Here is a 71,464-nt window from a genome sequence, read left to right as displayed (position 1 = left end):
TATTATTGAGTCCCCTCCAAGCATGCCTTTTCCAGTCAGTCTCCCCTCATACCGCGGTTTAGGGAGATCTATCTTCTTAAGGCCAGGAATGAAGTCAACACAAAACCCAATGACATCCTCTGTTTGATGGCCCATGGAGATGCTTCCTTCTGGCTAGCGCGGTTACGGACATATTTCTTTAGGACTCCCATGAACCTCTCAAAGGGGTACATATTGTGTAGAAATACGGGGCCCAAAATGACAATCTCGTCAACTAGATGAACTAGGACGTGCGTCATGATATTGAAGAAGGATGGTGGGAACACCAGCTCGAAACTGACAAGACATTGCACCACATCACTCCTTAGCCTTGGTATGATTTCTGGATCGATCACATTCTGAGAGATTGCATTGAGGAATGCACATAGCTTCACAATGGCTAATGAAACAATTCCTTATATAACACTATCTTAAATTTTGTTTCCTTATTTGACACTGAATTTTTTCTTCCCCATTTAACTATGAATCTAAAATTTATGCCCTTTATGACACTTTCGTCCATTTTAAGACTAAATGACACCTGAAAAGACCCTTTTTCCCCTCATGTGGTATGTGTGTGTGAGACAGTAGCTCACACACAACATCAGTATGGGGCAGTAGCACACACATGCAGCGGCATCACATACACACGCATCAGCACATACACATGCAACGACAGCACATACACACGCAGCGGCAGCACACACAAGAACGCAACACACATGCACGCAGCATAACGCAACACACACACACCCACGCATCAACACACACACAGCTGCACGCACGTACACACAAACATGCAGTCACGCAACAGCACACACCGAGCAACATGTGCAGCAGCACACATGCACACACACACACAAACACGCAGGCACGCAACAGCACATACGCACATGCGCACACACGCAACATCAGTAGAACACACGAGCGCGGGCTCACACACACAGCAGAACGCACGCGCGCGCACAAACATACACACATGAGGGGCAACAGGGTCTTTTCAGGTGTCATTTAGGCTCAAAATAGACAAAAGTGCTATAAAAGGCATAAAATTAGCCTCGTTGTTAGATAGGGAAGAAATAATTTGTTGATATCAAATAGGGCATTAAATTTAGACACGGTGTTAAATAAGGAATTCTCTCATGGCTAATCGGACGTTTTCCGGTAGAAGCCCCCTCAATGCAACCGGAAGCAGTTGCGTCATAATCACGTGGCAGTCATGAGACTTTAGGTTCTGGAACTTCTTCTCTGGCATATTTATTATTCCCTTTATATTCGACGAGAAGCCAGTCGGGACATTCATACTAAGCAGGCATTCAAAGAAGATTTCCTTCTCTTCTTTGGTAAGAGCGTAGCTGGCAGGACCTTTATACTGCTTGGAGGCATGCCGTCTTTTTCGTGCAAACGTTGCAGGTCCTCCCGTGCCTCAGCTGTATCTTTTGTCTTCCCATACACGTCCAAGAAGCCTAGCAGGTTCACACAAAGGTTCTTCGTTACGTGCATCGCGTCGATTGAAGAGCGGACCTCTAGGTCTTTCCAGTAGGGTAGGTCCCAAAATATAGATTTATTCTTCCACATGGGTGCGCGTCCCTCAGCGTCATTCGGAACAGCTAGTCCGCCGAGACCCTTTCCAAAGATTACGTGTAAATCATTGACCATAGCAAGTACGTGATCACCGGTACGCATGGCGGGCTTCTTCCGGTGATCTGCCTCGCCTTTGAAATGCTTGCCTTTCTTTCGACATTGATGGTTGGTCGGAAGAAATCGACGATGGCCCAGATACACATTCTTCCTGCATTTGTCTAGGTATATACTTTCGGTGTCAGCTAAATAGTACGTGCATGCGTGGTATCCCTTGTTTGTCTGTCCTGAAAGGTTACTGAGAGCGGGCCAATCGTTGATGGTTACAAACAGCAACGCGTGCAGGTTAAATTCCTCCTGTCTGTGCTCATCCCACACACGTACACCGTTTCCATTCCACAGCTGTAAAAGTTCTTCAACTAATGGCCTTAGGTACACATCAATGTCGTTGCCGGGTTGCTTAGGGCCTTGGATGAGAATTGGCATCATAATGAACTTCCACTTCATGCACATCCAAGGAGGAAGGTTATACATACATAGAGTCACGGGCCAGGTGCTGTGATTGCTGCTCTGCTCCCCGAAAGGATTAATGCCATCCGCGCTTAAAGCAAACCATACGTTCCTTGGGTCACCTGCAAACTCAGCCTAGTACTTTCTCTCGATTTTTCTCCACTGCGACCCGTCAGAGGGTGCTCTCAACTTCCCGTCTTTCTTACGGTCCTCACTGTGCCATCGCATCAACTTGGCATCACTACTGGAATTAGATTATTTGCCGTCTGCCAGTTCTTTGCCGTCTGCTAGCTGACGGCAAAGAAGGTCTTTGCCGTCCGCTTACAAAAAACGGACGGCAAAGAACTGGCTGATGGTAAAGAAGGATTTTGCCATCAGCCAGTTCTTTGCCGTCCGCTAGCTGACGGCAAAGATTCTTTGCCGTCAGCTGGCTGACGACGGCAAAGAGAGAGGTGGCCCCACTTACGAGCTGATTAGATAAAACTTAACGACTCCCCTCTTTGCCGTCCACTAGCGGACGGCAAAGAGAGAAAAATAGCGAACGACAAAGCACGGCGGACGGCAAAGACCTAACTTCACTAACCTAACTAACGGCCGAGCCCCCCACACCCTTCCTCTCTGTTTCTCTCCACGACCAGATCGACCCCCCCGCCGCCCCCCCCACCCGCCGCCACCCCTGCCACCCGCCGCAGCCTGCCCCGTCGCCCCACCACCCCGCTGCCCCCCCACCCGCCGACGCCCCGTCGCCCCGGCGCCCCACCACGTCGCCGCCCGACCGTCCCACTGCCCCGGCGCCCCCACCACCCGCCCACCACCCCGGCGCCACCGCGGCCCCATCGGCCCCGCCTCCCTGCCGGCTCCCCCTAAGCTCCACCGCCCCAGAGCTCCACCGCCCGGAGCCCTGCCACCCCCGTCGCCACCGCCACCCTGCCGCCCGCCGCCCCCGTCGCCACCGCCACCCCCCGAGCTTTGGTGAGTTATTTTTTTCTTTTTTCTTTTTTTGCTGTTTAATTGTTTGTGTTAGATTTAGGTCTAGATATGTGTTAGTGTTAGTGTTAGATTTAGTGCTAGATATGTGTTAGTGTTAGATTTAGTGCATGGGTTTTAGATAATTAGTTATATTATTAAAAGAAGTAGAAAAAAGATGAAAAAAGAAGAAGAAGAAAAGAAGAATATGTAGAAGGGGAAGAAGAAGAGAAGGAAAGAAGAAGAAGAAGAAAGGAAAGAAGAAGAAGGATAGAAGGAAACACCCCGACCCCCTGACCCCGACACCCCGACCCCGACACGACACCCCGACACCCCGACCCCCTGACCCCCTGACCCCGACACCCTGACCCCGACACCACACCCCGACACCCCGACCCCTGACCCCGACACCCCGACCCTGACACCACACCCCGACCCCGACACGACACCCCGACCCCGAAACAGCACCCCGACCCCCTGACCCCCTGACCCCGACACCACACCCTGACACCCCGACCCCCTGACCCCCTGACCCGACACCCCGACCCCGACACCACACCGCGACACCCCGACCCCGACACGACACCCCGACCCCGAAACAGCACCCCGACCCCGACACGGCACCCCGACACCGACACGACACCCCGACCCCCGACACCTCCCGAAAAGGTGCTCTTTGGCCTTCCAGAGGCCGACGGGGTCATATATTTGTGAATTATGATTTAGGTCATATATTTTTCGATTTTGTTATAAAAACATCATATATAATTGTGTTGATCGGGTAGATTTAAATGTGCAGTTGTTTCATCGTTGCGAGTTTTGGTGTTCGACGACCTCCTCGTGCGTTTGACGAGCTCTGCCCCTTCGTTCGTGGGTGAGCACAAATTACATGTCCTCCTCCCCCCTTAATTATTTGCTCTGTTCCGGTGTTCGTGCCGATGAAACTTGATAGCTAGCTATATATCTGTCTTGAATCATCAGTATGCGTAACCAATATGTGTCTCCCGTTCGAAAGCGTTATAGTTATAAATATGCATGCATTTGCATATTTATAACCGTGATTCTTTCGAATTGTCCAACGCTATCCATGGACAGCCCGAGTATGTGTAGATTGGGTTCGTTTTCCCATATGCTTTGCTCCGGATCCGACGCATAAATTTCGTCAGTGCCTCCCCTGTTGTTCTCCGGGTACACATCCTCTCTGTTTATTGCAGAGACGTGTATCAGGAGAACAGCGGGGAGGTGCTGCCGAAATTTTGCGTCGAATTCGGAGCATAGCATGGGAAAATGAACCCAATCTACACATACTCGGGTGGGATTAGGACCTATCATTACCTATTAGAGTGTAGGTTGCATGGACGTAATAAAATTGACAAAGTAGATCAACTGATGAATATATACATGATGAATTATATATATATATATATTTGTTGTGTGTCCAGTAGCTCTGAAAGTCAAGATGAGTGATCGTGCGTGGATGTACACCGGTCACACTGGTCAGAACAAATGGAGCACTGAATGGTTCACAAAAACCAAGGGGTTTGTGCAAGCCGCATTTGCAAATGGCCAGAGGAAAACCTGGTGCCCCTGTTTACGGTGCGGCAATTGGGAAAAGAGGACAGAGGCTGAAATGGGCAAACACCTGCAAAAGAGTGGTTTTACGCCCGATTATACGGTGTGGACATATCATGGTGAGTCTGCCCAACGTGACCGAGCTAAGGTGGATTGTCGTCGCACCGACGAGCATGGTACCGGGATGGAAAACATGGTGCAAGACTTCGATGATGCTCGGGATTCGGACGAGGAGATGGAGGAATCTGCAAAGGCCTTCAATGAAATGTTGGAGTCTTCAAAACGTCCGCTCCACGAGCACACTGAGCTTTGTCAGTTGGATGCCATCTCACAAGTAATGGCTCTGAAGGCTCAGTTCAACTTGGGCAGAGAATGCTACGACGCAATGATGACAGTATTTGGACGCTTTCTACCCAAAGGCCATGTAATGCCTGCAAACCTGTACCAGTCGGACAAAATCCTCCGTGCACTGAAGATGCCCTATGAGAAGATACATGCATGTGAGAAAGGATGTGTCTTATTTAGGCTTGACTATGCGGACTTGAACTACTGTCCCATTTGCAAGTCTTCCAGGTATGTTGTGGTAGACAACGGTATGGGTGAGAAGACACAGACCAAAATCCCCGTTAGTGTTCTTCGGTATATGCCAATCGTACCAAGGCTTCAACGTCTTTTCATGGTCGAAGAGACGGCCAGACAGATGACATGGCACAAAATGGGCAAAAGAACCGAACTAGATGCAGATGGGAATCTGATGATCGTACACACATCGGATGATATTGCGTGGAAAAAGTTTGATGAATTACATGCTGACAAAGCGGCAGATCCGAGGCATCCTCGAGTCGGCATCAGCACGGATGGGTTCAGTGTGTTTGGTCTGACGGCAGCCCAATACATTTGTTGGCCCGTATTTGTCTTTCCACTCAATCTCCCCCCGGACAGATTATGCAAAGAAAGAACATTTTCCTGACGTTGATAATTCCAGGGCCCAACTATCCGGGGAAAAATATGAATGTGTACATGCAGCCGCTTAAGGACGAATTGCAAGAAGCCTGGGATAATGGGTTCAAGACATACAACGCCTATAGCAAACGGAACTTCATAATGCGTGTCTGGTACATGTACTCGACGCATGACTTGCCGGCGTATGCGCTATTCGTTGGCTGGTGTGTGCATGGAAGGTTCCCATGCCCCACATGCAAGGGAGCTCTTGAGTTTCGTTGGCTTCAGGCCGGTCGCAAGTTTTCTTGCTTCGACATGCATAGACAGTTCCTGGATCCTCGCCATAAGTTCAGGAAAGACAAGAAGAACTTCATCAGAGGTAGAGTTGTCAAAAACTCTGCACCACCTGCGTTGACAGGCCAACAGACCCTGGATCAGTTAAACGCTCTCGAGCCAGGTCCAGAGCGTCCAGGGTACTTCAAGGGGTATAATTCTAAGCACGCCTGGACTCACAAGACATGCTTATGGGTAATGCCTTACCTCAAAGACCTCCTTTGCCCACACAACATCGACGTGATGCACACTGAGAAGAATATCGCTGAGGCACTTTTTGGTACAATGTTCGGCATAGATGGGAAGTCAAAGGATAATACTAAGGCGCTGGCACTTTTTGTACCTTCTGCATTCACGTTTCTTCAAATATCTAATGCGTTGGCCTTGTCATGCTGTAGGGGTTGGGACCACCATCATAGTGTCCACCGGCCCAACTCTGTCCTTGGAGTGCTTTGCCGGCAAAACTTCCCGGGGTTTGTCACGTTGCCTGGTGAGGGTCGGCTTCCAGAGCTTGGATTGAGCTGGGAGCACTACTTGGCTGCCCCGGCCCCGCCGGGTGAGATTATCGACGGTGTCTTGTGCGACACGAGGGCAAACGTGGTGATCAGAAAGTTCTGGGTAATTTCTCCTTTACACATTTAAAAATCTTCAACTAGCTAGTTATTAATTGTACTAATCAATATTGCTCATTTGATTGCAGACATTCTACAGGTGTGAGGAGGGATACGAGGAGGAGGCGGCAAATGTTATCCAGAACGTCTGCAAGCGCCTACTACAGAACTTACGGCACGAGGCTCGGGTGCAGGCTATTCGAGACTACTACGCCTTGCGTGGTATCAAGAAGCCCAAACCGGCGTGCCGCGATAAGTTCCTGAGTAAGGAGCAGTACATGAAGGTAATTCTTAAGGCCTTGTACTTACTTCCTTCATTTAGTAATTCATAGCCGTAGCGCTCAAGTTTCTATTTGCTAACTTAGGCGCCTCCAAGATGGTGTGCGGATCTGATGGATTGTTGGGAGGTGTTGGTCAATGGGTGGTGCTCAAAAGAATGGCTAGCCGTCCACAATGCGGCCAAGGACAAACGTGCCCAAATGGAAGGTGTGCCACACCATCAAGGCAGCTCCAACTTATATCAGTTCGGGCGGAACTGGGTATGTGGTTTGCTTCATGATTCATGCAATTCATTCATCATGCTAGCTTGAGCCCTTTAATTACTAATTTACTTTGTTTCTCTCTTTCAGGCACGCTACAATAAGGCGGATAAGGTGCCAGAGGTGTACGACCTGTATGCCATGGCCCACACTGCCTCTTTCAAGAAAGTCAAGGCATTCTCTCCGTCTGACCTCGATGATGCAAACAACTTCACCAACATCTCCTCCCACGACAAGCTCGTGAAATATAGAGATGAGGGGAAGGCGAGGAAAGGGGAGGACTTTAACCCGAGCCAGGGTCCCATTGATCCAGAGCTGGTGATGATATCTAGTGGCGGGAGGTCCCATGCATGGCTCCATAGCCATTGGAGATGGACTTATCCTTTGTCCTAGCACTCTCCCGGAGATCAAGGCGCGCCAGTCGAGCTCCGCTCCTGAGCTAAGGCCTCGTGAATGGCCAGTCCAACTCGCCATCAAGGTTAGTTATACGTACTCAGCTATCTTTCTCCATTACATTGTCTGTGCTTCCATCAATGATTACAAATGGTAACGAGGAGTGGTGTTGCAGGCTGCTATACAGAGTGAGAGAGATAGAACGGAGAAACTTCTGGCAGAGGCGGCGGAGAGGCAGCGGGAGTTGGAGGAGAGGACGACAACGATGTTGGAGGAGGAGAGGGCACAACATGACATGCAGGCAAGGTACATGTACGAGCTCCTTGTGGTAAGTTTCTTCTGCAGATTAGCCAAAACATTCATGTAGTGTTTGTCTCATTACTAACTAGTATGACTGAGTCGTCAAAACCAAATGTGCAGTCTGTGTGCGAGAAGACCGGTCAGACTGCTCCGCCGATGCCAGCGATTGCTCCTGGGACCACGGTGAGTTTAATTTGAATGTACATTACTTGCTAGTCTTAACATTTGAGTGTCATCATGCTAACGAGACATTGGAAATGATCTTTGGTGCAGCGTAACTCCAGACAAGCATCGCACGATCCTTCTCCAGCTACCGGCACGAGCCAGCCCGCTCCTACACCTCCATGATCATGGTAAGTTTCTCTAGTGTTTTGCTTAACAAATGCATAAAGACCTAGACTTAGCCTTATTTCCTCCAATATGCTTACCACAATGACCCAGAGTTAGCTTGTTTTCCTCCAAAATGACTTAATAAGCTTACTGACCTCCAAAACCATCCATTTTACCTAAGTTAGCTCTAAAACGATCTATACTTAGCTTTGTTTCCTCCAAAATGACCTAAGTTAGCTCTAATATGCTTAGTTAACTAGGTTTGCTCAATAATGACATGTACTTAGCTTACTTATGTCAAAAATGGCATAATTAGCTTAGTTAGCTCATAAACAATCCATTTTACCTAAGTTAGCTCTAAAATGACCCATTCTACCTTAGTTAGCTCATAAATGATCCATTTTACCCAAGTTAGCTCTAAAATGACCCATTTTACCTAGACAAGCTCCAAAATGATCCATTTTACCCATGTTAGCTCTAAAATGACCCATTTTACCCAGGTTAGCTCCAAAATGACCCATCTTACCTAGGTTAGCTCCAAAATGATGCATTTTACCCAAGTTAGCTCTAAAATGACCCATTTTACCTAGATTAGCTCATAAACGATCCATTTCACCTAGGTTAGCTCACAAATGATCCATTTTACCTAGTTTAGCTCCAAAATGACCCATCACACCTAGGTTAGCTCTAAAATGATGCATTTTACCTAAGTTAGCTCATAAACGATCTATTTCACCTAGGTTAGCTCATAAACGATCCATTTCACCTAACTTAGCTAAAAAACGATCCATTTCACCTAGGTTAGCTCCAAAATGACCTATCTTACCTAGGTTAGCTCTAAAATGATGCATTATACCTAAGTTAGCTCATAAACGATCTATTTCACCTAGGTTAGCTCATAAACGATCCATTTCAACTAAGTTAGCTCATAAATGATCCATTTCACCTAAGTTAGCTCATAAATGGCATATACTTCTTCTTCTAGTCACCTTTTTCTAACTTTCTTATTTGCCATTTTGCAGATTTCATTCACTTCACGGAAGCTAGCTTGCTATGATGGAGTGCTTGTTTTTTCTTTCATTCTCCTCTAGTATTCCTCTAGCTTGCTATGATGGAACTTGCTATCTTGATGAAACTTTGTATGGATGGAACAATGTGTATGTGCAACTTGCTATGTATGAATGGATGGAACTATATATGTATGCACGATGAAACTTATGTGTTGGATATGTCATATATTTGCTGTTAAATAGCCCTGTGAAATATATATATATATATGTCATATATTTGCTGGGAAAATTGCTGGATTAAAAAAACAGAAAAAAGAGGCACCTTTGCCGTCAGCCGCTGATGGCAAAGGCTCCTTTGCCGTCTGCCGCGGATGGCAAAGAAGCCACACGGCGGCCACCTGTGCTCCCCGGGAGCTGACCCATTTGGTCAGTTTGCCTACAGCGGCGGACGACAAAGGCTTTGCCTACAGTGGCAGACGGCAAAGAATGCCCACATTTGCCTACAGCAGCAGACGGCAAAGGCTTGTCCCGCAGTGACGTCCAGCTGACGTCATTCGGCGGATGGCAAAGGCCGGATGCTCTTTGCCGTCAGCGGCGGACGGCAAAGGCTACCGTTAGCCGCCTAACGGACTAACAGCGCATTTATTGCCGTCGGCTTTCTTTGCCGTCAGCCGCTGATAGCAAAGGCCCCTTTGCCGTCCGCTTCAAAAAGCAGACGGCAAAGAAGCTCTTTACCGATGCCTACTTTGCCGGAGCCTTTTGCCGTCCGTGGCAGACGGCAAAGGCCTTTGCCGTCCACCAACCTTGCCTTTGCCGTCTGCCATGGCAGACGGCAAAGTAGCTGATTCCTGTAGTGCATGCTCTTTGTTTCTGAACAGTCATTTCAACCGTGGTATTATGGGAGCATACCACATCACCTTCGCAGGAACCCTCTTCCTGGGGGTCTCGCCGTCAACATCACCAGGGTCATCTTGTCTAATCTTATACCGCAATGCACCGCATACCGGGCATGCGTTCAAATCCTTGTACTCCTCACCGCGGTAGAGGATGCAGTCATTAGGGCATGCATGTATCTTCTGCACCTCCAATCCTAGAGGGCATACGACCTTCTTTGCCGCGTACGTACTGTCGGGCAATTCGTTATCCTTTGGAAGCTTCTTCTTCAATATTTTCAGTAGCTTCTCAAATCCTTTGTCAGGCACAACATTCTCTGCCTTCCACTACATCAATTCCAGTACGGTACCGAGCTTTGTGTTGCCATCTTCGCAATTGGGGTACAACCCTTTTTTGTGATCCTCTAACATGCGATCGAATTTCAGCTTCTCCTTTTGACTTTCGCATTGTGTCCTTGCATCGACAATGACCCGGGGGAGATCATCATCATCGGGCACATCGTCTGGTTCCTCTTGATCTTCAGCAACTTCCCCCGTTGCAACATCACCGTATTCAGGGGGCACATAGTTGTCATCGTCCTCTTCTTCTTCGTTGTCTTCCATCATAACCCCTATTTCTCCGTGCTTGGTCCAAACATTATAGTGTGGCATGAAACCCTTATAAAGCAGGTGGGTGTGAAGGGTCTTCGAGTCAGAGTAAGACCTCGTATTCCCACAGCTAGGGCATGGACAACACATAAAACCATTCTGCTTGTTTGCCTCAGCCACTTCGAGGAAATTATGCATGTCCTTAATGTACTCAGAGGTGTGTCTGTCACCGTACATCCATTGCCGGTTCATCTGCGTGCATTATATATAATTATGTGTGTCAAAAGTAAGAAAATTAGACAAGTATCTATCTAAAGTAAGAATTTTTTTCTTTCAGAAAGAAGATAAGAACAAGAGGCTCACCACGGTGGTGCCGGCGACGAGATCGGCGCGGGCGATCAACGGTGGTGAAGACGGGGACAGGGCGTGACGGACCGCTAAACCTAGACAAATCTCGGGAAAAATGGAGCTCGGAGGTCGAGCTTCGAGAGGAGAAAGCTTAACTAGTGTGGCTCGGGCACTTCATCGAACACCTCATGTGCATAGGAGGTGAGCTAGAGCACCCAAATGCCCTCCCCTCGCTGGCCAGCAAAAAACAGAGCAGTGTAGTGCTCTGCTCGCCGGCGAGGGGGTATATATAGCCACTTCATTGGTCCCGGTTCGTGGTTGGAACCGGGACTAAAGGCCCCCCATCTGTCCCGGTTCGAGCCACGAACCGGACCCAATGGATGTGGGCCAGGAGTGGGCCAGGAGCGAGGACCATTGGTCCCGGTTCTTGCCATGAACCGGGACAAAAGGGTCCCGACGAACCGGGACCAATGCCCCACGTGGCCCGGCCGGCCCCCTGGGCTCACGAACTGGGACGTATGCCTCCATTGGTCCCGGTTCATGGCAGAACCGGGACTAATGGGCTGGGCAGGCCCCAACCAAAGCCCTGTTTTCTACTAGTGCCAACGAGCGCTTCTCGAGATACCCGCCGCCACGGCCCGCTGCCCCCTCCTCCTCGGGAATCTCCCCTTCGACATTCCTTCTCTTCCTCCTCCAAAATGTAGCATGTGCACGCAACCATGGGGGACGGGGGCCGGTCACCGGCTTGCGGTGGGCTGCTGCTCGACGCTGGTGGCATGCCACTGCAGTTGGTGCAGCCAGTCGCTGAGACGTACGCGCCCTCGGCGTCCATACGGAATTTGGTTTGCAACTTTAACAAATCAAAAGGACGCGTGTTAGACTATTACTTGGCTCTCAAGTTATCTAGTCCTAGTCGTATTGTAATAGGTCTAGTTGGCTTGTAAACTCTTATATATACCGCTATATGCGGCCAGCAAATCAATAACAATAGTTTTATTCAAAACTTCTATGGTATCAGTCAATGATCATTCTATGCGCACTCGCTCCAAATCGGGTTTTCGTCAACCCATCGACCGTCTCAACCTTCATGCCACCCTGTCCCTGTCTCAAGTTCCCAAATCATACAAAACCGCACTTCTCGATCCTAATTGGGCTGCAGCTATGCAAGAAGAATATTCGGCCCTTATTGAAAATAATACCTGGCAGCTTGTTCCTCGCCCTTCCAGCACCAACATTATCTCTGGCAAGTGGGTGTTTCGCTAGAAGTTTCACTTCGATGGTACTCTTTCCCGCTACAAAGCACGCTGGGTATGTCGCGGCTATTCCCAACAACATGGCATTGATTACGATGAAACCTTTTCTCCTGTAGTTAAGCCCAGTACCATACGCACTGTTCTCAGCCTTGCTGTCTCCTCCACCTGGCCTATTCACCAATTAGACGTCAAAAATGCCTTTCTTCATGGTTCTTTTCAAGAGACTACTGTCAACAACATCTCGGGTTTGAAGACCCTTCCTATCCCAACCATGTTTGTCTTCTTCAAAAATCTCTCTATGGTCTCAAACAAGCTCCACGTGCATGGTTTCAATGCTTTCTTCCTTTATTGAAACCATAGGCTTTATTCCCTCTCTTTTTGACGCCTCTCTCTTTGTCTACCATCATAATTCTGACATTGCCTACTTACTTCTTTATGTTGACGATATCGTTCTCACTGCTTCTTCTCGACCTTTTTTGGACCGCATCATTACTCATCTACGTTCCGAGTTTTCTATGATCGATCTTGGTCTTCTTCATCATTTTTTAGGTATTGCAGTGATTCGTGATTCATCTGGTCTGTTTCTTTCCCAGCGTCAATACATTCTAGATCTTCTCAATCGTGCTGGTATGCTAGACTGTCATTCTTCCCATACTCCTGTCGACACTAATTTCAAACTTTCTGCCAATGGTGATCCTTTCTTTGATCCTACTCTTTATCGTAGTCTTGCCGGTGCTCTCTAGTATCTTACCATTACTCGTCCTGAAATCTCATCTGCTGTCCAACAAGCTTGTCTCTATATGCATGATCCTCGAATTCCTCACTATAATCATATCAAACGCATCCTTCGGTATCTCAAAGGTACTCTCGATCATGGTCTCCACATAAACAATTCATCCCCCACCTCTCTCACCGCGTATTCTGATGCAGACTGGGCTGGTTGTCCCGATACTCGACGATCTACATCCGGATTCTGTGTTTTTCTTGGTGACAATTTGATTTCTTGGTCCTCGAAAAGTGTCGGGGATATACCCCGCGGCGTAAACCGGCCGAAAGTATAACCCAGCCGGACTTGGCGGTTTACTTGAGACCCGGTTGATACTTGGCGATTCACCGGCGACCCGCCCTGACCTGGCGGTTTACAAGCAACCCGCCTGGTCATTATGATTCACTGGTGACCCGGCGGGCGGGTCAGACGGATGACAAGGCCCAAGGCCTAGAAGGCCGGTTTATGGTAATGGTGGGCCGGTTTAAGAGGAAAGGCATGAGGAATATTTACTTTATAAGGAGTTAAGACCAGGACTTGTATCCGGTTTGTATTAGAAGGTAGACTAGTCCTAATCCTAATAGGACTCCACATGTAACCCGCCCCTTCAACTTATATAAGGAGGGGCAGGGCTCCCCAAAGAGGGAGAGGCAAGAAGAAACAATCAATAATCTCTAGGGCTAGACACAATTAGAGGAGAGCCGGTTTACGGCGACTCCCTCATGAGCGTAATGAGATCTAGCCTCAAACAGCATGTAGGGTTATTACCGGATGATGTTTCCCAGGGCCCGAAGCTGTCTAAATCCTCGTCTTGTGTTGCGTCTCTCGATTCCGCTCAACCCCTCTCAAGCTACTACATAAATGCGCTGGCCTCACGACTAAGTCCTCACCCTAGGACATCTGACGTGACAATTCCACGACAGTTGGCGCCCACCGTGGGGCTTGCGCACGGTGGTGTTGAATTCTTGAAGCGATCTCATCTAGGGATCGTCGAGCTCGCGTTTTTCGTCGGATGAGGAAGATCCGCCAAGTTGGTGTTTTTGTGATCAGGAACATGATTAGCTTTGGAGCTGACAAATACGAGATTAATCAGAACATAAGTGATTTTAGGGTTTGTGTGTGCCTCCCCGTGCGTGGCTCGGCGACTCGCCGAATCTGAAGACCGATCAATATCTGTTGTTGTGCACCATAAGATTGGAAAGTAGCCGACCTATCCAATTACGCTGCGATGTACTTTATGCTGGTTAAAGTCTTGAGGCGACAGCGATGCAGCAGTTGACCAGGAGATTTGATAGATCACTGTTGCTACTAATTGTGGGAAGGGACCTGAGATGATTTGTTACGTCGTTAATCCAGAGATGATTTCCAACTGAGCTTGATGCGTTGATCTGCTATCCGAAAGTTGCTGCTGTTGCTTTCCTGTGTTCGCAGCTGTTGCTACCCCAGAGAAAAAAATACACAACGACCCAGATGCGGATACGGCGGCGACCCGGTTTCGCCACAGTGATTTTCCTCAAGCCGGCCTGCCTCCTGCTGTGATTCGACTGAGGCTCGCCTCGCCGGCGCCAGTCCGCCGTTCTGCGCCTCCGCTTCGATCTTTACTTTCGAGCCACCCGTCGTGGAACCGCCGCCGGATCTCCACCTCCGCTCCCGATGCGGACGAACCTCTGAGTCGCCGGGAGGACCTCACTCCGAGGCGTTATCGCCGGCTCGCCTTCGCCGCGCGTTGTAGCGGCAAGCCGCCGCCTGCGTTGAGCCACCGGACTCCGACTCCGAGTGGCCTCTGCTCCGACCTGTTCCAACTCGGACTCGCTCTGGCCCGCCTTCGCTTCATCGACCCGCCAGCCGTTGAGCTGCCCGAACCTGCTGCTCCGACTCTGCTATAAATCGTCGTGGTTTCGAGCCCAGCCTCGCGTTGCCTCCGTTGTTAAGACGGCCGGCCGTTGCTGGCAAGCTGCCGCTGCTCCGGGTGACCCGCCGCTAGGCGGCCTTCCCTCCGTCTCTACGGTCAAGCGCTTCACTTCCACCGGTCCTTGCTCCTGGAAAGGGATAAGGGAGACTGGTTTGAAGAAAAGTCAGGGTGGACAACACATGTGTTGAAAAAAAAAATATTCATGGACGCTGTATGTACAGACCATCGGTCGTCCGAAGAAATCAGGTCATATCCATCTGAGTCTATTTTATTAACACATATTGTTTTCATCAGGGAACAATTACTTGGTCTTGTAATATTTTCGCAGGACCATTACAAAAAGGTGTCGCCTAAGGGGGCGCGTCAACATCACTTTTGCACTGGTGTTTGTCCGTGCTATGATGCTCGGCGGATACACGTGCAAGTCGCCGCCCCGATGTTCGGATTACATCTGTTCGCACCTGCCGCCGATTCGTGCATCTACACCGGTTAAACATCATCACGTTTGACTCGCCGCCCGCGCCGCTTTACAACGCCGTGGATGACTCGTCCATCTGCCCTCACGGCGGTTCATGCGTCCGCACCGGCTTACAATGCCACGGCCGACTCATCTGTTGCCGGGCGAATCAGGTGATATCCCTCTAAGTATAATTTTAGCACATATTTTTTTTGTCAGAGAGCAATTACTTTGGACTTTGCATTTTATATGCAGGACAATTGGTCATTGCAAAGCCGATGGCCGGATCATGGATATATAAATTGCGTAAGTACTGTCATGTGCTAGAATATGACCGTGCCACAATGATCAAAGAATATGTGTGCAAGACGCCGCCCCTGCGGCCCGGACTACTTCGACTCACCGGGACCGTGCCTGCAATTGCCTCGCCTGACCACGTCGGCTTACAATGCCGCGGCCGATTCATCCGTCTGCTCGCATGGCCGACTCGCCCGTGATTGATTTAGTTTCACCGTGGTGATCATCAACTCCGCGGTGGATATTTTCTGGCTTAACATATCAGGTGAAATCCATCCATTATATTTTCATATTATATATTGCTTTTTTTAAAAAGAGCAAATTACTCTGGCTTGCAAGTTTTCCAATGCAGGACAAATTGTCCACTGCAAAAAAGGGATTATTATATCGCTGAGCTATTGGATAACCCATGCCGGTTTATATCGCGGTCCAGTCCGCATCAACTCGTCAGGACCGTGCAAATTACCCAATAAGGCGTGCACAGGTCGCCCGTCTCTCGCGGCCTGGTCTACATCAACATACCGGGCCGCACCTATCTGCGTGAGCTGTTTATTCAGTATGAGCAAGTCACAGCTTGGGTAGACCGGTTTTCTTTCAAATTGGAGGCAGATTATCATCAACCGCCATCTGCACTGGGTGGCTCAATGGGCAGGCGCACAAGTCGCCGCCACTATTGTTTGATTAACTTCAAGTGGCCAGTTGGAGGGAACCATTGGCCGAGTTGCTGACACGGCTCATACGGGATCATTTATAACCCGCCGCAGTCACCTCAACCTTCTGTGGATTCACATCGTGCTATCAACACCAATGATATACGAGTTATGCTGGTTTATATCACGGTCAAATATGGAGAATCTCAAGTCAACTCCTCGAGTCACCTTGAGACTCGGGGGCTACAGTAATATGACTCAGCAAATGTTGCCGGTTTTCAGTGAAGTCAAAAACCCCAGGACGTTGGAGGGAAAGATAACCCGGTCCCGGAGGCTACTACCATATGAATGAAAATTTAAAGGCCGTCAGAAAATTTCTGGCTTAGAAAATATATGACAGTTATAAAAACCCGGCTCAATGAAGAAGTTCCGGGTCATCAGAAAGGATTCCGGTTTAAAATCCGGCTCAAGGGAAGTCAGTCTCACTGAAGCTCTCAAATCCGGTTTGAAAATGTCCGGTTCAAAAAGGAATTAACTTCTCGCAAGTTCGAGTTTAAAGGCCGTCAGAAAATTTTCGGCTGAAAATGAAGATTCCGGTTTAAAATCCGGTTCAAGAAAAAGATGTCTCCCACAAAGCTTTGCAGCTCTCGATATCCGGTTCAAGATCCCGGTTCAAGAAGAATTTATCTCTTGCAAAAAGTTAAAGGTTGCGGAAGAGGACCTGCTGACATGATGCGCGGTTCAAACATGGGTATCCCGCCTTATTGGCTTATCATATTATTGATCACTTGGGGGCTTGGTCGTATCCGAACCATAGCTACACCTCTTGATCGGCGCAATGCCACAGCATCACTTGGGGCTTGGTCGTATCCGAACCATAGCTACACCTCTTGATCGGCGCAATGCCACAGCATCACTTGGGGGCTTGGTCATATCCGAACCATAGCTACACCTCTTGATTGGCGCAATGCCACAGCATCACTTGGGGGCTTGGTCGTATCCGAACCATAGCTACACCTCTTGATCGGCGCAATGCCACAGCATCACTTGGGGGCTTGGTCGAACCCGAACCATAGCTACACCTCTTGATCGGCGTAATGCCACATCATCACTTGGGGGCTTGGTCGAACCCGAACCATAGCTACGCCTCTTGATCAAATTTGGGGCCTGGCAGCCCGTGAAAAGCCTCGACTACAACGGTTTTATTTGCCTTTTGCTAAGTTTCTCTTTCTTTTGATAAGATTTGTGATGTTTTCAAACCGGTGTTTATCAACCCGGTTAGGTTGTCAACTACAAGTTGTCAGTATATGATCAGTCATAATCCGGAGATTATCAACCCGGTCTGGTTTTGACTACAAGTCGTCAGTATTATATATGGTTAATCCGGTGTTTATCACAACCCGGTACGGTTTTATCATAAACCGGCGCAATATGGAAGGAGTTATCAGTACTCAAGATTGGGGTTATCACCTTTTACTACAATAAAGTTGGCTAACCAGTGATGTGATTTAATGTCACAGAAACAGGTTGAATAAAGCATAATTATAAATCACCGGTGTTTATTAACCCGGCCTGGCTTTTAAGACGATAAGTCGCCAGTGTATGATGAGAAATTATTCGATGTTTGTTAACCCGGCCTGGCTTTGGACTATAAGTCGCCAGTATCTATTTGGATTGCGCCATTGGAATCATGCGCTTATAAATCATTGGGTATATTGTTCAAATCTTTAATAGCCAACATGGCTGGATTTTTATTATGGTTATCAATAACCAGTATTATGATTAAGGTTTTCAAAGTCGCTTTAGCGCAATGGCTATCGTATTATCAATGGATATGATTTATTCAACAATTGAAGGAATAGTCCCAAGTTGCTGCAGGCTTACGACCCGGCACTTGGGGGCTACATTATTTCAAGTTGAGATTACATCAAATATGCAAGTCTCATGTCGCTGCAAGCATGCACCATGACACTTGGGGGCTAATGCAAAGTCATTTTTTGCTCACCTTATTGAAGACCCGACTCATCACATTGTAATGAGCCGGCCCTTGGGGGCTACCAATTGCTCCTGTCAAACAATTCAAGGTACTCAAATTTTCATATATTATTGAAAGGTTTATTGCTCAGTTGGTAAAGCACAAAGCTCTTAACCTTGTGGACGTGGATTCAAGCACCATGATGGGGGTTACATCATATGATGTTATTTTCAATGAAGTATATATAAAGTACCAGCTCAATATTATCTTACCGAGCTGGCCCTTGGGGGCTACACATCACTGCTCAAATCTACATGATCATATTTACAAAGTCCCTGCTCATTATTGCATAATGACCCGGCCAATGGGGGCTACACTGGTTGAAGTTTTTTGAGCATCAGTCAATTACGAGTCCCAGGTTGCTGCAAGCATGACAACCCGGCACTTGGGGGCTACATATATGGAGTATTCAGTTTTTACTAGTGACTGACATGAACAACATGGATTTCTTCAAAGTGGCAGTATTTATACTGAAGTAAGTCTTAAGTCATCACTTTGTTCTGCTCAAGACTTGGGGGCTACAGGTAATACGGATATAAGGAGAAATATTTTCAAAGTCTCAGTTTTGAGCAAACCAGATTAACCTGGCGTCACCAATCATTATGACCCGGTGTCTGCAACAATCATAACCCGACATCATCAAATCATGAACCGACGTTGGTAACAATCATGAACCGGCGTTGGCAACAATCATGAACCGGCGTTGGCAGCAATCATGACCCGGAATTATCAGTTTTTATAACCCGGCAATGGTGGTAATCATAAACCGGCAAGTTCTACATCTTCAAGCCGGCTGAATATCAGTTGAATATTTGAAGACCAATATTTTTGTAAAATCAGAGCTTTGAAGGCCGATTTAAATGGATTCTTTATTTGCAATATTTCTTCTACAAGAAAATTGATTATGAAGCTGGTCTAATGACCCGGATTTTCTAGAAGAAGGAAATAACAAGGACTTAAGGATGATCAGATGCCGGCTTACAAGAATTCTTAACCCGGAGCATAATCTGTCAAAATTGTTCTTGTGTTTGTTTTACAGGATCAGTTTAACATGGATAAATCCAAATTAAACTGGGGGCTAATGTCGGGGATATAGCCCGCGGCGTAAACCGGCCGGAAGTATAACCCGGCCGGACTTGGCAGTTTACTAGAGACCCGGTTGATACTTGGCGATTCACCGGCGACCCGCCCTGACCTGGCGGTTTACAAGCAACCCGCCTGGTCATTATGATTCACTGGTGACCCGGCGGGCGGGTCAGACGGATGACAAGGCCCAAGGCCTAGAAGGCCGGTTTATGGAATGGTGGGCCGGTTTAAGAGGAAAGGCATGAGGAATATTTACCTTATAAGGAGTTAAGACCAGGACTTGTATCCGGTTTGTATTAGAAGGTAGACTAGTCCTAATCCTAATAGGACTCCACATGTAACCCGCCCCTTCAACTTATATAAGGAGGGGCAGGGCTCCCCAAAGAGGGAGAGGCAAGAAGAAACAATCAATAATCTCTAGGGCTAGACACAATTAGAGGAGAGCCGGTTTACGGCGACTCCCTCATGAGCGTAATGAGATCTAGCCTCAAACAGCATGTAGGGTTATTACCGGATGATGTTTCCCGGGGCCCGAAGCTGTCTAAATCCTCGTCTTGTGTTGCGTCTCTCGATTCCGCTCAACCCCTCTCAAGCTACTATATAGATGCGCTGGCCTCACGACTAAGTCCTCACCCTAGGACATCTGACGTGACAATTCCACGACAAAAAGGCAGGTAACCGTCTCCTGCTCGTCCGCTGAAGCTGAATATCGTGCGGTTGCACATGCTGTGGCTGATACGATCTGGCTTCGTCAGTTGCTCTCGGAGTTGCATCGACCGCTTGCACATGCTACCATCGTTTATTGTGATAACATATCAGCTGTCTACATGTCGGAGAATCCTGTTCAACATTGCCGGACTAAACATATTGAGATTGATATACACTTTGTTCGTGAGAAGGTGGCTCTTGGACAAGTTTGGGTGCTGCATGTTCCTTCTACGGCTCATTTTGCTGATATTTTTACCAAAGGATTGCCATCTACTTCATTTTGTAATATTCAATCCAGTCTCAACGTTGTCGAACCTCCCGTTGATACTGCGGGGGATGTTAGACTATTACTTGGCTCTCAAGTTATCTAGTCCTAGTCGTATTGTAATAGGTGTTGTTGGCTTGTAAACTCTTATATATACCGCTATATGCGGCCAGCAAATCAATAACAATCGTTTTATTCAAAACTTACAACGCGGAATAACAAATAAGTAAACACAAGCCGGAGAAAAAATCACGCAGAGGATATCAGGGCAATTTTCCCTTTTCAGACAAGGTGTATGTCACAATGGCACAAATATTCACCACGTTCACATGAACAATTTGAACTAGCAGTAAAAGTTTCAGAACAGAGCAAGACAATCTCAACGTTTTTTTTTTTGCGAGGGTATCACAATGGGAGCTGACCACCAGCTGCACCTGCACCTGCACGGAACCTAGATAAGAGAACAGAGTAATCACATGTCCCCTTTACAAAGTCATCTGAGACAATGCTGTACAGGAATATACAGACGACAAAGTTTTTTTCCTTTGTATGATTGGCCTTCATCGAGCAATCCGACTAGTAAAAAGAAGACGATGCCCAGCTTGAAGAATAATTCCGACATACATACGGCGAAAACTACCGACCGAGCTCACCGGAACGACCACTGTATCTCCTCGAGAGTTCTTCCCTTGGTCTCCGGCACCCAGAGGATTATGAACACGAGCGTGAACGCGCTCACGAGCGTGTAGCACGCAAAGGTACCTGTCGAGATCGTAAACAGACAGCCCCCGCAAAAAAAGAGAGATCGTAAATAGACAGAAATGATCTCCGTCAGGTCTGTGCCGCGGGTCCATAATTCTACTTGAGGAAAGAGGAAAGAGGGAAGAGTGTGAACCTCCAGCGCTCCAGCTGAGCAGCAAGTTTGCTGTCATTGTTATCCCAAAGGAGGTCAGCCAGTTGGCGAGCGTCGCGAAGCTTCCGGCCAGGCTCTTGATGCTGACCGGCAGGATCTACAAACACATAACAAGTCCAAAAGTATGGTTATGTGAATGCCAAGACCACATTAGCTATGGTCTATGTGCAGTGGGCAGATTCACTATATTACCTCAGACATTATGACCCATGGAATGGCGCCCATACCGAAGGAGAAGGTGAACACATAAGCCTGAACAAGTGTCAGGTTAGTATTTCGGCCACAGCTCGTGGATTTGCGATGTAAATTTTAAGACCAAACAATCAGTTCGCGGATGGACATACCACAATGGCGAGCAAGGAGACCAGGCTTAATATGTAATACATGTCAGAATCTTGTGGAACGTTGTCCTGGAACAATAAATCATGATAATATAAAAGAAAATCCCCGATCCACGTAATAGACTATTATGAGGGTGTGGTATATGGATTCTGAACCCTATACTAAAGAAACCTCAACATACCTTGAGAAAAAATATGACGGCAACCGCAAGAAGGCTTAGGGTCATCCCGGCAGAAGAGATCTGGGAGTTGAAGCAAGAGCTAAATTATAGTTACATAAAACTATAATAACAAACTGGTTTCACAGTGAGGAGGAAGTTACAATAAGTAGGATCCGTCGGCCAGCTCTGTCTAGTAACCAGCTTGTAATTCCACTGGCAAGAAGCTGATGAAAAATGCTGTCAGCACCTTAATGTGAACTACCAAGAGACAAGAAAAGATGTATCAAGTTACGCACCGCAATAGCTCCAAGTCCACATGCGGCCAAGTTGCTGTTTGTAAGACCTGAAGGGCTTTTCATGTCAAACATAGAAGCTAAAATTGACTATAATATAACACTATAATATTGCACTGAAGGAAATTTAGAGACCAAATTGTACAACTTGCCTGCAGCTTTGAAGATGTTGCCTGCATAAAACAGTATAGCGTTGATCCCACTTAGCTGTTGCAGTACAAGCAGGCCAATTCCTAGCTGCCAGGTTGTACCACAATCACGATTACAAAATGCAATTGTGAATCTTGGTATGAAACAAACCAGCAAGTCAAGGAAGTTACTATGAGGGGCATGCAGAATTTCTTTTGTTTTAACTCTTGGAAACGGATTGACGTCGTTTTGTTTGCTGATGCTACCGCTGTCTGCATGATGTGAAAGCAAACATTGGTGACTACACTGAAAGTCACATAGAGAGATTTGTAGTTACTTTAGTCTAGAAGAAAAAAAAGGGCAGGTGCTTGCCTTTATATCATTCACCTCTGAGGTGATGTCAGTCTCAGATCCTCTCAAAACTTGTAGAGAGGCTTCGAAATCATCCATCTTGTTCATCTTTGCCTAGAGATTGATGCACAAGAGTGGTTAATACAAATTTCAGAATGATGCAGCATTTTGTATACATTTGCGTATACAAACCAGCGATCTTGGAGATTCTGGAATGAAGAATAGGCCAGGAATCAATATTGTGCATGGCAAGGCTCCTAGAAGAATCACAACCCAGAATGAGCGGTTTTGAAACTAGATGCATACACATTCGCTTAAGCTCATAAAGTACTAGCTAAATCAACATATATTACTGACACAGTAACTTTTCCTTCAAAAGTTTGAGCGGAAATATTTGCCAAGGATATCTCAGGATTCTAGTCATAGTTGTCAACATGGCATTTACTGTTACTGATCCTGTGAACTTAGATATCAGAGGTTAAGTGAAAACTGACAGATCCTGCGAACTTAGATATCAGAGGTTAAGTGAAAACTGACAGTGAAAATAAGAAAATTCAGTAACGCGTCGGTACTTAGTCATGTTACCTATCACCGCAAGCATCCTCCAAGGAACAAGCATGCCGAGCACATAGGCCAACACCATCCCAATTGTTACAGATAACTGCGTAACGAACAATTGCATAATGAGTCCAGCATAAACAGGCTATTAGGTCCTTGCTTGGGAGGACAGGCCTACCGGGTTCACGCAGCCTAGAGCACCCCTCTTGTTCTGAGGAGAAATCTCTGCTATGTAAACGGGCACCTGTTATCACATAACTCACAGATCAAGACCAAGTATATTAACCAGTCCGAGATTCTTTTGACAACAAATAAACTTCACAATGGGATGGCCAACTTTGTTCCCACAATACTGACATCCTGTTGATCTTTTTTTTTTTCTGAACAACTTAACCAGATAGACGTGTGTGCATAGATCTTCTATGCAAAGAATAAGCAGGCACAGAGTGCTGTTAAACGAACCGTGTAGGATATGATACCGACACCAAATCCTTCAAGCAACCGCCCCATATACAGAAACGTAGTGTCCTGTAAAACAAACGCCGAGAAGTGCCAAGTTCAGAAGCAGCAAACAGTGAAACTAAGCTCCGGAAAAGAAGGTATTGACATACTTTTGCCGAGGAGATGGCGAGCCAACCGAGGATGTTAGGAATAGCAGCAATCATCAATGCCTGGAAAATTAGTTCGCAAGCTTGTTAGAACTCAAGAGAAGATCATTAGTTTGGCCGGCTACTGAAACATTGGCGAGGATTAGGCCGACATACAGAAGTTTGACACGGCAATAAAGAATTTAGCAATAAACCACTCATTTGTTCGGCTGAAAACCGCTGGTCTACCGCAATCTTTTTGCAAGAAGCGTTGGTGGTTCGCTAAACGGTCTGTGACGCTCTTTCTGACGCGAGGGGCGACGACGGCTCAGGCCAAATAGCCGTTGGACATTTTCACGAACACCTCGCGTGCGCGCGCGCTCCGGGTGTTGCGGCTCGGCTCCCGTGCGTACTTTGAGACGGTCCTAGCTGGCTCCCGGCGTGGCGCAGCTTGTGGAGCCCCACTGCTGAACCTGCCCCTCGCCCGTCCGGGGCGGCGAGCTCATCCCTGGCACTGGCAGCGTCCCATGGGAGGCCGGAGCGTGGTGTCATGTCGCCGCGTCCCTCATAATTTCCTTTCACTTTATTCAAGGAAAAAATACAAAATAAACCTTGAAGTTGTAGACAAAAGCTAAATCAAACCCTGAACTTGAAATCCCGGAAATTGGTACTCTGAACTTGTAATCCCGGTCTATTTTGGACCCTAGACCTGGAAGACTACAATCCCGGCCGGGATTCCAGCTACTCTCACGGACTATAATTTGGGCCGGCCCACTATAACACAACAATAATTCGTGAGGTTTAAAAAATGTTCGCACATTTCTAAAATTGTTCAAAAGTTAAAAGTGTTTCTGTTTTATATTTTTCGCACAAATTCAATTCGTTTTGTGTTTTTAAAAATTGTTTGGAATTTCGTGTTTCACACAAAATCAACTCTATTAGCATTTTTAAAAAACTGTTCGCGATTTCAAAAAAATCACATTTATCAAAAAATGTTCAGAATTCCAACAGTTTTTCACATGCTATGAAAAATATTTCGTATTTTCAAAATTACGTATTTATTTATGAAATCGTTGAACATTTTATAAAGTGCGAGAACTCTTTTGAAAATTTCGAATACTTTTAAAAAACCAACAACTTTGAAAAAGCAAACACCTTTATAAACATTTCTTGAAACCTAAACAAAATTTTAAAGTGCGAACACTTTTTGAAACATAAAATTTTTCTGCAACCTGAACAAAATTTTAAAGTGCGGACACGTTTTGATACATAAACATTTTCTTAAACCTGAAAATATTTTGTGACATCTAAAAAATATCACAAGTTTTAAAAAATGTACGGGCCAATCCAAATGTTAATACAATGTATAATAATATTTGTGTGATTCAAAAAAATGTTTTATACATTCAAAAAAATTTAACATTTCAAGAAAAAAAATATGTTTGTGACATTTTTAAAAGAATGTGTTTACAAGTGTAAAAAAATGTTTGTGTAATGTAAAAAATGTGTCATAACCTTAACAGAATATATGTGGCATGTCCTTGAGAAAAGTGTGTGCAAATTTAAAAATGTTGAACCACGTAAAAGAGTGTTGTGTAGTTTTATAAAATATTTATTGTCATTAAGAAAATGTAAAACATGTAGTTGAAAAAATATTACCATGTATTCAAAAAGTTTTTAAAACATGTAATTTATAAATGTACATAATGTATTTGAAATTATCAAAATTTTATCCAAAAATATTTAATGTGTGCGTTAAAAATGTACATTGGATACTGAGAAAAATTAGACATGTGTAAAAATGAAAAAATAAAAGAAAACGAAAAAGGAAGAAACTAAGAAAAAACCAGATTAGTGTGTGCGCGCCAGCAACTGCGCTACTGGACCGGCCCAATTCAGCAAATCCCGGTTGTGTTCTGTCTAGGTTTAAAATAGACCGGGATTAGAGAGTTTGGTGTGCTGATTTCAGGGATTGAGAGTTCGGGGTTTAATTTAGCTTTCGCCTATAAATTGAAGGTTTGTTTTGGACTTTTTCCTTTATTCAACCGCAATTTGAGCTAGATGGATGACCCGCCCATTTGCGCTGCTAACTTTGATTATTTTTTAGAGAAGAAAAAAGTGGGGTTTCCGGCAAAATCTTTGGTGTGTAATTTTTTTTGCCTGTGTGTTATACTGCTCCCGAACAATTTCAGTATATATGGTGCAAGACGATTCCATAGATATATATAGAGGTCAGAATGAGATCTGGTGTTTTCGCGTCTCCCCGATCCAAAATATAAGACATTTACGAAATCCTAGTGAATTATTTTTGCATTACGAAATTCCTAAACTTTCCAATTTTGCCCTTGCTCGTGTCGTGCACGGATAGGTCGCGGGAGAGGCGTCGCACACGGACAACACACTTTGCTCTCTTCCTCACCTCGCTCGCGCTCCCCCCACCTCGTCGCCACCGTCTTCCTCTCGCTCCCCCACCTCGTCACCGTTGCCTTGCTCCCCCCATGCCTTGCTCTCGGATTTCCCGGTTTTCGCCGCCTCTCTCGCTCTCCATCTCCTCCCCAAAGCGCTGCCGACAAAGTGGATCAAGGTTGCCTTTTTCTGCACAAAACGCCGGCGTTGCTAGCCTAGACACCAAGATCTGTGAGAGGCGTTGCTGAATTCGTCTTCCTCTTGCCGGGGATGCTGCCGGGGTCGACCTTGGCGTCGCCGACATGGATCCCGCGGTACTAGAGCCCGATGGTGCCTCAACGACCACACCACAGGAGATGAGGTGGGCGCAAGGCGGAGGTGAGGCGGCGGGGTGAGGGACCTAAGGAGGTGAATCTCGGGTGGGGGGTTGGCGCAACTGCTTCAGTGAATCGAGCGCGGCAGGCCGGACCTAGAAGAGGCGCATCTGCTACTGCTGGCTCGAGCGCGGCAACCCGTACCTGGAGACGACGAATCCTGGGCGTCACAACCACTTCTGTCGGTGCGAGCACGGGAGCTTGTAGATGGAGGTGGACGCGTGCTGACTTTGTTGCATCCGCAAGGGACCCTCTCGGCGATGGCCCTGCAGACTTGGGGGGGGGGGGGGGGGGGGGGGGGGGGGGGGGGGGGCGCTACTTTTGTACAATTTTTTTGTATTTGGGAGTTGTTGAAAAATTCTTAACGTCTTATATTTCGGACTGGAGGGAGTATATAAGAAGATACATATTCCGTCCATTCACAAATATAAGATTTCTAACTTTTTGTGAATCGGATGATGTTTTAATGTGTTTGTTCACTCATTGCAGTTTGGATGTAGTCTATATTAAATAATATATTTTTTGTGTAGCATGCAAATAATTGTATTATTTAATGAATTTATGGATACTTAGATAACATGTATATGTATTTACTCATTAAAAATATGTATATGTATTTATAGGAAAAATGATTAAGTTGCCCCCCCCCCCCCCAACCAAAAGGAGCCGGCAGGGAAGGGAGGAATCGGCCGGCGCGGCTCAGATCCATGGAGGGGGAAAGAGGAGGGGGAGGCGGCGAACCTGGAGGGAGAGCGAGGCGATAGGGCTGCGAGAGTGCGAGGGGTGAGCGGTTCCCCGTGGTCCACCGTTTTTGAGGTCTCACCTCGTTCTGCATCTGGGCCGAATATTCGGTCCGCAGGAATGAGTCGGTGCCGTTCCATATGTCCAACTAAACGCGAAAACGAGGCCTGGGGATGGGTCGGACCCATGCCATTCCAGTCCATGACCCCAACCAAACACACCCTAAAGCGCCACACTCCACAGCATGATGCTACAGGCAGACTTGTATTACTCATGTTTTTTTTTTCTCAAAATAAGACTATGGCGTTTCGTCGCGTAACAGAGAAGAGGCGTCCAGATACCGCCTCCTCCTCCGAAGCACCAGATCGCATCTAGGTCTCCTCACGAGAAGCTCCTCCCAGAACGAGGGTCTTCTCGCCTCCCACCGGTGCCGCCGCTGATCTACCTTATCTTTGGTGGCCTTAGGGTGCGTGATGGACCTCGGGCCTCGTCTGATAGGTCTCTTTTTAGGGTCAATTAGGGTTTGTGTCCTACTCAGTGAGGCGAGACGGAGGTAGCTCCCTGTAGTTAGAATAAGGTCCTCCCCGCCTAGTCCTCGTTCCGGCGGTGCATACAATGTCGTCAGGAGGCGTGTGGAGGTTGGGTTCGTCTGATCTATACTTCTCTTCATCGGCGGCGGTTACTGTTCTGGTGTGTTGGTCCTGTGGGGACTTATCACGACGACTTTCCGACTGTCTACTACAACGAGTTTAGCCGGCTCCGGTGAAGGAGGGGAGATGACAGCGGCATGCCTTCGGCTCACTCCAATGTTTGTAGTCCTCGCTAGGTGGTCAATGGTCCTAGATGTAATATTTATGATTTCTAGTGTTCTTTGTACTGCTATGACAGTTGATGAATAGATTGGAAGTTTTTTCGCAAAAGAAAAGACTATGACGTGGGTTGGGCTTGGTCCTGTTGAGGTTCTGAAGTTAGCTCATGATGATTGTGAGGATATTGTCATTGAGTAATACAAGTATTTCTCTCGAAAAAAAGTATGGTCATTTTAAAAATGCTAAAACTGTCTCTCTATCCATTCGGACATGTCGACCTCGGCCTACCGGACGCACACTGCTCTCCCCTCTCCTTCTCCTGGCAAGCGACCGGTTCTGGCCTTCTGGGACCCTCCGTGATCGCAATAATTCATTATTTTTCTCCTGGCGCTCAGCAATGATTCATTGATGCTGCAGCACATGCCCTTCTCTGATCTGACCCTAATTTATAAAAATTTCGACATATGATCCTTTTGCTACCGCCAGGGTTCATGACGATAGGATATAACAGCCGACCGCCAGGGTCCCTGGTGGTAGGAAACACCCCTATCGTCAAACAGGCTGACGATAGCCTGTACAACCTTACCGCTAAGGTGCCCGGCGGTAGGCACGACCACGCAGTGTTTCATACTTAGAAAAAATTTATAGTACGGCATGCAACCCTATCGTCAGAGACCTTGGCGGTAGGCTGTTATACCCTACCGTCATAGACTCTGGCGGTAAGAAAAGGATCAGATCCCGAAATTTTTGTAAACTAGGGTCAGATCTAGACTAACTTTTTAGAAAAGGTTAAAAAACATGAAATTTAGACCTGCAGCACACTGCGCGGAACCAATTGTAGGCTAGCTAGCTAGTAGTAACACGTGTATTGCAGCACAGCAGTACGTGTGTATGAGGGCGCATGCATGCATGCCACGTGCCCACACCTTTGGTTTCTAGTGCTGCTGCAGCAGCAGCACCTGCAGGCTGTAGCTTAGTGTAACCACGGTCTAGTCCACGGCGATGCCCAGAAGAGGAAAGTCCCGACCGCTGGGATAACATAATTAAGTTTAGATTCAGAAATCTTGTCTCCATTTGTCCTTTTGTTGCTTCTTAATAAAAAAAATGGTAAGATAGATTGATTGTCCGTTTCAACAAAATATTACTACTAGATTGATTACATTGGTACTACGTATTTGTTACCACAAGGGATGGGAGTATCAATACCATTCGGCATGAATGTTGAGCTACATCAAAAACAAAACAATGAAGGGATGGAAGTATAGATGATCAACGAAAAGGATTTACATTGACCCTCTCGATCTGGCAGTGGAATAGTTAGAAGAAGACAATGGAAGCAGGCTAATAAGGAGGGGGCCGGAAAAAATCTCACCGCTTTGTGGCCAACGTGCTCCACCATCTGGCCGCTGGCGATGGCCCCTGCCATGGCGCCGATGTTGGAGAGCGAGCCGAACACCGAGAACTGTATGTAGCCAGCGTCGTCAGTCGCTAAGATTCCGGCCCAAGCCAGCGAAGCCGGCGGCAAGAGTAAACAAAGACGGGCGATGGGACTAAGGATAATGACCTCGGAGATGGAGAGGCTGAGGTCGCGGGTGATGGCGTCCTGCGTCGGCGAGGAGAAGCCGCCCGTGAAGCCGAACTGGATGGGGCCGAGCGCCACGATGAGCGTGCAGAGCAAGGCGGAGACGTGGGACTCGCGCATCATGGCCATGGAGGATGCCCCTGATGCGGTGAGGCTCGACCCCATCCTGTACCAGCTCCCCGTGTTCACCAGCAGCGGCTTCCGCATGTCCATGTCATCGTCGCCACCGCCGTTGCCGTTCATGGCGCCTGCAGGCTCGCTTGCTGATGGACGAGCGAGAGGGAGGGAGGGAGAAGAAGAAGAGGATGTCGACTTTGAAATGGGGAGGGGTGGTGGGGTGGGGGTGGGATGGGCTCGTCTCTAGGTAGCTAGCTTGTTTGCTGATGGAGTATATGCGTAGGCAGGGCTCAAAGTCAAGAGCTAAAACAAGAAAGTTCTTCTTTTTTTTGGCGGTTGGGCATTATTCCCTAGCTAGTGCTAAAGATTCTGCAGGCTGCGACCTTTCTCTATAAAATAATCCCTCCACTTCTAAATATAAGTTCTTTTAAGAGATTTAAATATGAAAGTATTTTAGAGTGTAGATTCACTCGTTTTGCTCTGCATGTAGTTCATATTAGAATTTCTAAAAAGAGTTATATTTAAGAACGGAGGGAGTAAAACCCAACCAACCATTTCCCGTTCAATCGATCCGGTCGCCCCCTCCCTCCCTCTTGATGGGACAATTGCAGTTGCGGAATAGTCCTACAACAGCTTGTTGTGATCACATCGTCCACGTCATATCTTTCAAGTACCGGATTTGCTTTCCTACAATCTTATACTCTCTTCGTTTCAAAATACTTCTGCACCCTAAGCAAAATGAATATGTACTCACAGTAGTACAGTTACTATACATACTGTAACGGCACGCGATGGTCTCATTAGTAACAGGTAAGCGATGATCTTAGTTGCTTCTAAGGAGAAGGAAGGGATGGAGTCTAAGTGTTGGTCCTTATTTTAGGTGCATGATGTTAGTAGGTGCAATCTTACTTACAGGTATCGCCAGTAGCCTTGTTTTACGCATAATATGGAGTTCCACAAATTAATAATGGCCATGACATGAACTTATCTCAATCTTGTGAGAACCCACATCGACTTCTCCTAGCAACCATCATTGACCATTCCTATAGGTTTTAGATTTTGATTGGCCAGTTGAAAAAGCAACCATATGCATGTTTCTCCATGATCTATGTGCAACGTTGGGCCATACATTGACCATGCTATTTAGTGGGGAATTCATTTTGCATCCTTATGCTTGTCATAGAGATTCTATTCTCGAGCTCAAATGCACCCTCATGAATAGTAAACTCAAAAAAAATCCACAAAAATGAATTTTTTTTACAACAAAGATTGTTGAATTCTCTAATCCGCGTAAATTTTTCGTGAAGAAAGAACATTCCTAATGCTCTGGGAAAAAAACCATGCTCCAAAAAGACGAATTTTGAAAGCATTTTGGAGTACATATTTTGTTATTTTTGCCCGGCTAGACCTCCATGAATATGTTTTTTTTCAAGAATTTGCACGCAGGAAGAAAACTAAGCAATGCTTTTCTTCAAAAAATAAAATAAAATAAAATAATGGTATTGTCTTCCTATCTATTTGGATTTTACTGTTCATAGCAAGAGCATTTGAGCTCGGGATTAGAAGAATGCTTTTGCCTTAGGTTCGTCTACTTGGAAAGGAGAACCAGATTACATAATAGCCACAAAGCCAACACCCATTGGCAGCACCAGATAGAAACCCTATAGGGTCACTAGTAAGTTGTGGGATCAATCTTCTCAAGTTACAAGGAATAATATAGAAAATTTAGAAAACCAAAGGGGTGCCATAGAAAAGTTGTGGGGTTAGCTGACACCATAGCCTACACATATTTTAGCAACTACCAACACCAGCACACACAAAGGAAATAGAAAACATGCGACCTCCGAAAGTCATATCGAAGTGAACTCCAACACGCAGTAACAACCATCAACATAAACCACCACCGATGACATCATACAGATTGTGAGAAAAGCGCTTCAACAACAACGCCCCCAAGAAAAGAATGGCAGAGAGGGAGTTTGAGCAAACTCCAGACAATGCCTCTGAGAAGGAGATGATGTGAAGCACCACCATTACCAGGAATAACCAGAGCTAGGCACACCTAGAGTTTCACTCTGGAGTTCGAGACTCTATGTTCAAAAGCAACACCAAACTTGAGTCATCATGTGCTGCCACCCCCACTTTCAATGAAAAAGTAAATGAGGCAAGCCAGATCATCTTGCCTCGATAACCGTACATGCTCACAGTCCTCACGTGGACATCACCATGTAATCAGACATACCCTGTATATAGGAGTAGATCAAAGCACACCAAGCGGCATCAACGAGGTCACCAACGTCGCCAAGAACCCACTCAAGGGGTGAACTGGCGTCGAAGAGAATATGATTAAAACTCTCGCATGGAGGTATCCCTCATCACCTTCATATACAGAGGAACTTAGGCATCAGTCACCATTTCAACGATGTCGATCTCCACCTGTATCTATTTTACCGTTGTCCCATACATTGTGGCTTGGTGCCTGCGGACCCTCAGTGATCGCCCATGTTAACATCCTGGGCATCCGTTGAAGTTTCAACGGTATATTCGCTGCAACACACTGTGTAGGATCAATTGTAGGCTAAGGGCATCTTCAAGGCTATCCCCAAAATGGACACCCCCATTTTTTCCCTGGACACCCCTAATGCTAGCCCCCACTTTATTTCCAGATTCAAACAATTTATACTCAGATTCATATATATTATATCGAACTTAGTTAAAATTAGCAAACTTAGCTAAAGACTATTGTAAATCTACCTATCTAGATGGATGCGGATATCGAGCACCAAATCTCTGCCGCTGCCACCGCCATCGTTGTTGCTCCAATCACGGGCGCTGGTGAAAGATCGTGGATGTCGCCTAGAGGGGGGGGGGGTGAATAGGCGCTTTAAAATAATTACGGTTGAGGCTTGAACAAATGCGGAATAAACCTAACGGTTAATTTGACAAGCACAAAACCTAAAACAACTAGGCTCACCTATGTGCACCAACAACTTATGCTAAGCAAGATAGACAACTAAGTGATAGCAAGGTATATGACAAGAAACAATATGGCTATCACAAAGTAAAGTGCATAAGTAAAGAGCTCGGGTAAGAGATAACCGAGGCACGCGGAGACGACGATGTATCCCGAAGTTCACACCCTTACGGATGCTAATCTCCATTTGGAGCGATGTGGAGGCACAATGCTCCCCAAGAAGCCACTAGGGCCACCGTAATCTCCTCACGCCCTCGCACAATGCAAGATGCCATGATTCCACTAAGGGACCCTTGAGGGCGGTCACCGAACCCGTACAAATGGCAACCCTTGGGGGCGGTCACCGAACCCGTACAAATGGCAACCCTTGGGGGCGGTCACCGAACCCGTACACTTTGGCAACCCTTGGGGCGGTCACCGGTACCCGTCAAATTGCTCGGGGCGATCTCCACAACCTAATTGGAGACCCCGACGCTTGCCTGGAGCTTTACACCACAATGATTGAGCCCCGAACCCCACCAACCATCTAGGGCGCCCAAGCACCCAAGAGGAACAAGCTCAAGGGTACCAAGCACCCAAGAGTAATAAGCTTCTCAACTTGTAACTTCCACGTATCACCGTGGAGAACTCAAACCGATGCACAAATGCAATGGCAAGGGCACACGGAGTGCCCAAGTCCTTCTCTCTCAAATCCCACCGAAGCAACTAATGCTAGGTAGGAAAAGGAGAGGAAGAACAAGAAGGAGAACACCAAGAACTCCAAGATCTAGATCCAAGGGGTTCCCCTCACATAGAGGAGAAAGTGATTGGTGGAAATGTGGATCTAGATCTCCTCTCTCTTTTCCCTCAAAAACTAGCAAGAATCCATGGAGGGATTGAGAGTTAGCAAGCTCGAAGAAGGTCAACAATGGGGGAAGAACACGAGCTCAAGAGATAAGGTTCATTGGGGAAGAAGACCCCCTTTTATAGGAGGGGGAAAATCCAACCGTTAAGTGCTCAGCCCGCACACGAGCGGTACTACCGCTCCACGTGCGGTACTACCGCTCGGGCGGAAGAAGCAGTGAAAAGGAGCAACAAAACAAGAACCTTGGGGCGGTAGTACCGCCGATAAGCAGTACTACCGCTCACCCCAGCGGTACTACCGCTGGAGGAGCAGAACACGGGACAAAAGGAGGCAGGACAGAGCAGAGTACGGTGGCAGTAGTGCAGTAGCGGTACTACCGCTCGACCGGAGCGGTACTACCGCTTATAGGCGGAACTACCGTGCCTTACTGCCGCGCGACTACCGCTGAACCCGACACGAAAAGAGCAGACCCAAAATCGAGGCGGTAGTAGAGCGGTACTGGAGCGGTACTACCGCTGCCACCGCGGTACTACCGCAGGGAGAAAAACAGAACTGCCAAAACTTCTTCATATGAGCTCCAAATTGAGCAAACTCAAGCTTGTTGGTTATAGTAAGAAGGGCAGGGGAGGTATGCCAACAAATAGAGGAGTGAAACCTCCAACCGAGAAGAACCGGCATAACCTCCAACATCGAAAACATCATAGAAGATGCGAGTGAACTCCGTTTTCGATGAACTCGAGCTTGTCATCAAGATGACCATAAGCTCCAAAACTCACAAAGAGAAGAACCAAACAAGAACCAATAAAGATGATGCAAGGATGCAATGGTTTGAGCTCTCTATGAACGATACGATCAAGCTACTCATCGAGAGCCCCCTTGATAGTACGGCAATCGATCCTATAACCCGGTCTCCAAACAACCATCATGAGACCGGTAAAATAGAAAACCTATCAAGAGCAAACCTTTGCCTTGCACATGGTCCACTTGAGCTAGATGATGACGATCTTGACTCCCTCAAGATGGACCACCTTTCTTGATTGCGTTGGCTCGATGAAGACTAGTTGATTGCTCCCCCATACTCCACTATGGGTGAGCCACCCTTCCGCACATCTTCACAAGTCCATTGTCACCACAATGGCTTCAAGCATTTGATCTCTTCGTGATGCTTTACTTGAACTTGCCCGCTTCACTTGAACTTGCACACCGCAACCTAACCCCACAAAGAACTCTCACGAAGACCATGGGTTAGTACACAAAGCGTAATTGACAATGCTTGATCTCTTCGTGATGCTTTACTTGAACTTGCCCGCTTCACTTGAACTTGCACACCGCAACCTAACCCCGCAAAGAACTCTCACGAAGACCATGGGTTAGTACACAAAGCGGAATTGACAATGCTTATCATACCATGGGATCGTTTGATCCCTCGGTACATCTTGTGCGCTTTGTGTGTTGATCAACTTGATTCACTCTTGACTTAGTCTTGATCAACCTTGACTCTTTCCAACTCTCTTCATTTGGATGATGTCTTGAAGGTAAACATGAATGATCACACAATCTTCTTCTTCAAGACATGCTTGCAATAAGCTCAACTCTCACATGACCAATCTTTGGATAATTCCTTAATAACACCTTGGTCACCACATAAACTCCTTGAAACCAACACATGGACTTCAAGAAATGCCTATGGACAAATCCTTCAAATATAACTCAAGGCAACCATTAGTCCATAGAGATTGTCATCAATTACCAAAACCAAACATGGGGGCACCGCATGTTCTTTCAGCTGGCCCAGCCATCGCAACATCCATCATGGGAAGTGACGGAGCGCCTCCTCCGCCTTTAGACGGGCGTTGCTCTCGGACTTGATGAGCCCCATCGACCGGTTGAGCGCCCAGGCAGTGGCGAGCTCTGGGTCGGGCAGGGCTCAAAAGACAAAAGCCTACTATCTCTAAAACAAGAAGGTCTTGATGGGCATTATTTCCTAGTGTTATATATATTCTGCGGGCTGTGACTTTAGTGTTTGTGCCCAACTAATCATTTCCCTTTCAATCCGGTCGACCCCCTCCCTCTTGATGGGACAATTGCAGAGTATAACAACCTGTTCTGATCATATCCCTCCTTCCTTGTAGTACATCACATATTCCAGGTACGGGATTTGCTTTCCTACAATCAACCCAATGATTCTTAAAGACCACCTCGTCAATACGTGCCAACATACCTTCACGGTCAAAGACGGGCGACCGGATGGACTTCAGCGCCTCAGAATGAGATGCCAAAGCACCTACCTCATCATCGTTAGCACCCTCAGACGCCACCTTGTCCCTTACAGACACCACCGCAAGAACATCATCAGTCATGGGTACCACCGACACGATGGACTCTGGCACCTCGAGTTGCCCACATGGCAGAGGCGAACCCTGTAGTCCTGCCTCGAAATTAGGTGCCAAAGCACCTACCTCATCAACCTCGTCACCCACAGACATCACCTGCCCCATCTCCTTCAGAAGCACCATCGAAAGAGGTGAAGTGGGCTCGCCACAACGATCCTGGAGCTCAGGCATAATCTGCAGCACTGGAGTCACGACCTCGCCGATGACTGCACTCCTAGAGGCAGTCAGCAGCACAGGCCTCGGCGATGGACGTGATGTAGCACGAGGGGAGAAATGTCCATAAAGGCTTGCTTCCTCCCCAACTGAAGACCCAATCTGAGGCTCAGGCATCAAATGCATAACTGGCACAACCTCCAGTTTGGCGAGTGTGGCATCCGCTCTCCCCAAAACACTCCCAACTCGCGCAAGGCAATCGCGAAGCTCAGTGCGAAGCAACTCAGTCTCCTCCACCAACCCGGCTTGCACAGACAAGACAGACTGGAACTGCACATCTGTGACTTCACTGGTGGGTGCAGGCAATGGAGCAGGACATTGGTGCGGCGATGTTTGGTGAACATGCTTCTTTGCACGGCAGAAGCGGGCGATGTGACCGGATCGAAGGCAGTCCGTGCATCGGATAGGATCCCTGCAGGAGTGTGCGCGGTGACCTCGACAGAGGCATCGGAAACATCTGTCTCTCAGCCACGCTGGAGGCGGACGCCGCACATTGACAGCAGGGCGACGGAAAGCAGCGGGAGTCGAGCGACGCCCTCTCGAGACGAGCTGCCAGCCTCCCAACTCATTCCCGCGTGGAGCGGGACACACAAAAACTGTTGACGCCATCTCCCGGACGAAACATCCTCGCCAATCTCCCCAACCTGGACGGACCGGAGGCGCCTCCACGACGAGCCCGTCGCGCGCAACAGCGGCGTGCGGAGCTGAAGCAACGCATGCGGTGCCAACTCCTCAGCGTGCCCCACGGGAGAGGCTGCCACAATTCACTGGTACATAGTAAGTGCATTTTAATCAATGAGTGGACATGGTAGTACAGTTACTACTCCTTCTGTCCCAAATTACTAGACACATCCGCAGTGGCGGAGCTTGAAAGAAATCTCAGGAGGGGCGAAGCTACCAAAGAAAAAACTTTGAATACAAATCTTATGATTATATAGTTAGATTTTGTAGAATATTGAGAAACTTAGAATGAGTATATTGATCTTGTACATATTAGTTTATGAAATACATGTTTTATGTTAAGTACATAAATAAGCTACTCATAACAAAAGAAAATATACGAAAATACTATTTTTTTGCGAGAAACACCAGAATACTACTTAACCATGAATTATTGTGTTAATCACTACAGACCAGCTCTTAGTCTCTTTGCTCTTCCAAATTACATAGGAACATCTTCGTAGCTGTTCTTCTCTGTGATGTATGTATACAGTCAAGATATTGCCTAGAAATCGTCTTTAATCATTTTGTCCTAATAATCTGCAATCCTTCGGATCAGTACTTCATTTGCTAGAGTTTGTTGTCATTGTTTGTTCATGAATTTGATGTTCAAATTTAGGCTTTGCTACGGTCCATGAGAGGGAGCGTAGAATCACCGGCTAAACACATGCGGCGCCGGCGTCAGTTGATTCCTGAGCGCGGCCGCGAAAAGATGTGTGGACTGTGGTGGCATCAGGCCCAGGTTTGTCTCCATGAAGCTCCGCAATTGCACATCCGTATCTAGACAAATCTAAGACAAGTAATTCGAGACAGAGGTAATATAATATAGCAGTGCTCTCTTGCTTCTACGGACAAGGAAGGGATAGAGTGCACCGGGTGGTCTCACTTGCTTCTACGGAAAATGAAGGCATAGAGGTCCTTATCTTAGGCATATGACATTTTCTTGTTAGTCAATGTTTTATTTCCTTTGCAGGGTATCACAGTGGGAGCTGACCACCAGCTGCGCCAGCACGGAACCCAGAGAAGAGAACAGAGCATAACAATTACATGCCCCCTCTACAAAGTCATCTGAAACAATGTCTGTACAGGAATATACAGACGACAAAGTTTTTCCTTTCTTCTGTATGATTGGCCTTCATCGAGCAATCGGACTAGTAAAAAGAAGACGATGCCCGGCTTGAAGAATAATTCCGACATATATACCGCGAAGACTACCGACCGAGCTCACCGGAATGACCACTGTATCTCCTCGAGAGTTCTTCCCTTGGTCTCCGGCACCCAGAGGATGATGAACATGAGCGTGAACGTGCTCACGAGCGTGTAGCACGCAAAGGTACCTGTCGAGATCGTAAACAGACAGAAATGATCTCCGTCAGGTCTGTGTCGCGGGTCCATAATTCTACTTGAGAAAAGAGGGAAGAGTGTGAACCTCCAGCGCTCCAGCTGAGCAACAAGTTTGCTGTCATTGTTATCCCAAAGGAGGTCAGCCAGTTGGCGAGCGTCGCGAAGCTTCCCGCAAGGCTCTTGATGCTAACCGGCAGGATCTACAAACACATAAAAAGTCCAGCAGTATGGTTATGTGAATGCTCCAGTGACATGCCTAAGCCACATTAATTATGAGGTATGGTTCTATACGCAGTGTGCAGATTCACTATGTTACCTCAGACATTATGACCCATGGAATGGCGCCCATACCGAAGGAGAAGGTGATCACATAAGCCTGAACAAGTGTCAGGTTAGTATCGTGGGCACAGCTCGTGGATTTGCTATGTAAATTTTCAGACCAAACGATCTAGTTGGCGGAAGGACATACCACAATAGCAAACAAGGAGACCATGCTTAATATGTAATACATGTCAGAGTCTTGCGGAACATTGTCCTGGAACAAATAAATGATGATAATATAAGAAAAATATTTGGCAGAAGAGGCCCTGTCATAATATCACCAATCAAAAAAGATAAAATCCCCAATCCAGGTAATAGACTATCATAAGGGTGTGGTGTATGTATTCTGTATTTTATTTATACCAGTACCCTATACTAAAGAAACCTGAACATACCTTGAGAAAAAATATGACGGCAATTGCAAGAAGGCTTAGGGTCATCCCGGCAGAAGATATCTGGAAGTTGAAGCGAGAGCTAAATTATAGTTACAGACAACTACAGTAACAAACTGGTTTCAAAGAGAGGAGGAAAGTTACAATAAGTAGGATCCGTCGGCCAGCTCTGTCTAGCAACCAGGTTGTAGCTCCAGTGGCAAGAAGCTGATGATAAATGCTGTCAGCACCTTAATGTGAACTACTAAGAGACAAGAAAAGATATATATCAAGTTACACACCCCAATAGCTCCAACTCCACATGCGGCCAAGTTGCTGTTTGTAACACCTGAAGAGATTTTCATGTTAAATATAGAAGCTGAAATCGACTATAATATAACACTATAGTATTGCACTGAAGGAAATTTAATGACCAAATTCTACAGCTTGCCTGCAGCTTTGAAGATGCTGCCTGCATAAAACAGTATGGCGTTGATCCCACTTAGCTGTTGCAGTACAAGCAGGCCAATTCCAAGCTGCCAAGTTGCACCACAATTACGATTACAAAATGCAATTGCGAATTTTGGTATGAAAGGAACCAGCAAGTCAAGGAAGTTACTATCAAGGGCATGCGGAATTTCTTTTGGTTTAACTCTTGGAAACGAATTGCCGTCATTTTGTTTGCTGATGCTACCGCTGTCTGCATAATGTTAAAGCAAACATTGGTGACTACGCTGAAAGTACATCACATAGAAAGATTTGTAGTTAGTTAGTCTAGAAGGAAAAAAAAAAGGCAGGTGCTTGCCTTTATATCATTCACTTCTGAGGTGATGTCAGTATCAGATCCTCTCAAAACTTGTAGGGAGGCTTCGAAATCATCCATCTTGTTCATCTTTGCCTAGAGATTGATGCACAACAGTGGTTAATAAAAAATTCAGAATGATGCAGCACTTTGTATACATTTGCTCATACGGACCAGCCATCTTGGAGATTCTGGAATGAAGAATAGGCCAGGTATCAGTATTGTGCATGGCAAGGTTCCTAGAAGAGCCCAGAGATTTGAATCAGAAATAGTCAGAGGTTCAGAAACCAGACGCATACACATTCGCTTAAGCCCATAGTACTAGCGAAATCAGCAGAGATTGCTGACACGGTAACTTTTCCTTCAAAAGCTTAACGGAAATGTTTGCCTAGATATCCACGAATTCTAGTCATATTTGTCAACATGGCATTTACTGTTACCGATCTTGTTAGCTTCAATATTAGAGGTTAAGTGAATACTGACAGTGAAAACAACAAAGTTCAGTAACGCGTCGGCACTTAGCCATGTTACCTATCAGCGCAAGCATCCTCCAAGGAACAAGCATGCCGAGCACATAGGCCAACACCATCCCAAGTGTTACAGACAACTGCAGAATGAACAATTGCACAATGAGTCCACTCCAGCATAGACAAGCTAATAGGTCTTTATGAGAATAAGACAAGGTCCTTGGGAGGATAGGCCTACCGGGTTCACACAGCCTAGAGCGCCCCTCTTGTTCCGAGGAGAAATCTCTGCTATGTATACAGGCACCTGTATAAATCACAGATCAAGACTAAGCATGTTAACTAGCCCACAATGGGATGATCAACTTTGTTCCCACAATACTGACATCCTGTATAAGCAGATAGACTGCGTGCATAGATCCTCTATGCAAAGAATAAGCAGGCACAGAGTGCTGTTAAACGAACCGTGTAGGATATGATACCAACACCAAATCCTTCAAGCAATCGCCCCGTGTACAGAAAGGTAGTATCCTGTAAAACAAACGCCGACAAGTGTCAACGTTCAGAAGCAGCAAACGGTGAAACTAAGTTCCGGAAAAAAGGTATTGTCGTACTTTTGCCAAGGAGATCGCGAGCCAGCCGAGGATGTTAGGAACAGCAGCAATCATCAACGCCTGGAAAATCAATTCGCAAGCTTGTTAGGGCTCAAGAGAAGATCATTAGTACGGTCAGGTACTGAAACATTGCGAACATACGACCAACATACTGAGGTTTGACACAGCAACAAGAGGATTTGGCAATAAACCACCGCGACGGGGATCGACTTTGCAGAAAAGAACTCTATTTTTTCCGGCAAAAAACCACCGGTCTACCATAATGTTTTTTGCAAGAAGCACTGATTGCTCGCTGAACGGTCTGTGGTGTGTGATGTTCTTTCTGACGCAAGGGGCGACGATGGCCAAGGCCAAATAGCCGTTAGGCATTTTCACGAACACCTCGCGTGCGCGCCAGCGCCAGCTCCTGGGAGGAACACCGGCCGAAACCCGGACGAGGGCATCCTGCTGAGCGGAAATCACGCCCCTCCGTCACCGCAGCGAGCTCCAGCACGCGAGCGGCTGGCCGGCTGCTGTCAGGAGGAGCAATCCTGTCCCGCACTGCATCGGCAGCGGCGACCACGTCGTCCTCGTCCTGGGATACTTCGGAGCCTTCTGTCGCGGAGGGATTTTGATGGTTTGGCCCAGGATTGTGGCAGTGAAGGGTGGATCCGAACCCCAGTCATTTCGAAAGGGGCAAATTATCAAATGGGAAGCCTTTTTTGACGATGAATCAAATGGGAAAGTAAAGCGTGACAAATGATTCGCGGGTATTTAGAGGAAAACACTCCACATTTAGGGTGGGTTTGGCATAAAACCACGGGTTACATTTTCTGCCAAAAAAAGATTGCCATGTCCAACTACAGTTTTTGTTGTCGGTAAAAGCATCAATGTCTCGCTAGCTAACCGCTCTATGACGTCGTTTCTGAAGTGCGAAGTCCGTCGGTGATAGTTTTTCGGCAAAAATGAATGATAGCCAATGAAAGGTTTGTACCAAGGCGACCCCAATTGTAATGGTTTTCTGCGAAATACTCCACCAATAGTGAAAGATCTTCGTTCATTCCAATCCTTGACTGCAGATGATATATACTGTTAGATGCAGGGTTTGAAATCAAAGATGTGTGTGCGAAAATTTGGCATAGGGGAAGTTTAGTCCAGCCTTGCGATGTGCGACTATTGCCAACTGGGAGCAACTCCTTTCTTATGGTTCGTCGTTTTGCTTTATCCACATATAAATTGTCATGCATACTAATGATTGGATAAACATGCATGCCTCATATGATTATTACATAGCACACACACGAAGAAATCTCCGGGGGAGTTACTAAAACTTAGGCAACCAAAATCGTGCTGCTAAAGAGTTGTTATGGCAAAAGTGTCTTTAAAGAGAGACACATCTTTTCACTGAGAGACTCGCCTCATTCACATCTATGAACCAACATCACTCTCACGGTGCTCGTCTTCATCAAGGAAGACGAGAACACAATAGTAGACTCTGGATGTTCCCTGACGATCGGCAGTGTACAGGGGTAGCCAAGTCATAATGTTTTAGAGAAAGTGCTCGGCACGACTGCTCCATCTTCTTACTAGCTCGGCTTCGTCTTCATCCACTGCTTCCTCGACCACACCACCTCTTCATCACAAACCCCGTCATAAGAAATTCCACCTTGCGGCCGATTATTTTGTACTAGATATGGTTGTTGTCTAGATTTTTTTAAACTAGGCTTATCTAGTTGTAGATGGCATGGTAGTTTAGTTTTGTATGTATGCTATATTAATTGTGGTAGACCCATCTATGTCACCCTTATCATTGACTAGATTCTTAATTTTCTTTATACTAGCTAAACATGATTTTCAGCATATACAAGTGTTAACCTCATGAACCTCAACAGGTGAAACTCCAATGTAGCGGATCGTGGAAGCAAAGGACCACCTTCTGGAGCCCATAATCTCGCTTTAGCCAAAGGAAAAGTGGCCAACTTTTGATGTGCAAAATTCCTCCCACTTGCACGATTAGACTTACCAAGTTGGGTGGCGGGTAGGATCTTAGGGACAGGGATAGCATCGGGCCGGAACAAAGGACTTGAATATAAATCTTGCACGATTAGACTTACCAAGTTGGGTTGCGGGTAGGATCTTAGGGACAGGGATAGCATCGGGCCGGAGCAAAGGACTTGAATATAAATCTGACAAAAGGCTATGATTGGGTATGTTTTATCCTGATCGAACACATGGTAATTAATCGTTGCAGCATGATAATTTGTTGGTCGATCTTTTACGCTACATGCCAATTTTTACTGTAAGAACATGGAAGTCCTACACACAAGCATGGCAACTTTATCTGTTTTCGCTTGGCAAATCTGATCGTCTAAAAATATAACGTCAGACTTCTAGCATTTCTGAGAACAAAAGTCCTTTCTACTCCATCCGTCCCAAAATGTAAGACGTTTTTGAGACCTAGTGTAAGCCTAAAAAACGTCTTACATTTTGGGACAGAGGGAGTAGCTTTTTTGCCCTTCAACTTGGTATCACTTGCTGTTTATGTCTCCACCAATCATTTCATGAGAAATGCCTGGCCAAGAATTAAACCTGAACATTATTGCTCGCACCTAAACTTTGTGCTCTCTTCCACGGCCTACGTGCCTCATCATCGATGCTATTGAAGTGTCACATCATGACGATATAGGCTCCGTACATGCTCATCAAGATATAACCAACCAGTTGCTTGTAGGAGTACTATGTTCATTAAAAATGCTAAACCTGTACTCGTACTAGATATGGTTGTTTGTATGTATATTCATTTTTAAAATGCATTATTTCCTTCCGTCACGGCGTCGCCCTCGGCAACAGTGCAACTCCGGCAGCGGTGGCCAGCCACGTCGCCCATCTCTACTCCACCGTACACCGCGGTGCCGACCCTCATCAGTGATTGACGTCCTCCTCCAGCAATAATTCAACTTTTTTGGAGGAATAATTCATTGGCGCTGCGCAGTAAGTGCAGGATTAATTGGAGGCCAGTGGTGGTAACATGCTGCAGCAGTACGTGTGGGGCGCGCGCATGCATGCCACACTGACACTGTTGTTTTTCGGTGCAGCTCGTGAGACCGTCTTGGACACTAGTCGACTGTGATGCCGAGAAGAAAAGCCTCGACATAATTTATTTGTGTCGATGATTGATAAGAATCTCCGCCTCTCGGACAATGTAATTAAGTTTAGCATGAGTAGATCTCATCCATTTCGTTCTTTTTGCTGCTGCTCTAAATAGTAAAAATAGATGGATTGCACGCAAGAGTGCATTGCTATTTGGGATGGGAGTATCTATCAACAAAGGGAATGACATTGACCCTTCTTTAAAGTTGAGGGGACAAGTCGCAAACCGGTCGATCTCGCAATGAAATACTGCTTGCAACCAACAATAATAGCTGCGTAGAAAAAGACATATGGGGTTTAAGAAGGCCAGGGAGAAATATCTGTGTAGCGTGCTCTAAATACGAAGGTTGGACGCCTCTTTTTGGAGCCTTCTTCATGACATACGGGGTGCAAGAAGGCTATGACGGCTGTTTTTTGTGCATGGTAACACATGTTGATGGGGCGATCGATGACGACTTTATTAAGTGAGTTTTTGCCCTCTCAAAGCTTCATATTGGGAGTTAGGCCGAGGCATATACGGAGACTTGACTTTGAGGCAGACGGGTCGATCTCACATGGAAATACTACGTGCGTAGAGAAAGACGGATAGCCTAAGTAAAAAAAGTCTCACCCCTTTGTGGCCGACGTGCTCCACCATCTGGCCGCTGGCGATGGCGCCCACCATGGCGCCGATGTTGGAGAGCGAGCCGAACACCGAGAACTGTAATTGGCCAGCGTCGTCGGTCAGTCACTAGTAGGATTCCGGGCCAGGCCAGCGCGGTGGCAACAGTAAACAAAGATGGGCGATGGAATCAAGGATGATGATGACCTCGGAGATGGAGAGGCTGAGGTCGCGGGTGATGGCGTCCTGGGTCGGCGAGGAGAAGCCGCCGGTGAAGCCGAACTGGATGGGGCCGAGCGCCACGATGAGCGTGCAGAGCAAGGCGGACACGTGGGTCTCGCGGATGATGGCCATGGAGGAGGCCCCCGCCGTGAGGCTCGACCCCATCTTGTACCAGCTCCCCGTGTTCACCAGCAGCGGCTTCCGCATGTCCATGTCGTCGTCGCTCTCCTGCCCTCCGCCGTCTCCGCCCTTGCCGTTCATGGCGGCCCTGGCTGATGGACGAGAGAGAGAGAGAGAGAGAGAGAGAGAGAGAGAGAGAGAGAGAGCGCGGGGGGAGGGAGGGATGAAGAAGAAGAGGATGTCGACTTTGAAATGGGGAGAGGTGATGGGATGGGATGGGCTCGTCTCTAAGGTAGCTTGTTCGCAGACGTACATCTACAACGTATGGGAGTTGCTTGGCTTCCTTCCACAAGGCGCGGCCGAGTACATGTGCGCAGCAGCTGCACAGCTGAAAAGTCAAAGGCCTACCTACGGTAAGGTCTTGTCTTTCGGTTGGGCATAGTGTTATTCCCGCGCACGTGCTATTCTGCACCGCAAGCATTATTCCACTAACCATTTCCATCCTGATGGGACAATTAGCTGGGTACAAGAGCCTGTTCTGATCACATCATCCTTGTCTTCCAAGCACCGGATTTGATTTGCTTTCCTACAACTACAATCTCATACCCAAGAAAAGCTTAGGGTTCCTTTGCCTTCCGTCGGCGCCGCCTCGTCCTCGATGGCCTTAGGGCCATGGCGGCGCGGTGGATCCCGGCCCTTACTGACGGGGGGCTCCATTTTTAGATGATCTTCCAAGCACCGGATTTGCTTTCCTTTCCTACAATCTCATACCCAATGCTTCACTGGTACTACGTAGTTAGGGTGCACTTGGTAGTACAATTATTATTATTTTTTGCTTCTACGGAGAAGAAGGGCTAGAGTGTACGCGATGGTCTCAGTATTTTTTGACATGTAAGCGATGATCTTACTTGCTTCCAAGGAGAAGGAATGTGCTGGAGTCTAAGTGATGGTCCTTATTTTTGGCATCTGATTTATTTTTCTTGTTAGTCGGTGCGATCTTACTTACAGGTCTCGCCGGTAGCCTTATTTTAGACATGGACTAATCTCTCTCTATCTTGTTTCTTGAGAGAACCCACATGCACTCCTCCCGGCAACCATTGACTATCCCTATTGTTTTCAGGTTTCGATTGTCCAACTGGAAAAGCAATCACATGCATGTTTCCTCTTCCATGATCTATGCGCAACGTATGTTAGACTGACGATGTTGTGACGATTGCTTTGACACCCACATGTGATTGGTAGTTTGAATTATCCCGGGGCGGCGGTACACTTGGGCTAATAAAAGTCCGGTGCCGACATACGAGAAACTCGTTAGGGTACATAATGGAAATTAAAGTTTTCTCTCGTGACTGTGCGTGCTCCCTAGAGCGTATTGAGACACTTTATGGCCATGTGCCCATTATTCCTGATTCTAACTCTACTAGCTCCCCCGCTACTCGCCCCTCATTCAAATTTGAAACGGGATGGTTACAACGGGTTGACTTTGTAGACTTAACTAAGAATGTATGGGAAGGCCCACCGTTGTCGGATGCCTATTCATCGAATTTTTAAACCGTGGCTACTAGGCAATTCCTATCTGGATGGGCGAAACATACCAGTGATATGTAAAAAAAAGCAACACCTTACCACTATTCTTGATGACATCGATAACATTGTTGAGGCATGCACTTTGTCTCGTCAGGAGATTGATATGAAAAAGCAATCCAATGAGCAAATTGCACATCTAGTGCTAGAAGAGGAAATCAAGTGGGACCAAAGATCCAAAGCCCAATTCATTTTTAAGTGAGATAACAATACACGATGTTTCCATATGGTCACCAATGGGCGGCATGGGAAGAAGCGTATTTTTAACCTGGATGTCAGACGGATCGCGGGTTAGGCAGAGTTGGAGTTGAAACGATATATCACCGGTTCTTACAAGTCTCCGTTTGGGGCTTCAGAAGGAGGGAACTTCACACTCAGCGAGACCCAAACAGATGATATCTCATAAGTTAACGACAGATGAGAATGATATCCCCACATACATATGTGAATGATATCCTAGCCTCGAAAGCTAAAGTCAATGATATGCTTCTTTCTATGGAACATTAACCTTGATGAGGTTAGGAATCTGAAACTCTTGCTTTTAACTTTTGAGCAAATGTCAGTCTTGTTAGAACAAATCCGAGGCGCTCCGTCGATCTACCGAGGACCAAGCAATCACACCAGCACGACACCGAGATTTGTTAACGAGGTTCACCGATATGGCTACATCCCCGGGTCATTACTACGGGCGCTCCTCCCCACGACACCGTCACAATACGGCACCCTGGCCGCCCGGGCGCCGGCACACGCCCCTGGTTCCCCCCTGTGTGCCTGTGCTATTATGTTGGCATAGGTTATATCGTGTGTCTACCCTCGCTATATATGAGAGGTCTAGGATACAAGTGTCCTATTAGGACACAACTCCTACCCTGTCTACACACAGTACAAAACCAAGTCCAACTGTAACCTACCTTATACAATAATATTCGACATAATTCTAACAAGTCTCAAGATTAACTTCCATTAAACTGAGTTGTTATGTTTCGGAGAAGCCAAAGAGGCGGGTGCACAATACACTAACCTAATTGGTTGCACACAATGCCAATTTCTATTAAATATTTTGGCATTCGATTCATTATCGCCATCTCACTAATACGGAGCGAGAACATGTCCTAGACTGCTTAGAGAAACAATTGAGAAGTTGGAAAGGCAAGGCGCTCTCCATTCGAGGACGTCCGATGTTTTCACATACATAAGTGAAAACATCATTTGTTCATGGAGTCTTCGAACTCTGCTCCCTCCTATTAATTATCTTGTCAATCATATTTTTTGTCTACGCAAATTTAATTGCATTTATACAAGGTGGGAGTAGATTTAGAATTCTATTAATGGTAGTATACACATGAGTTTTGACATACACAAGTGTCGACCTGATGAACACCAAAGGGTTAGACTCCAGCGTCCGAAAAAGGTTTCCCCCCGCTTTGTATTCCAAAGCAACCAACACCATACACATAGCATTGCTGGGGCAAGCAGCACGTCAAGCCCAAAAGAAAAAAGAAGAAACAAATGTCAACAACGGCAACTCGACAAAGTGCGGATGACCCGCCACTGCTGCGTCCTCCGGAAACAAACCGCCACAGCCCGAGTCTCCGATCCACCGCATACCAAGTAGCACCTTCAAAAAGGGATTTGGCGCCGACGACGCTACTTCCCGAACGTGTCCTAGGGTTTCCTCCGGTAGGCGGAGGGAGGTGGGGGATGGCTACCACCAACACCCTCCAGGAAGGAATGGTGGCACCCGCCGGTGTCACCGCATCGGAGCCGGACGAACCAACAAGGATTTCTCCCGTACTCCAAACCCCACCGCCCAACCGGAGCCAACTAGCCAAACCACCGCCCAACACCATGCGCCATCGCGGTTGTGCCGCCACCCACGCTGTCTCACTGCGAACACCAACACGAGGCCATGAAGACCGGAGAGAAGTGCCAAGCAACGGGAGCAGCAGCACCGAAGCCGAGCGGGAGGAAACCACCTCCACCGCTGTCGCGCGAGAGGCCCGCGCCTCCGGCACCGTTGCAGTCGCCGTCCGGACACGACAGCAAGGCATATCAGGCCACCCCTGGCACGGCAGGCCCGAAACGGGCCCACTAAGCCCCGCGACCACGCTGTAGCAGGCTGGCGTCGGCGCCGCCAGCACCCAGCCGCTCATCGCCGCTCCCCCGCCTCCCGGAAGTCACGCCGCAGACCCGCCCGCCGCCGGCCCGCCCAGGACCATATGGGCCCGTAGGGCCTAGATCTGGGCCGAGCGGCCGCCACCAGGTCGCGCCGCCCCGCCGCCAAAGACGACGACGCCGCCCAGCTGCCCGCCCGTGCCGCGCCGGGGAACCCTGCCGCCACTCGGACCATCGCCGCCTAGGAGCACCCCCCGTGTAGCTCCGCCCCGCACTAGAAAGCCACCGGGAGGGGAAGGTCAAGGGCGGCCGCCACCAGCGTCCCCGGGGCAAGGCCGGCCGCTGGCGCCAGCGCCAGCGGCGGGGAGGAAGGGCAGGCCGACGCGCGGCCGGTCGTGAAGGAGGCGACGTGGTCGCGAAGGGGCCAGAATTAGAGTATTACCGGTTCGCAGTCGTTAGACTCCAAAGTAGCGGATCGTGCAAGCAAAGCACCACCTTCTGGAGCCTTTAGCGAAAGAAAAATGTCGAGGTTTTGATGTGCAAAATCCCACCCACTTTATTCAACTACACCTTATTCGGCTTGAGATAGATGGGTGATCCGCGCACTTGTGCTACTAGCTTTATTACACGATATCTATCCTGTAGTTTTTCCCCTCTTCAACTTACTATCGGTAATGTTTACTATGTTTCCACCAATTTTTTTTAGAAATGGAGGAGGACCCCCGGCCTCTGCATCTGGACGATGCATGCAGCCACTTTATTAATTATTCACACAAGACCTTACAAAGTTATACAACAGTTAGACTGAAGCCACCGTCTAGGCAACAAAAGTGTCGCTACTCCTATCCAAGTGATGAAGGGATGCTGATAGTCTGGGCCTAGTGTTGGAAATATGCCCTAGAGGCAATAATAAATGGTTATTATTATATTTCTTTGTTCATGATAATTGTCTATTGTTCATGCTTTTATTGCGTTATCCGGAAATCGTAATACATGTGTGAATATATAGACCACAACGTGTCCCTAGTAAGCCTCTAGTTGACTAGCTCGTTGATCAACAGATAGTCATGGTTTCCTGAGTATGGACATTGGATGTCATTGATAACGGGATCACATCATTAGGAGAATGATGTGATGGACAAGACCCAATCCTAAGCATAGCTCAAAGATCGTGTAGTTCGTTTGCTAGAGCTTTTCCAATGTCAAGTATCTTTTCCTTAGACCATGAGATCGTGCAACTCCCGGATACCGTAGGAGTGCTTTGGGTGTGCCAAACGTCACAACGTAACTAGGTGACTATAAAGGTACACTACGGGCATCTCCGAAAGTGTCTGTTGAGTTGGCACGGATCGAGACTGGGATTTGTCACTCCGTATGACGGAGAGGTATCTCTGGGCCCACTCGGTAATGCATCATCATAATGAGCTCAATGTGACTAAGGAGTTAGCCACGGGATCATGCATTACGGTACGAGTAAAGAGACTTGCCGGTAACGAGATTGAACAAGGCATTGGGATACTGACGATCGAATCTCGGGCAAGTAACGTACCGATTGACAAAGGGAATTGTATACGGGATTGATTGAATCCTCGACATCGTGGTTCATCCGATGAGATCATCATGGAACATGTGGGAGCCAACATGGGTATCCAGATCCCGCTGTTGGTTATTGACCAGAGAGGCGTCTCGGTCATGTCTGCATGTCTCCCGAACCCGTAGGGTCTACACACTTAAGGTTCGGTGACACTAGGGTTGTAGAGATATTAGTATGCGGAAACCCGAAAGTTGTTCGGAGTCCCGGATGAGATCCCGGACGTCACGAGGAGTTCCGGAATGGTCCGGAGGTAAAGAATTATATATAGGAAGTCCAGTTTCGGCCACCGGGAAAGTTTCGGGGGTTATCGGTATTGTACCGGGACCACCGGAAGGGTCCCGGGGGTCCACCGGGTGGGGCCACCTATCCCGGAGGGCCCCATGGGCTGAAGTGGGAAGGGAACCAGCCCTTAGTGGGCTGGGGCGCCCCCCATGGGCCTCCCCCTGCGCCTAGGGTTGGAAACCCTGGGGGGGGGGGGGCGCCCCACTTGGCTTGGGGGGGAAGCCACCCCCCTTCCCCCTTTGGCCGCCGCCCCCCCTTGGAGATCTGATCTCCCAGGGCCGGCGCCCCCCAGGGGTCCTATAAATAGTGGGGGGGAGGGAGGGCAGCAGCACCACAGCCCCTGGCGCCTCCCTCTCCCCCTGCAACACCTCTCCCTCCCGCAGAAGCTTGGCGAAGCCCTGCCGGGATCCCGCTACTTCCACCACCACGCCGTCGTGCTGCTGGATCTCCATCAACCTCTCCTTCCCCCTTGCTGGATCAAGAAGGAGGAGACGTCGCTGCTCCGTACGTGTGTTGAACGCGGAGGTGCCGTCCGTTCGGCACTCGGTCATCGGTGATTTGGATCACGACGAGTACGACTCCATCAACCCCGTTCATTGGAACGCTTCCGCTCGCGATCTACAAGGGTATGTAGATGCACTCCCTTCCCCTCGTTGCTACTATACTCCATAGATGGATCTTGGTGATGCGTAGGAAAAATTTTAAATTCTGCTACGATCCCCAACACCCAGTACCAAATGGACCTCGCAGCCAAACCTAACATCTAAGACGTGAGGTCCCAACCAGGACGCCTGCCGGGTATGGGTCACCTACCAGTCCGGCGCACTCCTCAACCAGGACGCCTGCCGGGTCTGAGGCCGCCGCAGCCACCTGCCACCAATCCATCTTCAGATCTATACTGCTGCATCTACCTTGCCCGGTCTAGCTGCCGTCGACGCCACCACGACGCCAGACCGCGTCACCCTCCTGCGCGAGTCCATCTCCGCGCATCGGACGCAGAGTCACCACAGCGCCATGCCGCCGAGACCCGCCGCCATCAATGAGTGAGATGCCGCAATGCTCCACCAAAGAATCCGTCCTCTGGTCTTGCATCCAGTCGCTGCTCAAAAAACGATGCCCCCATGAGGGAAAACGACGCCAAAAGCATCGCCATCGTCCGATCCGGGAACTCCGGATCTAGGTTTTCACCCAGAGCAGCGCAAGCAAGTCGACATAAGCTGCAGAGGCGATGTCTTCAACAAGATAACGACGCGAAAACGCCGCCATCGCCCACCATGACCCGAGTCATAGCACGGTTTTCACCGGCAGCCTCGTCTCCCCACTCTATGCCGCGACTGGATGCGAGAATCCACAACCATCTAGCCGACCACCTCCGGCGAAGAAGATGGCCACCACCACCACGCCCAGGGCCGGAGCCCCCGACGTCCTCGTGTCGCGTGCCTAGTCCAGAGGCCGCTTGCCGCGCCGGAACAAAGGATGCGCACGACGGCTCGAGGAACCACCATCCAGATCCGAAAGGGATCCAGATCGGACACCATAGCCGCCGACGTGATCTCTTCATCGCCGCCGCCAGCACGACAACCCTGGTCGCCACCGGCCTGCGCCACCGCCCTTGAATCGGCTGGAGTGGGTCGCCGCCACCCAGATCCGATCGCCGCCCGAGGAAGATTGCCGCCGCCGCCGCTGCGGCCCGCAGGCTTAGCCTGCGATGCCCTCGGTGGTGGCGGTGGGAGGAGAGGGAGGCCCGCGGGAAGGAGAGGGAGGCCCGGCGGGGAGGCCCCGGTGCTGCGCGGCGCCGCCGCACAAGGGGAGGAGGTCACGGGAGGAGGGGGACGAGGGGAGAAGGGGCATTAAATAAAGAAAAATGTTTCACCAAGAATTAAATAAATCTAAACATTATGCCTCCCATCCAAACTTTGTGTTGTCTTCCTCGACCTGCCTCATGCATGAATTATGATTGCGTTATTTAATGTCACATCGCATCACGACGCTATAGGCTTCAGTATCTGTACGCACATGCTAGTTATAGATAACTAGCTATTTGTTTAATTATATGCCCGTTTTAAAATGATTAACTAACTACTTATTCGTATGTTCATGTTTAAAAAATGTCAAAACCCTCTCTTTCTATCATTATTTCCTTCACTCACCGGCACCGCGTCGCCTTCGGCAACAGTGCAACTCCGGGAGCGAGCGGCGGTGCGTTCGCCCAGGTCGATTCTCGGCCGGTCTCTATTCTATCGTACAATGTGGTTTTGACGTCTCATCCTCTTGGCGAGCGACCTGCGGGGTGCGGACCCGCCGTGATGGCAGCATCCTCAGCAACAATTCATTCAAGCTGCTGCAGCAGAACAGCCCATAATTCATTCAAGCTAGCTGCTGCAACAGTACGTGTGCTGTGGTGTGGGGTGTGCGATGCCACACTCTTGTTTCAGTCGACGGTGAAACCATCTTGGCTTTGGACATTGGTCCAGTCGACGGTGACGCCGAGAAGAAGAAAGTCCCGACATATAGTATATGGTACTCCCTCCGTCCCAAAATAAGTGTCTCAACTTTATACTAACTTTAGTACAAAGTTGTACTAAGCTTGAGACACTTATTTTGGGACGGAGGGAGTAGTATCGTCTTGGACCGACCAACCGCGTCTATGCCCGACCTTATCTAACATAACAATATATTACATGATCTAGCGTATATCACATGAGGTATGTGGTGATAGCTGGCTGTATAATTTATATGTGTTGATAAGAACCTCCGCCATTGAGATGTTAACATGATTATGTCTAGATTGAGCAAGCTCATCCACTTTTTCTGTTGCTTTAAATGGTAAAAGTTGATAGATTGCTCGAAAGACTGCACTGATGTTTGTTACATGGAATGGAAGTATCCATCAACAAAAAGGATTGACATCGACCCTTCTAAATTGTGGGGGGACAAGTGGCGAACCGGTCGATCTCGCAATGAAATACCACTTACAACTAACAGTAGCTGCATAGAACAAGACAAGCAGGCCAAGGAAAAATATCCATGGAGGGTCCTCTAGACATAAAGGTTGAACCCCTTTCTTTTGGAGTGTTCTTCAAAACATATGGGGTGCGAGAAGGTGATAACGACTCTACAAAGTGCATGCACAAGTGTCTGACCTCGGAATTTTATTAGTGGCAGGATACGCATGATTTTCAACATACACAAGTGTCGACCTCATGAACCTCAAAAGGTCAAACTCCAATGTAGCAGATGGTGCAGGCAAAGCACCACCTTCTGGAGCCCATAATTTCACTTTAGCGAAAGAAAAATGTCCAGCTTTTGATGTGTGCAAAATTGCGCCCATCTTTTTCTTTGAACAGGAAATTCCACCCACTTTATTCAACCACACCTTATTCAACTTGGGCAAGATGGGTGATCCGCGCACTTGCGCTGCTAGCTTTACTACTACACGATGTCTATCTTATAGCTTTTTCCCTCTTCAACTAGCTGCCTCTCTCATTATTGTTTATGTTTCTACCAATATATTCACGAAAAACTCCTCGCAAGAATACATAACAAATCCAAACTTTGTGCTCTTTTTTTTCCGGATGCTTTGTGTTCTCTTCCTTGACCTGCCTCATGATTGAAGTTATTGTGCATGACACCACATCATGACGCTATAGGCTTCCATAGGTACATGCTAGGCATAGATATAACCAGCTAGTTGTTTATATATGTCCATTTTAAAATGATTAGCTAACTACTTATTCGTATGTTCATTCTAAGAAAATGCTAAAACTCTCTCTTTCTCTCATTATTTCCTTCACTCAAAGGCGTCAGCTTCGGCAACAGTGCAGCTCCGGCAGCGCGTGGTGGCTCGTTGGGCCACGTCGATCTCCGGCCGTCTCTATTCTATTGACGTCTCGTTCCCTTGGCGAGCGACCTGCGCACCCTCCCTCGGTGATGGCAGCATCCTCAGCAATAATTCAATTTTTTTTGTGGGAAGTCAGCAATAATTCAGTGAATCTGCTGCAGCAGAGCAGCCCCATAATCCACCTACTACCACTGTAGCACACAGTATTCTGGCTGCAGGATTGATTTACTGTTATTGTAGGCTAGCTAGTAACGTGGTGCAGCATGCAGTACGTCTGGTGTGGGGCGTGCGCGCATGCATGCATGCATGCCAACGCTTTTGTTTCTTGTGCTGCAGCAGCTGCTCGTGAAACCAGCTTTGCTCTAATTCAAACATATACAGCTTGCTCAATAAAAATACACAACAGAGTCCTGCTGTTTTTCTCAAAAAGAAGAAATTAAAGTATACCGTCTTGGACCGACCGACCGACTGACCGCGTCCAAGTTCTTGTCTAACATACTCCCTCCGGTCCTTTTTACTCCATGTATTAGATTTGTGTCAATTCAAACTCTATAAAGTTTGACCAAATTTATTTTAAAAAATATCAACATCTATAATAATAAATATATATACTATGAAACTACATTTCATGATGAATATAACAATATTGATTTGGTATTCGAATGTTGAAACTTTTTTTCTATAAGTTCAGTCAAAGTAGAGATACTTTGACTCCGAAAAAAACTTATATGCAGACTAAAAAGGGCCGAAGGGAGTATATTACATAAGGATGAGGAACGTGCGTGGTAGCTGGCCTGGCTGTCTAATTTATCTTTGTTGATAAGAACCTGAACCTCCCCATTGAGATGTTGGCATGATTGAGTCTATCTAGATTGAGAAACCTTATCCATTTGTTTTTTTTTTGTTGCTTTAAATGGTAAGAATAGACCGATTGCTCAAAAGATTGCAGTGCTATTTGTTACATGGACTGGAAGTATCCATCAACATACAGGATTGACACCGACCCTTCTAAAATGTGACGTGAGGGGACAAGTTGCAAACCGGTCGATCGCGCAATGAACTACTGCTTACAACCAACAAAAGATGCCTAGAAGAAGCAAGAAGGTCAAGGGAGAAAATATCTATGGAGGGTCCTCTGGACAAAAGCCTCTTTTTGAAGCGTTGTTCAAAGCTTACGGAGTGCGAGAATGCTCTTTTTTTTTTTGAAACTCGAGTGCGAGAATGCTCTACTAAGCGTGTATTTGCCTCCTCAAAGCTTCATATTGACACTTATTATGAAAGGCCGGGGCATTACGGTGACTCTGCTAGAGTTGCTCTAAGCTTAACTTTGAGGCAAACACGGTGCAAACGGGTGGATCTCACAATGAAATACTACTACGTGCGGCAAACATTGACTGCGTAGAAGAGAACGGACAGGGCTAAGTAAAAAAATCTGACCCCTTTGTGGCCGACGTGCTCCACCATCTGGCCGCTGGCGATGGCGCCCACCATGGCGCCGATGTTGGAGAGCGAGCCAAACACCGAGAACTGCAAGTAGCCAGCGTCGTCAGTCACTAAGATTCCAGCGACAAGAGTAAACAAAGACGGCCGGGCGATGGGATTAAGGATGATGATGACCTCGGAGATGGAGAGGCTGAGGTCGCGGGTGATGGCGTCCTGGGTCGGCGAGGAGAAGCCGCCGGTGAAGCCGAACTGGATGGGGCCGAGCGCCACGATGAGCGTGCAGAGGAATGCGGAGACGTGGGACTTGCGCATGGCGTACCACCAGCTCCCCGTGTTCACCAGCAGCGGCTTCCGCATGTCCATGTCGTCGTGGTCGCTCCCGCCGCTCTCGTGCCCTCCGTCGTCTCCGCCCTTGCCGTCCATGGCGGCCCTCGCCAGTGGACCAGAGAGAGAGAGAGAGAGAGAGAGTGAAGAAGAAGAAGAAGAAGAAGAAGAAGAAGAAGAAGAAGAAGCGGAGGAGGAGGAGGTCGACTTTGAAGTTTGAAATGGGGAGGGGTGGGTGGGATGGGGGTCGGCTCGTCTCTGGTTTCCAGACGTACAACGTATATGTGGTTGGCTTTCCTTCCACAAGGCGCAACAGAGAGAGCATATATGCGCTGGGCTGTAAAGTCAAACGCCTACAGTCTCTAAAACAAGAAAGTTCTTCTCTTTCGGTTGTGCATTATTCCCTGGTGCTATATGCTACTTTTTCGGATTCAAAAAAAACTTTTTCCGATATGCTAGTACTATGTATATTCTGCAGGCTGCGACTTCAGTGCTTGTGCCCAACTAACCCATTTCCCTCTTGATGGGACAATTGCAGGTGCAGAGTACAACAAGTTGTTCTGATCACCATCGTCCTTCCAAGTACCGGATTTGCCTTCCTACAATCCTTCACTGGTACTCCCTTCGTTCGGAATTATTTGTTGCAGAAATGGATCCGTAGTTAGTGCAGCTTTAGCAATGAGTACACTTGGCGGCAGTACGGTTACTACATATACTATACTACTTTGACGTTCTCGTGCTTCTACAGAGAAGAAGGGCTAGAGTGTACGCGATGGCCTCTTTATTCTTTGACAGGTACGCGACGATCTTACTCGCTTCTAAGGAGAAGCAAGCGCCAGAGTCTATGTGATGGTCCTTATTTTATTTTAGGCATCTGGCATTTTCTTGTTAGTCGGTGCCATCTTACTTGCGGGTTTCGTGAGTTGTCTAAAATATTTTAGACATGTGGTGTTCCATAAGTAATGGCCGCCACATCCACATGGACTCCTCCTGGCAACAGTTGACCATTCGTGTTGATTTTAGGTTTTGAGTGGCTTACAAGAGAAAGGGATCATATGCATGGTTGCTCCATGGTCTTCGTGCAAATATGTTTTAGAGGAGTACTCGTTTTAGACTGTCGGTACAACCGACAATGCTTTTTAGTGGGGACTTTATTTTCTATCTTTAGGCGAAGATAAAGCCCGTATAATTGGGAAAGGAGAGCTGAATTACGCGATGGCCACACAACCAACGCCCAGTGGCGACCCCGGCAGGAAACAAGTACGGCCATTAGTAAGCTGTATGGGGTAAATCTTCTCAAGTCACAAGGACTAATGTAGAAAATTTAGAAAACCAAAGGGGTGTCATAAAAAAGTTCTAGGGTCAACCAACCCCAAAGCCTACACGTAGCTCTGCCACTGCCAACATCAGAATGCGTGCACACACACACAGAGAAACATGCAGTCTCGAAAAGTCCTACCAAAGTGAACTCCAACATGCAATGACAATCATCATCACCAATGACAACACCCGGACTGTGAAAAAAGCGCTTCAACAACAACGCCTCTAAGGAAGGAACAATGCGTGAGCATTGCCATCGCTAGATCTACCTACGGATGCTAGATCATGAATTTTCACCCTGAAGAGGGAGTTCTAGCAAACTCTAGACAATGCCTCCGACAAGGAGATGATGTGAAGCACCAACACTGCCAGGAATATGTAGAGCATGCCACACTTAGCGTTTTCGCTCTGGAGTTCGAGACCCTATGATCAAAAGCACCACCAAACTTGAGCCATCATGCGGTTGCCCCCACTTTCAAGTCAGAGCGTCTCACCTCGACAACAGTACATGCTCACAACCCTTATGTGGACATCACCACACAACTGGGCATAAAACGTATATGAGGAGTAGATCAGAGCACACCCACTAGCATCAACAAGGTCACCGACGCTCAGCCCACTCAAGGGTTCAACCAGTGTCGAAGAAACGATGACTTAAACTATGGCATGAAAGTCTTCCTCGTCGCCTTTAGACATAGTGGAAGTCCGTCAGTTGTCGCCAATTCGCCGATGTCGATCTCAACCCGTATCTATTCTATCGTCATCCCATCCACTGTGGCTTAGTGCCTTGTTCTCCTGGCGAGCGACCTGCGGACCCTCGGTGTTGTCCTATGTTAACACCGGCAATCCATTGACGCTTCAGTAGTATATTCACCGCAACACACTATGTAGGATCAATTGTAGGCTAAGGCCATCTCCAAGGCTATCCCTTAAATCGACGTACACCCCCATTTTTCACGGAAAAACATAATTGTAGCCCCATTTTATTTCTAGTTTTAAACAATTTAATTAAACTTAGACTCGATATATTATATCAAACTTAATTGCAATTTAGTAAACTTAGCTAAAAACTATGCCAAGTCTACCTATTTAGACGAGCGTGGATCTCGAGAATTGGATCTCCACCATCGTCGTCATTGTTGCTCCAATCGTGGTTGCCGACCTAGCAATCACATCATCCATCCTGGGAAGCGGCGGAGCGCCGCCTCTGCCTGTAGGCGTGTGTTGCGTTCGTTTTTCAGGAGCCTTTCTTGCAATATCTCAACATTACCCAGTGGCGGGCATCTAACTCGTTGATTGTCTTCGACCAGTCGAGCGCCCAGGGAGTGGCGAGCTCCGGGTCGATGAGGATGTGCGGTTCCGACACAATCAATTTGGGACTAGACTGCCGTGCCGACGTGAGAGATAGTCTAGACCGCCCTACGGCCTGCTTGATTTGGGATCGGACTAAAGGATTCCGAATAATTCGAGTCAGAAAGGTGGAGCCCGTTGAACAACCAATTCACTACAGATTGTCCGGACTGAACAAGTAGGGGCGGCAAGGGGAATAGCCTTTGGTGTAGCTATGTGGGGGCGTGTAAGAGCATCTCCAACGTGGATCACCAAACGGACATCACCAAATGTTCACATGACACATCCAGACGTGTCCATAGACAGTCCAGCTATCCAATCATATCTCTAAATCCAGATTATGGGCTATGAGTCACAGTGGGCCAGATGGACCGAGAAGGGAAAAGACAACAGAGAGGAGTGTGAGACGTGGCCTATGGGGAGAAATGGTCCAACTGGCAGTGTACCGGACGGCCGTCCGGACTCTACCAAAGCTCCCCCAAATTTGAGAGGTTTCGTGAGATTTCAGACATATGGACCGGCCCGAACCGATTTGATGATATACACAATTTAATGGCTAGATGCGCTTGGATGGTTAGGCGGAGACATTTGCGAGTGTTTCGGTGATCCGCGTTGAAAATGCCCTGAGGCGCGCATACATGTCACCCTGTTGTTTCTAGTGCAGCAGCAGCAATCATCTTGGACAATAGTGAACGGGTGATGCCGAGAAGAAAGTCTCGACATGGCACATCACAAAAAGACTGCACTGCTATTGGTTACATGGGACTATCAATCAAAAACAAAAAGAATTGACACTGACTACTCTTAACTGTGCGTTCACAGGTCGCAAACGAGGCAGGCTAAGAAGAAAAGAAAAAAAGAACTCGCCCCTTTGTGGCTGTTAGAAGGGAGATAGAGGATTGGTGAAATAGTTCGTTGTATTGCTTGAGCCTCGTGGGCATATATATAGAAGTACATAATCATCTTGAAGTACAAGGCAAGGTAGAATAATATCCTACGCTATCCTAGCTTTTCTAATAATCACGATACTCAACATCCCTCCGCAGTCACAATGATAGCGACGCAGACGGTGAGACTGGAGAAGAATCCGAAGGGAAGCTGACGGACACCCCCCACAGTCGTAACGGTCGATGCATCGCGGATTCGTGGCTAGAGTGGAAACCGACGAGGTTGCTCAAGCAAGGCGATAGCCCTTTGTGCCGTTTGTCGAGGTAGCCGAGAGCGTGGTGGTGTAGCCGTAGTCGAGGTAACCGTGCGAAGAGCGCCATGCTCGATGTCGAGTCGGGGTAGCCAGTGTCCAGGAAGTCATCGTGGACCAGGAAGAAGAGCGGCGGCGGCGGCCTGAGGAGGCGGCGGCGGCTAGGTCAGAAGTGCGGCGGCGGTGCTCGAAGTAGGCGAGGAAGAACACGACAGCGTGACGAAGACCGGCGCGGATGGTGGCGTTCCCGCGCCAGGAGGTGGCGCGACGCATACCACTTGAAGTCGACGCGCGGGGACGGCGGTGGACCGCGGACCGCAACGCTACGACCCGAAGGGGCGACGTAGCGGTGGTGGGCAGGTCGGGGCGACGGCGGGGAAGACTTCAGGGCGGTTGCAGGGATCGCGTGCCACGCTCGCCGCGGTGTGGTCCACGCGACGCAGCGGCAGCACGAGGGTCGGTGCAGCCTCGGGGCCGGCCTCGAGTGGCCTCGGTACGGCGGTTGACCGCGGGCCGCGTTCGGGCCGACGCAGCGGCAGCGCGCGATGTGGTGCAACCACGGAAACGGCCTCAGGGCGACGGCGGGGACCACACCGCGGCGGCCCGAAAGGGCGACGCAGATCGGTGCAACCACGAGGTGGCGATGCTGCGGTCCGAAGGGACGACGCAGCTGCAGCCTGTTGCTCGATCGATGATGAGGCGTGTAAACTTTGACGTTGATCTTCACTAAATCCTGCGGAGACGTGCATTGGATTATCAGACCGGACGTCTTGCGTGAGACGACAGGATATACAACAGTCCGCATGGGATGCAACATGCACGGGCATCCAACATGCACACATCATGCATGGACGCGGCATGCAGCAATGGGCAGCCAACAGCACGCCTGCGCGGGGCGCGTGAGTGCGCGCGATGCGGCCCGCCCGACAGGCCAGCGCGAGCAACCGCCGCACCGGCGTACACGATGTGCGTGCGTATGGTCGAGGCGCCGTGTGGCAACCGATTCCGTCGGGGAGCCGATGAAGATGCTGACGAAGTTGACACGCATAATTGATGATGAACGGTGGCGGGCGACGCAAACCGATCTATAGATCGAGAGATAATTACACGATAGTACCACATTTGGGACAGTGGTAGCGAATTGGTACCATTTTTGAAAATTTTTACGTGTCAGTACCACGTTTGGGTCGAACCGTTGTAAATTGGGCTAATCTTCGTATTTCTATGTATTGACGCTGGAACTGACCGCCGGGGCCCGCGCGTCAGCTGCCACGCTGGGGAATCGGCACCCGCCCGGCCGCTCGATACGTGCGGTCCGGCTCGAACCGGACCGGCCCATGCTCTGTCTCTCCCTCTCCTTTCTTCTCTTCCTCTGTTCGTCGACGAACCCTAGCTCCCTCGCGCGTCTCTACGGCGATGGCGGCGGCGACCCCGGGCGGTGGTGGCGGCAGCGGCGGTGGCGACAACGGCGATGGCGGCGGCGCAAACATTCCCCTCTTCGGCAGCGGCGCGGCAGGAGGAATCGAGGGGAGATCTCCAATCGAGGGCGGCGACGGCTACTCGAGCTCTGAGTATTCCAGCGACGACGACGAGTTCATGGAGCCCGCACTGTCCATGGAGCAGCGGGTACGGCTGGCACAACAATGGGTGGCGAACCCTAGCAATAGCCACGAGCTGACCCACGGGCTCGGCGGCGTCCTGTAAGTTTCTGTTTCTGTCTTTTTTTTCTTCTCATTTATTTGCTAATTAGGGTTATAGTGTACTGATTAGGCAAATTGCATGTGAATTGTAGTTTATATGAAGACATATGGAATGTTAGGATCCATTTTGACAATAACGATCTGTTAGAGAGGAAGTTAAGCTGTTCAGATGTGACATATCTGAATATGGTTGCATTGATGGAAACACAAGGCTTTAGTATTGATAATTCACTGTTGTTTTACATGGAGACCCCAGGAGAGCAGGGTTTGGAATTGGTTGATAGTAATGTTAAACTACAGTTGATCAAGAGGCAGAATGAGGAGAGTTTGGTGCTTAATTTGCTATTTAGGGCTTGTCCACCAGCTATCAGTGTAGCACAAAAGGGTTTTGTAGAGAAGCAAAAATTAGATGCAACTGTTTATTCCGAGCCTGTGGTTTATGATCTGGCTGATCCTCCTGTGTATGCTATTGATCAGTAAGGTGTAGCTTATGAAGGTCAGAGTAGCTGCTCTATTGCAGCTGTAGGCCCTGCTGTTTTAACACAAGAGAGCAGGAGTGTTCTAAATCCAAAGTTAAAAGAAGTTGTGGAAGAAGAACAAGATGGCTATGATGGCAGTTATGCATCTTCATCTGAAGGGCAATATGACAGTGACACTAACCCTTATTATATTGGGGATTTAAGGTCTAACTATAATGAGGAAATGAATGATGCTGAAGACATGGAGATGGAAGAGGGAAACAGACAGAGAGAGGAAGAAGTACAAGAACAACATGAGGAAGAAGCAGAGGATGAAGAATCAGAAGAAGAAACAGAGGAGGAAGAACAAGTGCATTATGAGGGTGACACAGAGGTAGAGGAATTATTTGATTTGGAGGATGATGACCCTATTGTTCCAGAAGAGGAAGATAAAATATATGTGCCAACGAAGAAGGAGCAGAAGCTGCAACTAAGGAGGGGACCAACAACAAGGTCACATTCCAGTGTTTTAGAAGAAGTGCAACCTGATTGGAAACCATCATCAGATGAAGAAGATAATAGTTTACTGAAGGACATTGAAGATGATGGGTTTCAGCCACTAGCATTTGTGCTACCTGAAAGAAGGAAGAGCAGGGCAAAGAAGAGGCCACCTAGAGTATGGTACAATGAGGATTTGGAGCAACCACACCAACAACTACAACTGCAAATGTGTTTCATAGATCAACATCAATTCAGAGATGCTTTGTTGAGCTTGCACATCACTCAGTGCAGAGACTTCAAGTATCACAGGAACTCAGATAAGAGGATCATTGTGCATTGCAAGAATTCACAATGCAAGTTCTGCATTGTGGCAGCTGTTATAAAAGGGGAAAACACTTTTGCAATTAAGAAGATGAGATTACAACACACTTGCCCTAGTTCTACTGAAACAACCAGGGTAAGTGCCAAGTGGCTTGCAAAGCAATATGAGCCACTATTCAGATCTGATGTCACTACTAGCATACATACACTTATTGATGCCTGCATGGAAAAGTATGGTGTGGATGTGCCCAAGGCTATGGCATATAGGGCAAAAAACCTAGCTGTTGAGGCTGTGTTGGGAGATCATAAGAAGCAATACCCAAGGCTGAGAGACTATGCTCAGACTGTCATGGATACAAACCCTGGGAGTAGAGTTGTAGTCAGCACTGTAACTCCAAGAGCCACTGAAAAAATCCCACATCCAGGACCCAGATTCCATGCCATGTTTTATTGCATCAATGGAGCAAGGGAGTGATTTCTACAGGGGTGTAGACCATTCATTGGTTAGTTTATTTTACCTTGTACACTACTTTGATGTTGTTAGTTTCAATAGCTTGCACATATAAATGCATTTAACATGTTATGTTTACTTCCTGTTTTAGGTATTGATGGATGTTTTATCAAGCTAACCACTGGTGCACAAATCCTTGCTGCCACTGGTAGAGATGGCAATAACAACATATACCCACTGGCATTTGGCATTGTTGGACAAGAGGACAAAGCAAACTGGTGCTGGTTTCTACACCAACTGAAAATTTGTCTTGGAGGAGAAGTTGGACAGTATGGTCCATATACTATAATGTCTGACAGACAGAAGGTATGTCTATCCACCTTGCTTAAATATATGTTTACATGTGTATTAGACAGTAGCTTAGCTGTTTAAATTGTGTGCACCAGGGGCTACTGTTTGCAGTTGATAGAGTTTTTCCTAACAATCATCAAAGATTCTGCTTAAGACACATATATGCAAACTTCCAAAATGCTGGCTTTAGGGGGGAAGACCTTAAGAAGTGCATGGATAATGCCAGTTATGCATATAATGAACACAAATTTAATATAGCAATGGATGATCTCAAAGTTGAGAGTGAGGAAGTTGGCAGTCGCTTAGTGCAATACCCAAGAAAACCTGGGCTAGGCATGCATTTGACACAAATTGCAAGACTGATTTGGTTGTCAACAATTTGTCTGAGATGTTTAACAAGTACATCCTAGATCATAGGAAAAAAACCAATAAGAACTATGTGTGATGGCATAAAGTATAAGTAGATGGTTAGGTGGCACAGGAATAGAGAGAGTGGAAAGGAAGCTAGATGGGAGATCACACCACATTACAGTGAGAAGTTGGAGATTGAGAAGGAAAGGGCCAGGTATTGCAAACCCATTCAAGCACGTGTTAACTTGTGGCAAGTAACTAGTGGGGAGCAAACACATGCTGTCAATTTGGAACTTGAAACCTGTGGTTGCAGAAAGTGGGACCTCAGTGGAGTTCCATGTAACCATGCCATCTCAGCAATTAACAAGGCAAAAAGGTTTCCAGAGGACTTTGTAAGCAAATTTTTCAAGAAACCATATTACTTGGCAGCATATGAACCAATGATATATCCTGTCCCTGGTGAGCATGACTGGACAAAGACCCCTGGTCCAGACATAGAACCACCAGCATTTAAAGTCAAGAAAGGAAGAAAGAAAGAGAAGAGGATAAAGGGAAAATTTGAAGTTCCAAAGCCAAAGTCCACCTCAAGAATGGGGACAATAACTTGTAGCAATTGTGGATTACAAGGGCATAAATACACAAGCTCCCTTAAACAGTTGAAACCTGAGTTGGCCTTAAGAAAGAACAAACATGTGGTAAGCCCCTTTGAACTAGTTCTTCACTTTGATGTTTCTGTAAATTACCTTTGTCCCTTGTACATTTCTTACTTGTAGTATTATTAAGTGTGTTTCCTTTGAATTGTTTTCCAAGCCTGCTGCAAGGAATTCACAAGGAAGAGGTGTTGCTCCTACAGCTCCTTCAGCAACACCTAGAACTGCTTCAGCAACACCTAGAGCTCATGCACCAACAACTAGAGCTCCTGCACCAACAACTAGAGCTGGAAGAACTGGAAGTGCTGCTGGTAGAGGTGGTGGAAGTGGTGCTGGTAGAGGTGCTGGAAGAAGGGCTGGTGGTGGAAGAGGATCTGGAAGAGCATCTTCTAGTGCTCAATCTTCTGCTGGGTGAGGTGCTCATTCTTCAAGGCCTTTCTCTGCCCCAAGGCAGTATGGTGCCTCAACTTCTAGTGCTCCTCCTCCACCAACTGATGGCACACACACTGGATGGATGGCCTGGTTCAATGCTAGTGGAGGTGGCAGAAGGTGATGCAAACTTCTGCTGATGCTACAATGTGCACCTACTACAATGTGGAATGTTATCTTTTGGTTTGATGTCACTCCAGTAACTACTGCTGATGCTTTATTTTGGTTTGATTCCACTGCAGCAACTTGTGCTGATGATACATTGTGCTTTATTTTGCTTTGATGATACATCAGCAACTTGTATTCATGGTACAATGTGTATTATTTAGAGTTTGATGCCACTACAATGTGTTTTCTTTTGTGTTTGATGCCACTAAAGCAACTTGTGCTGATGCCAATGGATATCTTGATGGTTATGTTGGGGATAACTTGATGGTTCATGGATTGATGCCACTTGGGTGGATAACTTGATGGTTTATGTTCATACTTTAATGGCATTGTTTTGCTGTTTGGTCATATGGATGAAGCTACCTAAACCTAAGCATTAGTGTTTATGGTGGCTATGGGTCGACGGAACCACTAAAACCTAAGCATTAGTGTTTATGTTGGCTAGGGGTCGACGGAACCACTAAAACCTAAGCATTAGTGTTTATGGTGGCTAGGGGTCGACGGAACCACTAAAACCTAAGCATTAGTGTTTATGGTGGCTAGGGGTCGACGGAACCACTAAAACCTGAGCATTAGTGTTTATGTTGGCTAGGGGTCGACGGAAGCACTAAAACCTAAGCATTAGTGTTTATGGTGGCTAGGGGTCGACGGAACCACTAAAACCTAAGCATTAGTGTTTATGGTGGTTAGGGGTCGACGGAACCACTAAAACCTAAGCATTAGTGTTTATGGTGGTTAGGGGTCGACGGAACCACTAAAACGTAAGCATTAGTGTTTATGGTGGCTAGGGGTCGACGGAACCACTAAAACGTAAGCATTAGTGTTTATGGTGGTTAGGGGTCGACGCAACCACTAAACCTAAGCATTAGGGTTTACGGTGCCTCGGGGTCGACGGAGCCACCTAAACCTAACCATTAGGGTTTATGGTGCCTCGGGGTCGACGGAGCCACCTAAACCTAACCATTAGGGTTTATGGTGCCTCGGGATCAACGGAGCCACCTAAACCTAACCTTTAGGGTTTACGGTGCCTAGGGGTCGACGAAGCCACCTAAACCTAACCATTAGGGTTTACGGTGCCTAGGGGTCGACGGAGCCACCTAAACCTAACCTTTAGGGTTTATGGTTCCTCGGAGTCGACGGAGCCACCTAAACCTAACCTTTAGGGTTTACGGTGCCTAGGGGTCGACGGAGCCACCTAAACCTAACCATTAGGGTTTACGGTGCCTAGGGGTCGACGGAGGCACCTAAACCTAACCTTTAGGGTGTACGGTGCCTAGGGGTCGACGGAGCCACCTAAACCTAACCTTTAGGGTTTACGGTGCCTCGGAGTCGACGGAGCCACCTAAACATAACAATTAGGGTTTACGGTGCTAACATAACCATCAAATAGTCTTCCAATGCTAACATAATCATCTAATATAAAACCTAGTGCATGAGAAATCATAATCTGAAGTCTAGCAAACATAACACATAATATCTATCCATCTTCCAATGCATGATATATCATCATTTCAAGTCTAGCAAACATAACACACAATAGTTACTGGAGTTCAACATATTATAGGGTACACAACCATTGTTCACAATACATAGTGGAGTTTAGATGCATAGTTCATCCTTTTCTCACAAAAGGATGAAAAGCATATTTACTACATACATACAAAGCCATAGTTCATCTTAGAGAAGTTCACATTTAGTAGAGCCATACACTACACAACCATCATGCCAAAAGGTCAGCATTGCCCACTAGTCTCATATTCATTTTCTTTACTTCTCTAAGATGGCCTGGATCCCCTTGATCTTCTCCTTCAGCTTCTCCTCTGCCTTCATCAGCTCAGCAAACTGAAGCTCTAGCTGCACCATCTCTTCACCATGCTTTTCCTTTCCCTTAAGCAAATCAGCAACCTGAAACTTCAACTCTAGCTTATCTTGGGTGAGCTTCTCCTCAGACTTTGTGAGCTCTGCATTCTTCAACTCCAAGTTCATCTTAGCTTCACTAAGCAATTGCTTGTCTGTAATATGCATCAACTTCAGGTTCGGGATGAATGTAGCTTGAGCTCTTGTCAGGTTCAGTAGCACTTCATAATTCTGCTTAAGCTTCTCAGACTCTGCATCTTTCTTTGCCATCTGTGCCTTCATATCAGCCACCAGTTCACTTCTGCATTCATGCTGATATGTAATGGCATACTGTAGATGTCTGAAATCCACCACCCTCTCCTCCTGGAAGCTCATAAGCTCATGCACATCTTGGACTAGCTTGCCATAGTTGGCCTCCAGCTTGTTCTTCTCTTCTGTCAGATGGTCGATAGTGAAAGAACTTTCAAGATTATCATTCACCCTAGCACTCTTGCTATCTTCAACCATTGCCCACAGCTTCAACAATGCGTTTTGCATTGTTGGGGGCCACTGGTGATCAACCCATTCAACAAACCCACAATTCTGTCTTTCCTGCAAAAAGAGCAAAAAGATAAAAAATAAACAAGTTAGTTCATACCACAGGTAAATAACTAGTGCACTAAGCTACATTAGTTCCTACCACTGTTTTCCTTTCTAAATTGGTAATAATAGCACCACTAAGCTATACTGGTAATTGAGATGTACCTACCCACTAAATAACAGCATGACAAATTACAGCACCACTCAGCTACAGATTTGAACTAGATTTGGCTAATCAGCTACAAAACAAGAGCAATCTCAAAATGCAAACTTGGTGAACTACCAAAGCATATGCAGTACATATGCTCCATTCAACTGAATATTTGTAGCATTTAGATACATAACAGCAGGTGCATCCCAACATAAAAGTAACAGTTCACTCAATATTTAGTTCCAAACAGGAGCAAAAGTGTAACAGCAACATAATTAACAGTGCACTGTCATTAACTACATAAAAATGCCACAACAGCAACATAAAACCTGTAGAAGTCCCAAACTGAATATTTCACATGATAGCAAGAACAATGCCACTGCAAAATAACAGTACCACTGTCATTAAACTACTCCTACTGCTGTTGCAAAAGTGAATATGCCCTAATAATCAGGCCTTGTAGTCATGTTCAATATGCCACTGTCAAACCAACAATAATATGACACTATCAACCTAAATATAATATCCAACTATCACCCTACAATTCATACCGGCTCTGCACATGCTAAGAACCTTCTCCCTGTGTCTGTTCCTTCAAATGCGACAAGCCTCCCAGATGCCTTCCCGTGCTTCTCACATGGCGACATCGTTTCCAGCTCAAGCCCCTGGTAATCTGGATCTTCAACGCTGAAAGGGACCTGCCGAACCTCATACAAACAAAATGCCCAAATCAAAACCCAGCAAAATCAACCAAATCAAAAAGCCCCAAATCTGAAACCCTAACCCTAAACCTAGCTCAAGGGAAATCACCTGGTTAAGCCCGCCCGTGGATGAGGTCGAGTGCATGTACGGCAGGCTGGACGTCTCCTCACTGCTTTCGTCTTCGAAAACCATGGCGGGCGGCGGCGGTCCGGTCCGGCAACGTTGCGGGCGGCGACGAGGGCGGCGAGAGAGGAGCGAGGAGGAAGGCACGAGCGAGGAGGGAGAGACAGAGCACGGGCCGGTCCGGTTCGAGCCGGACTGCACGTAGCGAGCGAGCGGGCGGGTGCCGATTCGCCAGCGTGGCAGCTGACGCGCGGGCCCGGGCGGTCAGTTCCAGCGTCAATACGTAGAAATACGAAGATTAGCCCGATTTGCAACGGTTCGACCCAAACATGGTACTGACACGTAAAATTTTTCAAAAGTGGTACCAATTCGCCACCACCGTCCCAAATGTGGTACTATCGTGTAATTATCTCATAGATCGAAGAACCAAAAAGAAGCAGCGATCAAGACGACCGGCGTGAGAGAGAAAACACTGATCAACAATCAGGAAAAGACTCTCTAGGGCAGCCGATCAACACGATCGGCGGACAATCCTAGATACGGGTGGCGCAGCCTCCGGCGCGGTCATGGAGGCCAACCGCCCCGAAAGCGACGCGTGGCTGCGAAAGCGGCGGCGGCTAAGGTTTAGGATCAATTAGGCTGATACCATGTAGAAAGGAAAGAATAGGCCAAAGCCCCGACCATGGCGCCGATGTTGGAGAGCGAGCCGAACGCGGAGAACTGCACAGCACTAAGCGCCGTCAATTACTAATCCAGACCTCGGTAGATGGAGACAGGCAATGAAAGGGTCGACGATGACCTCGGAGATGGAGAAGTTGAGGTCGCCGGTCATGGCGTCCTGTGTGGGCGACGAGAAGCCACCAGTGAAGCCGAGCTGGACGGGGCCGAGCGCGACGACGAGCGTGCAGGGAATGCGGAGACGTGTGACCTGCGTGTGGCGTACCACCAGCTCGCCGTCCCCGTGTTCGCCAGCAGCGGCTTCCGCATGTCCATGTCGTCGTGGACTCGTGGTCGCTCTCGCCGTCCATGGCGGTCTCGCCGGCAGTTGGGTGGAGAAGAAGATGATGCGACGGTTGAAATGTGGAGAGGTCATCGGCTGCAATTCGTAGCTGCAGATGGTTGCTTCGCGAGTCGCGACCACAAGGAATTAAAGCCGACACAGAGTATTATTATTCAGTCTATTGGGCTGGATCATATACTGTAGGATAAGAAAGCAGGGCTCATAATTCAAAAGCCTATTATCCATTCTCTATAAAAAAGAAGACGTGCTTTCAATCGAATATATTCCCTCTCGCTTTTCTGCAAGCTGCTACCTTTTAGTGTTAACTAAACTAACCATTTCTGTTCTAATCCGGTCGACTCCTCTTCGTGATGCGACACCATGAATGAACAATCATAGAATGTGATCCAACGAGGTTTGCCGGGTTCCGGTGAGGGAGGGCCGATTATAGGGGCACACTTTCGGCTCATTCTAGTGATTGTATTTGTCATTAGGTGGTTCATAAAGCTGATTGTATTTTTTTTGTTATTTTTAATATTCTCTATACTGCCGTAATAGATAGTGAATAGATCGAAAGTTTCTTCAGAAACGAAAAGTAAAGAACGTGCTCTCATCACTTCGTCCTTCCCTGCGAGTCATATCTTCCCTACGATCGACCTCATACCCAATGCTTCGCTGGTATGTGTACTAGAGTACTTCCAAGCAGTTCTTTTTTTCTTGTTAGTACAGTTAGTATAGTAGTCTTCTCTTGCTTCCACGGAGAAGAAGGGCTAGAGTGTACGCCATGATTTTTATTTTATTTGACAGGTATGCGATGGAGGGGCTATAGTCTACGCGACGGTCCTTATCTTAGCCATATGACATTTTCTTGTTAGTCGGTGCGATCACTTACACGTCTCGCCGGTAGCCTTAATTTAGGCATATGATACTCCATGGATAATGGCCACCTCCTGTACTCCTCCCGGCAACCGTTGACCATTCTTACTGTTTTTAGGTTTCGGTTGGCCAACTCAAAAATCAATCATATGCATGTTTGCTCTTCCATGATCTATGCTCAATGTATGTTGAGACCGTCGGTTCAATATAGGATCTGGTTTGGCGGGGAATTTAGTACTGGATTATACGATGGCAGTGCCACTCTAAATACCGGCTACGAACGGAAACACTTGTGCATTGCCTTCCCACCAGCGACTCGGGCGCAAACCCTAGCTGTCGTCGGACACCAACCCCTCCTTCGCCCCTCCTCACCCGCCGCCGCCGGCAAACTCGGTCGGGCAAAATCCGCATGGCGGCGGTGGCAAACCTTCCCTACCATGTTCGCATGGCGGCGGTTTCTTCGGGCGTTGATGCGGGTCGTGGTGGCGTGTGGCCAGAATTTGGCTAGCGCTGGCCCAACAGCTAGACTCGCGGGGAGAAGCGTGTGTGCGCAGGCACCACGGCACCCCACGTGCTGACCTCAATGTCACCGCGGTCACCGGCCTATGTTGCTGTCCCCGCGGTCACCGGGTGTGCTCATGGTACTTTATCATCATGATGCTCCATTTTGAGCCAATAAAATTCACCCTTTATCAAGAAAAATTGTCACTCTAGAGTTCTGTGGAAGGTCATAAGACCATCACCAACATATGTGGTTGTTTCACCTAAAAGCAACTCTAGCAGAGTGCTCAAAAGGTCCCGACCGGCAAATAATGATCGTCAATATGGATGTTGGGGCTAAAAAGCCACTCTATGAAACTATTTTTTTTACCATTTCTGTTTCGGCAC

General features: G+C 47.5%; 3 protein-coding genes across 9 annotated transcripts; all 3 read right to left on the bottom strand.

Moving 5' to 3' along the window:
• Positions 1-20,626: 20,626 nt before the first annotated feature.
• On the bottom strand, positions 20,627-29,934 carry LOC109756306 (sugar transporter ERD6-like 4). Of its 4 annotated transcripts, none has more exons than XM_045228032.2 (18): positions 29,591-29,934; positions 29,399-29,488; positions 23,721-23,780; positions 23,572-23,637; positions 23,288-23,353; positions 23,137-23,212; positions 22,744-22,808; positions 22,573-22,665; positions 22,392-22,472; positions 22,224-22,308; positions 22,075-22,121; positions 21,940-22,002; positions 21,800-21,859; positions 21,621-21,686; positions 21,469-21,528; positions 21,259-21,373; positions 21,017-21,125; positions 20,627-20,814 (listed from the first exon to the last, which is right to left on the bottom strand). In XM_045228032.2, exons 1-18 carry the CDS (start codon positions 29,849-29,851, stop codon positions 20,769-20,771), a joined length of 1,509 nt encoding a protein of 502 aa, XP_045083967.1. In that variant the 5' UTR covers positions 29,852-29,934; the 3' UTR covers positions 20,627-20,768. The 4 variants fall into 4 exon arrangements, with proteins under 4 accessions (XP_045083967.1, XP_040243556.1, XP_040243558.1 ...); XM_040387622.3 differs by having other exon boundaries at positions 20,627-20,803; XM_040387624.3 differs by lacking the exons at positions 29,399-29,488; positions 29,591-29,934 and adding an exon at positions 23,874-24,159 and having other exon boundaries at positions 20,627-20,803.
• Positions 29,935-37,807: 7,873 nt separating this feature from the next.
• LOC109756305 (sugar transporter ERD6-like 4) lies at positions 37,808-56,311 on the bottom strand. 4 transcript variants are annotated; one of them, XM_020315165.4, is made up of 17 exons: positions 55,891-56,311; positions 55,711-55,800; positions 40,786-40,845; positions 40,637-40,702; positions 40,413-40,478; positions 40,239-40,314; positions 39,882-39,946; positions 39,711-39,803; positions 39,525-39,605; positions 39,357-39,441; positions 39,208-39,254; positions 39,071-39,133; positions 38,930-38,989; positions 38,683-38,748; positions 38,530-38,589; positions 38,299-38,413; positions 37,808-38,206 (listed from the first exon to the last, which is right to left on the bottom strand). In XM_020315165.4, the coding sequence occupies exons 1-17, from the start codon at positions 56,137-56,139 to the stop codon at positions 38,094-38,096; spliced, it is 1,455 nt and encodes a 484-aa protein (XP_020170754.1). In that variant the 5' UTR covers positions 56,140-56,311; the 3' UTR covers positions 37,808-38,093. The 4 variants fall into 4 exon arrangements, with proteins under 4 accessions (XP_020170754.1, XP_020170753.3, XP_073353252.1 ...); XM_020315164.4 differs by lacking the exons at positions 55,711-55,800; positions 55,891-56,311 and adding exons at positions 44,525-44,614; positions 44,723-46,304; XM_073497151.1 differs by having other exon boundaries at positions 37,808-38,413; positions 55,891-56,288.
• A 10,408-nt stretch (positions 56,312-66,719) lies between these two features.
• Positions 66,720-70,795, bottom strand: LOC109756313 (uncharacterized). Its single transcript, XM_073497397.1, has 3 exons — positions 69,500-70,795; positions 68,686-69,420; positions 66,720-68,573 (listed from the first exon to the last, which is right to left on the bottom strand). Exon 3 carries the CDS (start codon positions 67,680-67,682, stop codon positions 67,056-67,058), a length of 627 nt encoding a protein of 208 aa, XP_073353498.1. The 5' UTR covers positions 67,683-68,573; positions 68,686-69,420; positions 69,500-70,795; the 3' UTR covers positions 66,720-67,055.
• Positions 70,796-71,464: the final 669 nt, after the last annotated feature.

This window comes from Aegilops tauschii, chromosome 4 (genome assembly GCF_002575655.3).
Source record: "Aegilops tauschii subsp. strangulata cultivar AL8/78 chromosome 4, Aet v6.0, whole genome shotgun sequence".
NCBI lineage: Eukaryota > Viridiplantae > Streptophyta > Magnoliopsida > Poales > Poaceae > Aegilops > Aegilops tauschii.
This window is presented reverse-complemented; position numbering and strand designations above follow the sequence as displayed.

Excerpts from the sequence above, each read along its gene's own strand:
- LOC109756305 (XM_073497150.1), bottom strand. The coding sequence starts at position 45,172 with ATGTACGTCTGCGAACAAGCTACCTTAGAGACGAGCCCATCCCATCCC. Across the intron at positions 39,442-39,524 it reads AATTCCGCATGCCCTTGATA|CTTGGAATTGGCCTGCTTGT; the intron begins GTAACTTCCTTG and ends GCAACTTGGCAG. Across the intron at positions 38,990-39,070 it reads GCCGACGGATCCTACTTATT|ATATCTTCTGCCGGGATGAC; the intron begins GTAACTTTCCTC and ends TTCAACTTCCAG.
- LOC109756306 (XM_040387622.3), bottom strand. The coding sequence starts at position 29,851 with ATGAACGGCAACGGCGGTGGCGACGATGACATGGACATGCGGAAGCCG. Across the intron at positions 22,309-22,391 it reads AATTCTGCATGCCCCTCATA|CTAGGAATTGGCCTGCTTGT; the intron begins GTAACTTCCTTG and ends ACAACCTGGCAG. Across the intron at positions 21,860-21,939 it reads GCCGACGGATCCTACTTATT|ATCTCTTCTGCCGGGATGAC; the intron begins GTAACTTCCTCC and ends TTCAACTCCCAG.
- LOC109756313 (XM_073497397.1), bottom strand. The coding sequence starts at position 67,682 with ATGCAAAACGCATTGTTGAAGCTGTGGGCAATGGTTGAAGATAGCAAG.